At 43.8% G+C, this 72089-nt stretch overlaps 1 protein-coding gene across 1 annotated transcript; it reads left to right on the forward strand.

Annotated features, from left to right (window-relative positions):
• Positions 1-28910: 28910 nt before the first annotated feature.
• TECTB (tectorin beta) lies at positions 28911-46463 on the forward strand. Its single transcript, XM_058542703.1, has 10 exons — positions 28911-28986; positions 29695-29885; positions 31213-31355; positions 31461-31533; positions 37742-37845; positions 37978-38061; positions 42235-42397; positions 43911-43983; positions 45193-45225; positions 46397-46463. The coding sequence occupies exons 1-10, from the start codon at positions 28911-28913 to the stop codon at positions 46444-46446; spliced, it is 990 nt and encodes a 329-aa protein (XP_058398686.1). The 3' UTR covers positions 46447-46463.
• The last annotated feature ends 25626 nt before the right edge of the window (positions 46464-72089 follow it).

The raw sequence follows: 72089 nt of genomic DNA on the forward strand, positions 1-72089 counted from the left end.
GGCAATCCACATACAAAATAGAGGGAGATTGGCACAGATGTTAGTTCAGAGCTAATCTTCCTCAAGCAAAAAAAAAAAAAAAGTGAACTTATTAGGAAATAGGGTCATTGAAGATACACTTAAGACAAGGTCATGCTGGAGTAGGGTGGGCCACTAATCCAATATGGCTGGTGTCCTTATCAGAAGATGGCCATGTGAAGACAGAGACACACAGGGAGAATGCCATGTGATGACAAAGGCAGAGATCGGAGGGATGCAACTGAGAACCAAGGAAGGCCAAGGACCACAGACAAACCACTAGGAAGCTAGGAAGACGCAAAGTAGGATTCTCCTACAGGTTTCAGAGGGAGCACGGCCCTGCCGATGCCTTGATGGAACTTCTAGCCTCCAGAACTGTGAGATAATAAATTTATGTTGTTTCAAGCCAAAAAAAAAAAAGAAAGAAAGAGAAAACTCAACGAACATTAGTTATCATTAGCATCGTTCTATAGGTGAAGGCAAAGCAGCATCATTCAGGCCTAAGTGAATTGTCTAATACTCATCCTTTAGGAACAGGGCCGTCTCCTGGGCTAGACCTTTTACATATTTGAAATGCATGTTCTAACAATAAAACTCAATTCAAAATTTTAAACATTTAATTCCTTCCCTTGGGTAGCAAAACCCAATGGTAGGCAATTATTGCATTATTCCAAGTTAAGAGCATGCCATTTGCACTTATAAATGTTCCATTCTTGCCAACACACCTTTTAAATCATCTCTTCCAAGTAATTTCTTTGCAATTACCAGGCTTACTAAATTATCATTCTTAAACTTGTCACCTGGAGCATTTAAAACCTTTTGGCCAGGGAGAAGCAGGCCCTTGAGAGGGATTTTCCAGGAGTGCATGGAACAGAGGTTGTGGGACGATTTGGCCTAAAGGTGACACACAAGCGCCTGACGTTTGGGAAGCATTGCTGCCCATCATTCAGATCATAGATTTCCTGACAGCAACCAGCGTGCCTTTTAGGATCTAAAGTTGACCACTGCTCGGTGTTTGACCTACAGTGGGATCTCACTCAGAAGAGTTGAGGAGTCTTTTTGGAGATAGGAACCATGCAGATATCCTGACTGGTTATCAGCCAGGGCCCTTCCCGCCATGTTGGCAAGACCCTGCCGAGGTCACTCAAGCCTGAGGATGTGGGTGTGTGAATTGGAAGTAAGAACTCACAGTATGATTCAGACAGACCTAAACTTGGTTTAACCACTCACCAGCTGTCTCACTTCTCATAGCTTCAGTTTCCTCATCTATAAAAAGAGGGAGAATCAGAGATCCTACCTCACAGAATTGCCATAAGGAGAAATAGAGATAATGTGCAGAAGTGTTAACACAGCATAGGGCACATTATAAACATTTTTAAAGGTTTATATTCCCCTCTTTTCCTATATTATTATTGCAATTATTATTAATATTACTGTTGAAACCTCAGGTTACCTTTGACTTCAGTTCCCAAATCCAATCATTGTCCAGGTGCTGCTGATACCATCTCTGCAGAGTCTCCACCATCCCCTCCTTTCTGCCCCACCCTCTTCATTACCTTTTACCTGAACAAGATCTGGCTTCATCATTTCTCATGTGGTCCATCTCAGCCCCTTGATGAATCTAATGCATCTTAAACCAGTGGTTCTCTAACTTGGCTGGACATTAGAATCGCCTAGGGAGCTTTTAGAATTTCTTTTTTTCCCCATGCTCAGGTGTGCCCCAGACAAATTACATCAGAATAGGTGGCATGGGACCCAGGCATGGTATGATCCAAGTGATTCCAATGAGCCTCCAAAGCTGAGAAGCACTGCTCAGTCCACGGCCCCACACTACCCTCAGAATGGCTTTCCCAGAAGACAGCTCCCCCCCATGCCTCTCCTCTTCTGAAAAAACAGGTCTCCCCATTCCTCCTCAATTCAATAAGAATCTTAGTGCTGGGAAGATCCATCCACCCAAGTGGTTCCAAACTCAATTTTAAAGATAAATTCACTGACTCCCCACGTGTGAGTAGTTTTCTATTTGCAGAGTTTGTGGACTGACAAATAGCTACTATGAATTCAGCAACACTTCCAAATGAATGGCAAATCTTATTAGTCGCTACAGCATCTCCATGTGCTTGACTAATAGCACGTATTGAGAGCTGCCATGTGATTTGCTACTCATCGGTTCATTGACTTGCAAGAACCTCACAGGCTCCAGGGCCCCTAGCCCACAGAAACTGCTGATTAAGGTCCAGATGAAAACTTTATTGAGCAACAAATTGAAGCCAAAGAAACATTAGATGAATTTTCCAAGGCCACACAACGAGAGGTGCGACAGAGATTTGAAGCCCTGTCTTCTGATGCTCGGTTTAGCAGTATTTTCACTGCAGAAAATACTCAAGAATCTCCTCTTCAGAGTTATGTGGCACCACCTCCCAACAAGCACCAATAAAACTAATAAAATAGATGACTCACACCACAACCCCTCGTGGTAGAGAGAATTAAGGCCTCCAAAGATGTCCATGTCTTAATCTCCGGAACACGTGAATATATTACTTGATATGGCGGAAGACACTTTGCAGAAATAATTAAGTTAAGGGTATTAAGATAGGAAGGCAGGTTAGCCTGAATTATCCAGGTAGGTCCAATGTAATCATAAAGGTCCTTATAAGAGGGAGACAGGAGAGTCAGAGGAGATGTGACAATGGACCAGAGGCCAGAGTGAAATAGGGCGATGAGCCAGGGAATGCAGGCAAGGAGTGTGGAAAAGGCAAGGAAAGAGGCAAGAGCCTCCAGAAAGAATGCCCTGCCGACGCCTTAATTTCAGCCCACTGAGACTGATTTTGGATTTCTGACCTCCAGAACTGTAAGATGATAAATTTGTGTTGTTTTAGACCACAAAATGGGTGGTAATTTGTTACAACAATAGCCGGAAACTAACATGCCCTTCACATGCGTGATAGTTTGATCCAAATTTTATACTGTGTATGTGTACATTTATAGGGGAAGGAAGAAGAAAATACACTAAAATATTAATAGTTGTGATCTCTGGGTGTGGGATTATTGGTTATATTCGTATCTTTCTGTATTTTACAACATTTTTATAATGAACATATATTGTTTTTATTATTAGAACAATAAAAAGACTTCAGAAGTTTTGTCCATTCTTGAAAACCCATCTCAAACACCAAATCAGCAAAGGCTTTCGCTTGTCTTGACCCAGAACAAGAGTGATTCCCCCAGTGATCCATTCGTCTCTCTGGTGCTTATCTCACACTGCCTTGGGTTATTTCCGTACTTTTCTTCTCGCTTCGTCTTCATGGTGAAGGCTTCAGAGTTCTGCTGTATCTACTTTGAATGTAGAAAGAACACATCCTATATTTGTTAAACAAAATTGCATTGGATGATATGTTGTGCTGTCACCTTCAAAGTACGCCCAGTAACAGACCACCTCTCCCACCTCAGCCGCTATTGCTCTGGTCCCATCCTAATTCCCTGCAACTCTCCAGCCCCTGGCACCACATGTCCTACACAACTTCTCCTTAACTCACTGGTCCAGCCACACTGGCCTCCTTGCTACTTTTCCACCTCCCCAGGCAGGCTTCTGTCTCTAGAACTTTGTGCTCCTTGTTCCCTCTGCCTGAAACTATTCCTCTCTGTCATTGGTGTGGCTCGCCCTCTAACCTCCTATAAGTCTTTGCTCAAATGCCCCCTACTCTGAACCCCACTCCCTATCCCTGGAACTTTCTGTCACCTTCTCCTGCTCTGTTTTTCTCAATAGTCCTTTTCCCCACTATATATTTTACTTATTTATGTCCATCTCCCTCCATTAGGAAGGTCCACAGCAGAGCTTAGCAAAAATAGGACTAGGCACTCGATAAAGATGGACTCAATGAATAGTTGGTATGTCTCACCCCACAGCAGATTGTAGCTACACTGCACTTTACTCCTCTGACCTGACTATGAGGACATAGCTCCAGTTCCAAGGTTAACTTGGGCTCTGAGACTGGGCAGCATCTTTCAAAACTAATAACGTTCAAGCAGCCAAGTTTAGTTGCAGCAAGGCATTCTTTGCTCATGTGAACACCAAGTTTCCCAAGGCCTACCTAGGACATAACAGCAATTCATCAAGTGTTAATGGCAATCATTACAGCAACGCTGAACCGTCTAATACAGTTTCAGTGATCCCTGAGCTTCTCACTTGAGCGATGCACTCAAAATGGATTTTCTTCTTCAGATTTCCTTTCCCTAGTCAGACACACAGGCACACAGAGAAGTATGGAATAATGGGCAAGGGAGCAAGGCTGGACTGGGGGCTCAGAGAGCTAAGTTCTAGTCTAGCCCCCTCCACTTCATAGCCATGAGTTTGTGTGAGTCCCCCACTTTCTCTGAACCTCAGTTTCCAAAAGGGAGTATAATGTAGATCATCTCCATATGCTCCTTTCTAGCTCCTTTCTAAATGCCAAGTCTCTGCAAAGAGGATGCCAATGTGATCCAGGATTGCATTTCCTCCCTGCTTCACTTGATCTCTCTTCGTTCTCCGTTTTGTCCCCCTGTACAAACTACCTTCTGTCACACTCATGGGCGATCCTACTTACGAGGCTCTTGAGAGGGTCTCCTGAGCTTTAGTTTGATCATCTCTGAAATGGGATAAGCATGCAGACCTCTTGGGGCTGTGTGCGAATGACATGAGTTCATATATACAAAGCTCTGCCTCACTCAGTGCCTGGCATAGAGCAGGCTCGTGGCAAACATTCTCTTCCTCCCTTTCCTGTCCCCTTTAGGGTTCTGTTGTGATGAGCTCACCACGGAAGAGAGAATACATGAAACCATTAGCCCCAGCCTCCGTCTGATCTCCTTTGCCCTCTCCATCCCCAGGCCACGTTGCCTTGGTGCATACACTTTCCCCTGGGCTCGGTGAGATCATCATGATGTCAACAAGCATTTTGTGGATCATTCACAATGGCTTTATCTTTTGCAACATGTGTTCTCTCACTTAATCTTCACAACACCCCTGTGAGATAGATGTTATATCCCCATTTTACAGATGAGGAAACTGAGGAACAGGTGTTAAGTAGCTACTCACAAGCTGGTGAGTGAAGGGAATGGAACCGAACTTCCGATTTTCTGATGCACTGCTCTTTCCCCTGTCCCAAAGTTGTCTGGTGAAATGAGTTTGAAGAAATGAGTCACTGCCTGGAAACGCTGGGCAGACTTGGGCCAAGTTGGAGGAGCTAACACTGCCCTGGCCTCTGACTTATTAAAGGGTAAAAACTAACAAACCTTAACCTGTTAAGCACCCACATGTACACTGTATTACATCTTATTTCTGATTTTTCCAACAGCCCTATGAGGAAAGTGGGGCTCAGAGAAATTAAGGAACTGGCCTCAGGACACTCAGCCAGTGACTGGTGGAGCCAGGGTTCCCCTCAGGTTGCTCAGCAACACAGTCCCCTCATCCCTACTCTGCAATTATTTCCAGTGATATTGGATGTTGGGCCATAAGGTAAGATTTAACAGCCGGTATTATCTGAGTACCGACCCTGCACAGAATCCTGCTCTGAGTCTCTGTCACGGGAACCAACAGCAGGAATTTAACCTCAGCTTCCCCTCCTTTCATCTGAGCACCACCTGAGCCCACGAGGTGCCTTCCCTACTCCAAACACCCGTGATCCTCCTCAGCTGTTCCACTCACCAGACCTGGAAATTGCTATATTTTGGTATCACTGTCCATACTTCCTAGAGGACAAAGGACATCTCAAGGGCAGAGCCTGTGTTGGGTACATCTTTGTGTCCCCCAAAGCACCTGGCATAAAGTCTTCCTCATAGAAGCTTGAGGATAAATGAATTTCCTCTCAATGCCATGGGAATTGTAACGAGAAGCACATTTTACTTCATTACCAGAACACGCTTGTCAATCCTTAAATGAAATGGGCTGTGAAATTCAAGGTTAAGCAGTAAGTAACTAGGTTATGAGTGACTTGAGGATAGCAACTGATTCAAGATTGAACTCTTAGATCAAAGGCCCTTCACCTGGGGTCCATGACCTCAATGGACAGACTTCAGCAGGTCCAATAACCCCCTGAAAACACATGTAAATACTTTTGAGGATGTTCATTTGTCTGCCGCAAGGACCCATAGCTTTCATCTGATTCCCAAAGTGGTTTAAGACCCACTCCCCAAGTGAAGAGTAGATGCCCACTCATACATATATCAAGTGTTGAATGAGCACTCCCTCAATAACCATTTGCTATATGGACTAATGAACTAAGGAAAAGAAGTATGCAAGGTGCAGACTTTCAAACTTGGTGGGTCTGTTTATTTCACTGGTCTCAGTTAAAGCTTTTGGGGTTCTCATAGGTGGTCAAATCTTCTCAGGGTATCACTTAAGTCAACACTCACGGGTCAAATGTTAAAAGTGGCAATGTTACACAAGCTTTGGACTGGAAACTGGGAGACCTGAATTCTGATTCAAGTTGTTACTAATTAGTCAGAGTGGCCTGGAGCAAGTCCCTGAAAGCAAGGTGGTTTGTGGCAGTTCTTAACCTGTACTCTGCTCCAACCAAATGACAAATGACTTTCCCATAGGAAAACAGGGTGTTTTTGAATGTATGGGAAAGTAAAATATGACAATAATTCATAAACACTATGCATATATTAACATCATGTTCCAGAACATTCTTTATTACACCACACACCCCCGCCCCTCCATGCTTCTGCACGCCTCACCCTCTTTTGCCCCCGCTTTCATTTCCACCCTAGAAAGTGTATGAGCAGATGAGCAACAGCAAGTCCTCCTAATTTAACTTAAAAGTTAATTATTTCCAGACATAAACACTTGGATGAACATTTGGTACAAATCCTATAACATACCTCCAGGCAGATCGTGAGCATATTGAGCTCAAGAATCACAATGTGGGTGGAAAGATCCCTGACTTGACAATCAGGCCAACTGGAGAGCAAATCTCAGCTCTGCTTGTGAGGCTGAGTGACTTTGGGAAGTTAAATGACTTCTCTGAGCTTCCATTTCTTCACCTGAAAAATGCAGATGATACCCCTTATTCACAGGGTTGTGAGGATTAACAAGACATAGGGTGGAAAGGGCTACAGAGCACTCTGCTCAGCCCCTGGTAACTAATTTCAGTGCCCGTCTCCTCCTAATTCTTCTCTCTGGACCTCAAGTTCATAGTTGTCAGGATGAAAATGTCAGATTAGATCCATGTTGGCAGGACCTGTGTTGGCCTCCCTCACCTCCTGCCTCCAGCACGGCTCCCAGCCACCTTGAGAGGGAGTCTGTAGTAAGACGGAGAAAAGAGACAGAAACTCTGTGGGCAAATAATATATCAAATTGGAATAAATTTGATATATTATTCATATTATTATCAAGAGAAACTTCTTTGCAGATGCTTCTCTCTGAAGGACAGGAAAGGTCTGCCTTCACCCTCTAGCAACCACAAAGGGAAAACTGAAGGGAGTGGCCTGGCCTGGCCTTCCACACCCTACAGATGAGGTTAGGTGGTTACAAACCGTTGCTTCTCAAATGGAGGGATGGTGTTCTTGCAGGAACGCAGCAGGAGCCAGGGACATCCTAAGGTACAGGCTGAGCCAGCTCATCTTCCCGAGACACCAGTTTTATTCCAATTTTTTTAATTTAATTTTTATTTTTCAAAGTAAGTTTTTCAAATGTCAGTAAAAACCCTCATTTTTGCTTTTATCAAAACAAACACAGAAATAGTACGGTTTCACAAAGTTTTCATGGATTTCTAAGATGAGGAGAGGGAGTTTAACCCATTCACTTACTTTAACATGAGGGAGAAAAGTCTGAGATGTGGGTGTGCATCTTGTCAGCTCCAGGCCTGCATCTCCAAACAAGACTGTCAGAGCTTACCAAAAACAAATAAATTAATTAAAATATGAAGCTGGGGGAGAAAATTTGAGTTCACTTTGAAAAGAATTAAGTCCAAAAGCAAGCAAGCCATCTCTGGTGCCCATCTGCAGGGCTGCATGATCCTGGAGGAACGTTTCCATTTGTGTCCAGGATGAAAAGCTTTCATGGATGTTGCAAGGGCTGAGGCAGCTGCCCTTATGATATTGATGGCAGACAGGGAACAGGCCGGCCATTCTTATGGTGTGTGAAAGGAAACTCAGAAGCTATAAGTGCTGCCATGAAAAGAAAGCTCACAAATCAACTAAGCATCAAAGATGACAAAATTCTTATCATTTCTGGGCTCTGCTTACATTTTGAAAGCAATTCATCTTATTGTGTAAAATTGAGGAAGCGCAGGAAAGCATAAACCAGAAGTAAAAATCACCCATAATCCGCCTTAGTCAGTGCGGGCTGCTATAACAGAATGCAAAAGACTGGTGGGTTATAAACAACAGAAATTTATTTCTAAGAGTTCTTGAGGCTGGGAAGGTGGTGCCCTCCCCAGGATGGTAAATTCTGGGCATTTCAAAACATCCAAGGAGAGTCGTTTTCTTTCCCTTACTAGTTAGAAATAAAACTATTTCTAACAATCACATCCTCCCCTCAAGACCAGGTACGGACAGGAGTGAGTTCTCTGCCTTCCAAGAGCCCAGGCTAGACCTAAATCACGATCCACAGGGTGACCTGGCCCCTCCAGCCGAGATCCAGGGAGAAGTCCTTGCAGAGGGTCCCAGAGGGGCCAGGAGTCCCAGGCCAGGGGTGTGAGGCTAGGGGCAAGCAAGCACCAATCACAATCTATGCCTTCTCAAAGGTCACCAGAAATATCCAGCCATAGTCTGCTTTCAGAAAAAAGACATTTGATTTTATCTCTAACTAGTAACAGAAAGAAAGAAACTCTCCTCTTGGATGTTTTCCAACTCCCAGAATTTACCATCCCAGGGAGGGCACCACCTTCCTCTACGTGGCCGGGAGTTTATTCAGATGGTCCCTCAGGAAGGTGTCGTCTATAAAAAATGGGAAGGCGTCACTCTCACCACCCAATGGAGATTTCCAGGAGGACAGCACACTTGTTGCTGAACCAACTCACCAACCCTCTGCCTCTTTCAATCACTCCAACCTACCTGAAAATGTGGAAGCAGCCAGTATATAGGAGGTTCCAAAACCAGCCAAGAGGAAATGCTCCCTCTGTTTCCATGTCTACACCACCCCCACCCTCTACTGCTCTCACACATCTGATAAAAATCCCATTTTTCTTCCTTCCAGTTTCTCGTGTTTTCCTCTAACACAGGAGGCTATTTCAGAGTTGGAAAATGGCCACCTTCACCCTGGACCTCCCCTGCCCTCCCGCTCAACCCTGAAAAGAGCTTTTCTGTGTGAAGCCACTGCAGACCTTTCTCTGTTTTGGCCTTGAGAAGGAAGGGGAGGGGTTGGCTGAAGTGAGACAAGGAAAGAAGCCAAATCCGTCCACGTCTCCCTCAGGACCCTCCTCTCTACCCCCACCTTTGGAGATTAAAAGGGGGCTTTTTGAAAGGCAGAAGAAAGCAACAAAAAGCCTCAGGGAACAATGCTGTAACTGTTACAAGATCCCTCTAATAATAATGGGACAGGAGCCAGATGATGCCAGAATGGAATGCTCCATATGTTCTTGCATATTTTTCCCCCAAAAGTGTATCCATTTGCAGGACAAAAAGAAAAACATCCAAGAGTATTATTGTTCACCATGCTTCCTGGTCCGCAGTCCCCCAAACCTGGGCAGATTAGACAGGCTTGCTGAGAACCTGACTGTTTCTCATGCAAAACACTACAGGTTTTTTAGTTTATGTTTATTAGAGCACAGACTCCTGGATAGAAAGACTTTTAAAAACAAACTGAAGCACCAGCTCTACTTATAAAGTAACAAAATGTCAATTCTATGAAGTGTCTTTAGAGAACCTTTATCCGCAAACTCCTTGTTTTGCAAATGAGACACTTGAGACTCAAAGGGACATGACTTGCTCAGGTCAGACATGGACTGGACGTGGTGACCAGGAAAGGGAGGTTAGCTCCTCATCAGTTGTTGAGGAGGCCAGGGCTGTGATAACGACCTCAGCAAAGCAAGCATCCCCCAACCTCACCCGACCAAACCCAAGAGAGAGTGAGAGTTTTTAAAGAATTTGTTATTTTATATTTCCAAAAGAGTGTTAAAAATTCAGAACTAGGGGCCGGCCCGGTGGCGCAAGCGGTTAAGTGCGCGCGTTCCGCTGCGGCGGCCCAGGGTTCGCTGGTTCGGATCCCGGGCGCGCACCGACGCACTGCTTGGTAAGCCATGCTGTGGCGGCGTCCCATATAAAGTGGAGGAAGATAGGCACCGATGTTAGCCCAGGGCCGTCTTCCTCAGCAAAAAAAAAAGGAGGAGGATTGGCGGATGTTAGCTCAGGGCTGATCTCCTCACAAAAAAAAAAAAAAAAATTCAGAACTAATTGAATTCTTGATGTCTATTTTGCAGTTTAGTATTTATATTTTGAATTACAAATAGGAGAAGGGGAGCTTTTGGGCCTTTAGGGCTTTTAGGGCTTAGGGCTCTGCGGTGCCTAATGCAGCCTTACTCTACACCACTTCCCCAGGTCCTCAACTCCTGTCTCAAACATCTGCCTCCTGCCCCCAAACACTCACATTCTCAGCCCACTTGGGCAGCATGTTGACTTTCTGTGATATTTTCCCCTTTCAAGAGGCTGCCCATGGTACTCCTGTTGACCTTTAGCAGTGGAAAGTACTAGAAGCTGAGGGGCATTGGGAGAAGAGAAGGGTACATAAGGACTTCCTGTGGTCACCCTGAGTGAGAAGGGTTTAAAATTAACTCTGCACAGAGTGAGAGGGAAGTGGGGTCTGGATGGAGTCCTGTTCTCCCACTGCACAGATGAGGGGAATGAAACCCAAGGGAAGGACTCCAGTAACCTGGGGGCAGAGCCAGGACTCAATCCAGGATGCTCCAGTCAAGGATCAGTGGTGTATCCACCTCAAATCCCAGGCATTTGAATAAACACCTGCTCCATGGGCCCTCATGTCTTTTAAAGAGTAAGCACTGGAGTTATTGCTAAGGAGTGGCTCTGGGGTAGAAATTTTAGACTCCAACAGAGAGAGAGAGAGAAATTAAGAGGGAAGGTGGCTAGTGGAGCCCTTCTAATCACTCCAGGCCTGTGTTGAGTAGAGGCCAGAGGGTGTCCACCAGAATAATCTAGGGGATCTTCCAAAGTAACCATGCTCTACCACACCCCCCACCCCATCTCCTCTGAACCTCCCTAGGTGGGGAGAAAAATTTCCCCCATATGGTTTCGATACATAAAGCCACTCCTCCAACAGTGCTGGTAAGATCAACAACAAGCCCTACCCCTTAGTGCCTTCCTCCTTCCCCTGCATGCCCCCTGATACTCTCTGAAGGTCTGTGGTGAACAAAACCACCAGCAAAGGTCCCCCGTAGACTGCCTGAAAAGATGTGTCCTGAGGCCCCTTGAAGGTTGTCACACCTATTAGCTGGTTACATTCTGTCAAGCCACAGCCTAATGTGCCTCCAGCCTGGGAATGAGGCCTGTCGTTCAGGCCCCTCACCAGAGCTGTCTCTGAGAGGTCAAGAACAAGAGCCTTTGAGTTTGAACGTTCATGAGGATGGAGTTAGCAGAAGAAGAAGAGGAAGACAAAGACGTGAGATCCCCAAAATGGGAACAAGCTCTTGGCTGACACTGGTTGGATAATGGGTATAAGAAGGAAATGATCTCCCTTAAATGAAAACCAGAAACATCCTGGCTTGAGCAAGAGTGAGGAAGGAGGGCCCCACCACACAAGCAATTTTGATCACAGCCCTGGGTTCCCATTCCTGTGTCAGCCCCACCCCCAGCTCTGGGATCAGCCTTCCCCTTTTAACACTCAGGCCCAGAGTGGTCAAAAAAGGGTTCCCTTTAGTTCCTTTCAGCGCAGCTAAAGGAACAGAAGCACAGGTGGCATTTTCCCTTAAAAATAAAACAAACAAAAGCCTATGGAATACTGAGGAAAAACAAAAAAGAAAGAATTACAGAAAATGCAGAGTAACTGTTATCATATTCTATAGTAAAATGTTATGGTCTTCATAGAAGTCATTAAATGCTTTGCTGATAACCAAATACACTCCCCCCAAGGATTCAAACGTGTGTCACGCATTTTGCTATTCCAAATTCAATGCTCATAGCAGACATCACTAATCAGTCATAGCATTTTGTCTAAATGCTGACCTCACTGATCTGAGAATCCTTCTCCACACAGCTTTCTAGATAGCCACCACCAATCAGTCCGAGTTGGCACTAGAGATGACGCCTATTTGCCATCTCTGCTCTTGCCAAGAGGGCTGGAAGAACAAGGGAACATCTTGCCCAGTTTCTTCTTTCCTAATTCCATTTGTCTTTTGACCAAGAGACCTCTAATTGTCATCTTGATTTCTTGTTCCCCGGGAAGTAGTATAACAGTCACTTGCAGCTAATTCCCAATGCTTCCTTCATTGAAGTACAGCCCTTTCCCATGTTACAACTGACCGTGGAACCTAGGACCCTCCATTAGTTCTCTTTTGAGGCTGGACAAATCTTGTTCACCCTGATTGGCTTAACTGTGGTGATGGTCCACTGAGTGAGCCCCCTCCCCACTCAGGCCAGCACCTTTGTCATCTTTATCGTTACATGAGTTTTCAGATGGACTCACACAAACATCTCCCTCCTCCTCCAATTTATCTCAGTGTCTGATTTCCATAGTTAGAAAGGCATTCTTTGTGTCCCAGGGACATGTGAGACATTAGAGGAAGCCCCATCACGCAGTGGTTGAGTCCAGTCTTGGGAGCCACTCAGGCTGATGCTTTAGCCATTTGATGTTGAGCAAAGTACTTCACCTCTCTTGAAGAGGTATGTTAAGTGGATGAGCTGGAAATATTCTGTTTGTCATCCCAAACTCATTTCCACCCTGTTCTCTGCCCTAGGTGTGTGACCTCTATAAACCACCTCAAACAGGCTCTTTTGTCCTCTGGCTTCCCGTTGGATTAGCCAATGGTAAAACAAGCATGAGATTGGAAGGAGGAGAAGAAGGTTGAGGTATTTAATCCTCCCTGCCGCCTGCCCCCTCCATCCCACCTTGGTGCAACTGTTGGCTGGGTGTGTCTCACCCCTGGCAGGTTAGCCTATCCTCACAACGCTCTTTGTCTCCAGGTTCACTTACATGCCCCTTCTCTCACCTCTTCAGTCCCCGCAGTTACTAATCTCAGGATCTTGCCCTATTCCCTGAGGTTATAAGGAATTATTTTCCCAGAAAATATTTATTAATTAATTAATCCCTCTCTACATTATTTTGAATGTGCCATCATATTCCTTCAGGGCTCCTGACTGACACCATTGGGTATAAAAGACTCAGGGCTAGGGTGGAGATTGAAACAGTATAACTAAACTCCAGATTTGCATAGCCTACTGCATGCTCAACATTTGCAACTGGATGTTGTACTAGTTTCCTAGGGCTGCTGTAACAAAGTTTCACAAACTGGGTGGTTTAAAACAACAAAAATTTATTTTCTCACAGTTCTGAAGTCTAGAAGTCCAAAATCAAGGAGTTGGCAAGGCCAGGCTCTCTCTGAAACCTGTAGGGAAGAATCCTTCCTTGCCTCTTTGAGCTTCTGGTGGTTGCTCGCAATCCTTAGGATTCCTTGTCTTTTAGATGCATCACTCTAGTCTCTGCCTCTATCATCACATGGCCATCTTCTCCCTGTGTATCTCTGTCTCTTCTTCTTATGAGGATCCCAGTCATACTGGTTTATGGGTCCACGCCACTCTGGTATGACCTTATCTTAACTAATTACATCTTCAAGGACCCTATTTTCAAATAAGGTCACGTTCTGAAGTACTAGGGGTTAGCATGTCAACATATCTTTGGGGGGACACAAATCAACTCATAAAAGATGTCTAATAGAGATACCAAATCTAACAGGCTCAAAACCAAGCTCTGGATTTTCCTCCCAGTCTATTTTTCTGGTAGTTTTCCCTATGTCAGTAAATGGCAACTCCCTTCTCCTAATTTCAGAATGAAAACCTGGCCACCATTCTTGAGTCCTCTCTGTCTTCCACACCCCCCATCTCATCCCTCACTGTCTGCCCATGTAAGTGCAGATGGGACCCAGCCAGGACAGGGAGCTTCAGGCTTTCAGCAGATCACAGCCCAGACATCCCTTCCCACTCCGCAATGTCGTGGTCTAGGCAGTACTTTAATTTGTTTTAACAGTGCTTTAGAAGACTTCCTATGTGTGTGTGTTAGTTATTTATTATTTTAAAATTATTATTGTTTTCTTTAAAGCAGGATTTGCAAACACAAATGCCTACAGAGTCCAGATGGGGAACATGAATGGGAGAAGCAGAAGTGGGTGGAAGCACACAAACAAACTCTCAGTGAGTGGTAGGGACTGTGACACCTGGAGAGTAGTCACCTCTCAACAGGGGCAGGAGTGACTCTTCAACCACAGCTGCCACCATGCAGAAATGTGGGCATGGAGTTGCCAGAGCCTATAGTTCTTCAGGTTACGTTAAAAGTTAAGGTGTTATGTGAAATCTCCCAGTTTTTAAATGTTGGCTCAAATTCCTAAAACTCTGTTGAGAGCCAAACAAGTCACATCGTCTGCTGGTTGAATCGGCCCATGGCATGCCAGTTCACAAGCTCTGAATTAAGGGAATGCTCTTCTGTAGATAGTTACAAATTAGATAAGTAGTGGGAAATGACCCTAAAAAGAAAGGAAGGAAGGAGGAGGGAGGCCATTACCAGCAGAGTAGAAACGCTTGAGCAAAAGTTGGGAGGTGCTAACCAATAGAACACACTGGAGAGACTGTGATTAACCTACCAAAACGGACGGAGAAGAAGAAAATAAAACTGGAAGCATATGTTAAGGGAGATCATTGAGGGACCCCAAATCAAATATTGATATCTGGGGATTTGATTTTATCCTGGAAATAATAAGGAGCCATTAAACATGTCTGAGCAAGAAAGTGACTGACACTTGGCTGCAGAAAGATTTTACAAAATCTGGCCATCCCTAGACTCTCTTTCTGAAATATGAAACTCTCTCCCTCTCTTTAATTAAACCAGGAGACTGCAATCAAAGGAAGAGAGTGGAGGGCTGCTGCCCTTTTTGTGGTACTGGGACAGCTGAAACTCGAGCCCAGATCAGCTTCATGGACTCGCTGACTTGACTTTGTTCTTTCTTCCTAAAGCCACTTTCTTGTCATTCTCTCACTTGCAACGTGTAAGCCGCCTCTAACGGGTCACCTTGAAGTTACTTAATATGGGTTCCGAAAGGCCTGGGACAATGAGGCCGACTCCACGGGGGATGACGCTATCAACTCCCTTGAAATCACAAATGTAGAAAAATAGGGATTGCCCAGTAGGATAATGGTTTCAGTGTGTTCAGAAAAGGAGGCCCTAGCGTGAAGTCACGGGCTTGAGCTATGCGGAGGAGAGAATTCCGATTCCACTCAGGATAAGCTCAAGTACAGAGGGGAGAGGTCAACATTTGCATTTTTCCAGTGGCCATTTGATAGGGACTCTCCGCTGGGCCCAGATGAGAGATTCTGGTGGGCAGCTTACGGTCACTTTGCTGTTATCCCCACCTCAATCCCTTTCATCAGCTGGAAAATAAAGACTTTTGTGTGGGTCACCACTCCCTAGATCGCAATGAGGCTAAATGAGGTGATTCTCTGAGGCTCCAATTCTCCACACTCCACCTGGGGGGAGATCAAGGACAGATGAGAAACAGAATCCTGAACTGCCCCTCTTACTCAACAGTGTGGGGATCCGGACACCCTTGGGAGTCACAGTTGAATATTTGAGGTTTAGGCTATTCATAGGTGATCCTGAAAGTCCAAGACATGGAGTCTTTTGTTCTTTCTGGTCACGTGAATTTGAGTTTCAAGTAGTGCAGGACTGGGTTATGGGATCCAGTTCCGTAGTTAGTGATGGAGTCCAGTCAATAGGCCACAGTACAACGCAGTTATTATCACACATGTACTAGTTCATGGAAAGTGGTGGGGAGTGACCCTGAGCAGAGAGTCAGCTGCTGGTGAAATAGGGAGAGAAGTTTTATTGGGGAAATTATATTCTATATAAGTGTTAGCAAATATAGGGATTCAAGAAGGTTCTGAGATCCATCCCTAGAGATCAAGGTTCTACTGTGCTGCTATCAGCAATGAGGGTGGGAAGGATACCAAAAGTCCATGAACAGTAGGTTCTCAATGATGTTTTTAAAATGCATAGCTAAAAAACAGTAACAACAGCGACAAAAGAAAGGAAATAGGTCACGGTCTTAACAGGGGTTGCCTCAAGGGGATGGAATTAAGCAATTTTCTCTGTTTCTTTAATACTTATAAGCTTTCTAAATATTCTACAATACGAAAGTATTACTTTCACAGTAAAAACAAATAAAAACACAAAAAGGGGAGGGAGGATGAGGGCAAGAAACATGAAAGGAAGAGGTCAATAGATGATGGTAAAAGCCTAAGGAAATGTCAACTATGCAAGCCACAGCTCAGAGCCACCACTCAAGGCTCATCTCCACTTGCACATCCAGTAAATTGTAGTTGGCACAACAGTCTAACCAGCAGCCTTTCCTCAAGATAAAAACACCACCAGCCACAAAGCCAGCTTCACAAAGCCAGAAATGGTGATCTCCAATAGTGCCTTGCATGCGTGTGTGACCTTACAGTTTTGAAAATGCTTTCACAACCTCCACCTGTCTGTCTCTCTACTTAGTAACAAGAGACGTCATAAAAAGATTAAACAGATAGATAGGTAGATAGATAGATAGCTAGATAGATAGAAAGATAGATAGATAGATAGATAGACAGATGATAGATAGATAATAGATTGATGGATTGATTTTGCCTAATTCCTTTTATGTAATTATATACTTCGATATAATACTTCTAATTTTTCAAAGCATTTTTGAGTGCCTCTCCTCTGACTGTCATCACAACCTTATAAAGAGCTTAGTGGAAATGGATGGCCAGAGAAGGGAGCCATTTGCCCAAGATCGCACAGTGGGTTAAGGGCAGAACCACAACTGGGGGTAGGTGGGGGAGAATCTAAGTGCTTCCCAAGCCCAAGCCCCCTGTTTGTTGTGTTGTGCTGTGGTTATCTTGGAGTGTGCACAGAGCCATAAATGGGTTTCCTATCGATTTTAACCATCTTTTAAGTCCACTGGGAAGGATCGATTTCCACAGCTTTTTAATCCAACTGTAAGAGAACAGAGTTGGTTTCAAACCAGAAACTAAAGCAATGTAGATGGTCTAAGGTAACTAGTAAAGGTCATAGGACACAAAAGTCACGGCACGAAATCACAGAACTGTCCAGCCTTTGCAATACTTGGAAGAAATTACAGGCCTGACCACGCAGCTGTCCAAGTTGCTCAAATTCAACTTAACTGGGCTATTCTGTTTTTTGATTTCAAAAGAAAAATAAATCATTGCATTATATTCTCCCTTCAAGGATCTCACAGCTGTGCGTACATGAGCACAATTCTGGATGGTCCCAGAACATCAGTATCATTATTTGGACCAACCCATTGGCTCACTAGGTCACTGCCAGATAAAGCCCTTCGATTGTGAATTGTTAATGAGCTGGGGAACTATTCAGTGACCACAAAATCACTTAATCAATTGACTCTGGAAAGACAACCAGTGAAGATAAAAACAAACGAGAAGGAGACCAGAAAATCACCTCCCCTGTGGCCCAGTCCTGCAGGTGAGAGGTATAGGGGGTTGACCTAAATTTCTCCTGTGAGCCGTGATCTTGCATGTTCTTACTTTGCCCAGATGTCCCAACACATGAGCAGACACAGCTTAGGGTCAGAGTCAGGCATCTACTTATTAGCTGTGTGAAGTAAGCAAGATTCTTTACCTCTTTGTGTCTCAATATTCTCATTTGTACATTGGAGATAACCATACATACCCACCTCAAAGGGCTGTCACAAAGAATAAATTGGTCAACACATGAAAAGTGTTTAGTGCCAACATAGTAAATGTTGCATAACTATCAGCTAGAGTTGCAATATTATCAAATAGCTTACTATCATTGTCATTCAACTTCAAAAAATCCCTTTCAACAACATGTTTACTTTGCAGATGAGGAAACAAGTCATTAAAGGGCCTGATTGAAAGTCCTAGATATAACACTCTGAAGGCCTCCCACTTATGACCCCCCTCTGAAGGAAACGGAAGCGAAAATTCTTATACTTGATCACTGTACTTGAACCAACTTGAACTTGACTCTCTAATCTCAGCTGATTGGACCAGGGATTGGTCCCTCTATAGGCTGGTCAGCAAGCATTGAGATAGCTGGCCTGGCAAAAGAGCTCGGCCAATAAGGTACTAGCTGACCAACCAGATCCTCTCTTGGGATTGATCGGTGATCTACAGAGGGACTCGGCATGCAGAAGATTGTCCGTCCTGGGCCTGAGTAGAGGATGCAGCAACATTGTGCCAAGATTTACTTTTCTGACCAGATAATCACCAAAATCCCTGCCAGCTCTGATAGCTACTGACGTATCCAGCCCAGGACCCCAAGTTCTTCTGTCTCCTCTACCCCCGCCAAGGCTAGAGCCTACCATCCTGCGCTCTGAGGGCTGAGGCTTGCCTTCCTTGGATCAAAACGCCTGGCCACTCTGAAATGTGTAAAGTCTTTACACTGAACCCTGTTCCCATTATCTCTCCAGGGCCTAATCTTTAGATGTCAGCAGTGGAGGACAGTAAAGGGAGAATGAGCCCCTTTCTGTTTGTTTATTTGATGTTTTTTCCCACACAGATGGCCGCCATCAAAGAGACCATCACACTGTCTGCAGTTCTTCTGCGGGGCCAGGGCCCAGGAGGTGGCGGCTGGTGGGCACTTCTAATGCAGCTGAGATTGACAGGCACAACCTGGCGATGTTGCCAAAGGAAGCAGAGAAGGGAGTACTAGGTGATGAAGAAGGGGCAGAGAAGTTCAGCAGTGCGGAAAGGATTTCTGGGACGGTAGTGCAAAAAAGTAGAGACTGTTGGGGACCTCGGTTTATCTACAATCCGCATCAACCATTTTGATCTTCAGTATGAACCACTGAGATTTTTTGATCTTATGTAACTTACCCTTAATCACTGAAACATCCCATTTTTCAACTCAAGTGCTATCTTATATCCCTTCCTTATAGAAAATCTGCTGCCACCATTGTGCATGAACTAGTTCTTCTGGATAAATCACTGGATTAATTAAACAGAGCCCCCACACAGGCTCGGGAACCTTCTGTGACCCTTTCCCTGCCAACAACTGGCGTAGAGGTTGGTGTTCACTGAGCATGTGGGAGAGGAGTGGATTCAAGAGCTGTGTGTCATGTCCAAAGACAGTTTCTTTCTCTCTGCCAAAGACAGAGGCCTGTGTGGCTAAACCTAAAGATTGTCAGGGAGTAAGATACGTATCCCTTCCTAGAATGAAATCAGGAAAGAAGTCATTCTTTGACAACCCAGAATCAATGCTTCTGAGCACAGCCTTCTCTAAGGCTGACCCATAGAATGTTAGGACATTCTGGGACCCAGTGTATACTCTCAGATTGTTTCCAGATAATTCTCTAATCTAGGGCCTTGAATTCAGGCCAAGGCCTTTGCTTTTTATTCATTAGGGAGTCAGTTAACAAATATTTACTGAGCATTTATTCAAGATTTTCAGGCTGTGAATTGATAACGTTGGAGCTGTCTTTTAAGAAGCTTCATCTGTCAATAATTTGCCTCATTGACTGATATCAAGGAACACAGCTTGAAGCTATTATAACAGTTAAGTTAGGATATTGTGAGGCCTGAATAAGAATGGTGACAAGGGAAATAGAACACAATGGAATAGTGTAAGAAACCAGGTTAATAAACAAATATAGTGTGGTGGCTTTAGAACCAGACAACCATGGGTCCAATTCAAGCACCAGCACTTACCCCAGCAAGTGACTTAATCTTCCCAAGTTTCAGTTTTCTTATCTGTAAAATGAGAATGATAAAATCCACTCTCTGACAGATGATAGATAGATAGATATAGATAGATAGATAGATAGATAGATAGATAGATAGACAGATAGATAAATAGACAGACAGGTACACATACACAATCTTTCAAAAGGTAGCTATATATATTTCATTGCTATCTGTTCACCAAAACCCATTTTCTCTACTCCCTGGGCAGATAGCTGAAGTTAAATATTACCACACAGCTGAGTTGTAGCCAATGAAGTGTGAGTAGAAATAATGTGTGCCACTTCCAGGACTGACCTTTTCAGATTCCTCATTGGAGAGCCTCCATCCTCTTTCTCCATCTGCTGGCTCAATACACAGATCTCTGAGGACTCAGAGGAGAATGGAGCCATGAGATGCAGGAAGCTCACTTCCTTGGATAACCATGGGAAGACCACCTGTCAACTGGGAATACCTGTTTGAAAGTTCACATGAGTGAGAAATAAATTTCTCAATATTAGGCCACTGAGATTTGGGGATTTATGTCTATCTTTCTAGTCTTTCACAGAGCCTGACATCATAATCCCTCAATAAACAATCATTACAACAGTTTTTGGTGTTATGGGAAATGCAAAGACCTGCAAGTTCTCAGTTTAAGAAGACAAGACATACACATAGCAGCGCATACTAGATGCCATATACATGATGCAGACAACAGAAGTTAAAGTTTAAAGTCCTCAGACGTAGGAGGATCTTAGGCAGCTTCACATAGCAGGTAGCTTTGAGCCTGTCTTGAAGAATGGGTATGAATTATCTGGATAATGGAGACTCCATTCACCTACCAACATTTAAAAACAAGAAATCCCCCATAATCCAGTATTCACCCCTGTGGTCTGTAGAACACTTCAGCTCTTACCCAATATTTCCCCATTGCTCATGTCTTCTGCCAATGGTGTCCAATGTCGTCTGGCCCTGATTTCCGTGCAATGGCCTTCAGCCGTCTGCAACCTTCTGAAATCTCCTAACATCTACTTTCTATCCCCAGTAGTCTTGGCTCAAGAAAGGAAGGACCTGGGGCCGGCCCTGTGGCACAAGTGGTTAAGTGCGCGTGCTCTGCTGCGGCGGCCCAGGGTTCACGGGTTCAGATCCTAGGTGTGTACCAATGCACCGATGCACCGCTTGTTAAGCCATGCTGTGGCGGCGTCCCATATAAAGTAGAGGAAGATGGGCACGGATGTTAGCCCAGGGCCAGTCTTCCTCAGCAAATAGAGGAAGATTGGCATCGGATGTTAGCTCAGGGCTGGTCTTCCTCACACACACAAAAAAAGGAAGGACCTCTAGCTTCAGAATTTTTGATACCCTTCCCCTTGGGTCTATCACAGTCCTGGGTTTGTAGCTTTAAGAAAATGGCTGGAAATGGGACTATAATTATGCATGTATATTGCTCTCACATTTTTCCTTGCTCCTTGCAGCTATTGATCAATTAATCCATTTTAATTACCATTTCCCTCTGGCTATACTTGCAAAGACCTTCATTTCAGAAATCAAAAGACTGATCAATCCAACAAGTGTTTTGAATTTTAATCGTTACCATGTAAAGAAAGTTTGCAACATGAACTTATTGCTCTAATTTCCCTCTACCAAATAATGAATTATAGATGATATGATGGAAATTCTACCATGATTTATAACTTGCTTTAATTAAAACTATTGCCCTTTAGTCTTTAAAAACTGTTGGGGTTCCTATTTTATAGGAGAAACTACCTTTGTAACTTCTCAAGTTTTCAACTTTCTCAAAATATTTAATGCAGGCATTGTAATTCTCTAGGTTCAGGAATGCATAATGTAATCATTGACGTAGGAAGTAGACTTAAAAGTGTCAAAGTCATTCTGCCGGTTTATTAAACAAATGAGATGCACATATGCAGGGTCAGAGAAAGCAGAAAAGTGGGACTACTCGGAGTTTGGTACATGAGATCATTTAAAACTCATTTAACCACAACGTCAAGCATGCATTTTCTAGGAAGAGCACTAATAGAGCTGCGGGATTTTGAAAACACTCCCTCCTCCCACCCCAGGATGCAATTTGGTTCTTAGAGCAAAGGGAAAACATTGACAGGTACATACACTCTAGTTATACAGAAACCCCTTTGATGGAATATGGAAATGGCCTTCCCTTCAGAAATGCTTAAACAATGGTGCCCACAAGAGCCACAGTAATCAGAACTAGTATCGAGCACTGGTACTGACTGCAAAGAGCTGGCTGAAGGAAAATCAGAGAAGCATATTTTCAGGGCTTCAGAATGAGTCTGACCAGGTATCGTTATGCTAACTAGCCAAAATCTAACTGACTTCAAGTAGAAATACTACAGAATAGTACCCTTGAGCAAAGGAGACTGTTTGAGGCCGGTTGTGTTGCAGTTTGAAAAGTTCTTTGGCTTCTTCCAAAGAACAACTTTGTGTCATTCATTCTTTCAGAAAATATTTTCTAAATCAACCATGTGCTAAGTACTGTGCTGGAAGTTAGGGGTTTAATGCTAAGCAAATACCCAGATAGGTAATCCTTGCCTTGATGGAGTTTTCAGTCTAGTAAAGGAGGCTTCATGCAAAAGAGTGAAGTCACACTATGATAAATGCTATGTAGGAGAAGTGCATCATGCTAAGGGCATAATTCTGCCCTAGAAGTGGTACATTTGCTTACATCATGGATAACAAATAGATTTCAACTCATATGCTAATTCCAATCTATTAATAATGCCTGTTTGAGGTACAGTGTTGATAACACTTACGAGATCTTGTTTGAGGTCAAAGGGGAAAAGCCTCTTGATTGGTGATGTCTGGCATGGATGCAGAAGGGGGAAGTGGTACTATGTGTGCCATGTATCTGATGTGCCTGGTACCCGTCTAGAGCATGTAGGCATTTGAAAACCAAGTGAACTGTGACTACAATTACCCAGTCATCTAGTAGCAGTGCACAAGATAATTATATAAGTTCTTTTCTTCTGCTGCTCCTTCCTTCTACCTTTCTCTGGCTATCTGAGAACTGGACTGGCCAGTCTCTCTATAATAAACTGTCATAGACATGAAAGAAAATGAAACTCACTCCAACTCTGGCATAATTACAAAGGTATCAGGCTTGGTTAGACTTTGGCTGGGAATGAGGAAGAAGCCGTGAGTGGCTCCCCATGAAGTTCCTGGAAAGAAAAATCAGTCAACCAAAATGGTCATGGGTCGTAGAGGGTAAGTTTGTGCATTAGTTTTAGTTTCCATAGCTCCATGGGACAATTACTCTAATCTTAATTACAAACCTAAAAACAAAGTGACACTAATTTGCCAAACAGAGAAAGAAAACACAGAATGGCATTATCCACCAAGGATGGAAATTCTCATGGTATGGAAGGCCCAGCAAGGGGAAATGCACTTCAAGTCAAACAGGAAAACTTGCTTGGATGTCTGGGAAAAGAACTTACAAAAAAAAAAATACTTGAGGGTTGGTGACTGTATCATCTCCATCCTACGTCAGAGCCTCCTTAAGTGCCATACTGCCTGCCTAGAATATTCTGCCCCTACACACACACTCACATATGTGTGTGCATACAGACATGCACACATCCCATCGGCACCTCCCTCAACTCCTTCTCATCCTTCGGGTCCATCTTAAGTCTTTTCATCAAATACCATATGATCTCACTCATAAGTAGAAGATAAAAACAATAACAAACAATCACATAGAGACAGAGATTGGTTTGGTGGGTACCAGAGGGGAAGGGGGCAAGGAGGAGAGATGATTAGGCACATGTGTGTGGTGATGGATTGTAATTAGTCTTTGGGTGGTGAACATAATGTAATCTATACAGAAATCAAATTATAAAAAAAAATAAATAAAAATAAAAAGTCTCTTGAAAGAGATTTCCTTGACCAGGATGTCTAAATTAGATGCCTCTTCTCTGTCCCAATATTCTTTATCTTTAGAGCCTACTTGTGTCCTTCCTCAATATCCTTAGATTCATCCCAAGTAGAAGATATATATATATTCATATACATGTATTTGACTACTGCCTGGGACATAACAGACACTCATTACATATTTGGTGAATGAATGAATGAATGAGTAAATGAATGAAAGAATAAATGGATGACACTCAGGGAAGTTTCAAGAACAGAAAAAATTATTCACCTTGAATGTTTTAGACCAGCAGTGAGATCCCTAATCACGATCTGAGGAGGAGCTATTTTTTATTCTCCAGTCTTATGAATGGAGGTGGGGAGGTTGGTGGGGAGACAGGCAAGTGAGGGGTTGACGGGTCCTACTCTTCTGAGAAAGAGGGCAAGGCTTTATTCCCCGCTTAGAGATTAGCCAGATAAGACTCCAGGATCTCCTGGAGGGGCCAGTTTATCTGCCTGGGGCGATCTGGTTCTCTGAAACTGGTAGCTGCAGGGTCTGGAGAGAGTAGGGGGAAGCCGAGCTTCTTGCTCTGAATTTCTGAGGCACTATCAGGGTCTTTTTTCACTTCTCAGTTCTCCTTTATGAAGTGTATTTTCTATGAGGGGAACACCACTTTCTCTGGAGAACTGTTAATTCCCTGGGAGTGAGCCATTGAAGCCTGCATGGGAACACCCACTCATTTGCAAATTGGCAAACAGTCTCCCACAAAGTAGAAGAAGGATTGATTCAGGACCTGAAGGAAACAATGGAGTCCATTTAACAAAGCCAACATTTAATGAACTCAAAATAGTACTCTATAAAAAGTAAGTTAATAAAGCAACCATTTGAACTTTTTTTTTTCTTTCGTGAGGACGATCAGCCCTGGGCTAACATCCGTGCCCATCTTCCTCTACTTTATATGGGATGCCACCACAGCATGGCTTGACAAGCAGTGCGTCAGTGCGCGCCCGGGATCCGAACCTGTGAACCCCGGGCAGCCAAAGCGGAGCGCACGCTCTTAACAGCTGCGCCACCGGGCCAGCCCCCATTTAAACTTTAATGCGTGTTTACTAGCTTTATTTTTAAAGTACCATCTGTTACCTCAGTAAGAGTTTAGTGGTATTGTTTATCATCATGATTCATCACCTATATGATCTCTGAGCTATGAATGAAAATATGGATTGACATTTTGCAAATGACAACCCTTCATTTCTGGGCCACCTTTCACAAATAATGCAGGGCCTTCAAACAAAACAGGTAACTTCTATTGCCTAGCAATTCGCAAAAGAAAGATACAGGAGAGACAAGCTCACCTTTCAGATGAGTCTGCCATAAAACCCTCTTTATTGGGCTCTTTCAAGATCCTGGGATTGTTAAAATAATCCCTTCAGTTTTACTTGTGTGTTTTATGGAGAAATAGCAAGGGGTCTCAGGGAGAGACATTGCTTTTGGATTTTTGTGCCCCAGTGGCACCCCCCCCCATCTTCATCCCATGAAGGCAGAGGAGTGTTGGAAAGCAGAGAGGAGATGGGGTGGGGCAGTGGAATGGTGGGTAATTACCAGGAAAAAATAGGAGCCTCCTACCTTTTATCAGAGCAAGTATCAAATACTATTTGGCCCAAGTACATTTTGTCCCCTTGTGTTTCTTATGCAAATTCAACATCTAGAGACCAGCCTTCTACAAAAGTTGACTCTGCTTCCCTGACTTCATTCAACTTGCCCTTGAAACGAGTATCAGGTACCTGATTGTTAGCTGGGTTCCCCCTCAGAGAAATTGTAGGCGAGATCTTATCATCATCAGGCTTCTCCAGAAATCAAAAACACCTGCTCTTTGTTAAGGTGGGCTTCTAAAGAGAGAAATATTCCCATTAGAAAATACCCAGAGTTCATACAGGAACACTATTGACATGACCTCCCAGCCTGAAGATATCAACCTCAGAGAAAGAAACTTTATGGCAGCAAACCTTTATTGGGCACTTACTGTGTGCCAGGCACTACACTGCTCCAAGCAACTTACATGGATCGTTTCGTTAGGTCCTTGCAACAGCCGTAGGAGGTACGAAGCCTGATTTTACAGATTTGGAAATGGAAGGCTTAGAAAGTTCAAGTTACTTGCCCAAGATCAATCAACTGGAAATGTGATGGAACCATGACCTCTAATTCCAGAACCTGTGCTCTCAGTTACAAGCGACGTAATTCAGCATTGATGACAATAATGTACACCATCCAGCAGTGACTCACTCCTAAGAGGCTCCTCTCTTGGGATTTCCCAAGCAAAACTAAGCATAAAACGAAAGTCTTCCCTGATGCCCTGCCCCTATAGAGAAAAATAAGCCACGTCCACGCAAACAGATTTGTATCTCATTTAATACTCTGAGTAATACTGTGTCATAGATATTATCATATCCTTTCAGGAGAGGAGGAAATTAAGGCTCACAGAAGCTGAATAACTTGCCCAAGAACGCACAGCTAGTAAGTGTTAGAGGTGGGCTTTTGATCTCAGCCTTACCCTAGGCTGCCTCACGGCATCTTGCAGGCGTCCATCAGACGTTTCCCATGGGAGACAAGAAATTCTTTATTTCCATTGCATCTCTTCCCGTGAGTGAACTCTGCCCTTCTAGGTCAGAGAAAAGATGATCCTCTTGACCTGCCTTGGCTGAAAAGAAGGACATGTTTGAAGATGCGTGAAAAGAATCTTCTTGAAATAGAAACAAGTATCCAACATACACAGAAGAGCAAAACTGAATTGTCAGTGAGGAAGGATCATTTATGTCGAATCAGAGGGGCTGTTCCTTATGCAGCTAGGCTGTTTTGGGCCTCTATGACTTGGCTTACTTGTTGCTTCCTCTGTCAAGCATTTTGATTCTCTTTTTTCCCTCCTCTCCATCCCACACTCCCAGTACAGACTTCCATCACTCCATGCATACTCCCACTCACCCACCGGGTTCCTAGTTCCACTGACTTCTCTGTGTCTTTCCCAGGGCCTAGTCCAGTGCCTGGTATACTGTAGGGGCCCAATAAATGTTTAAGAAAAAGAAGGAAGGAAGAAGCACAGAGTTAGTGCTAAGCCCTAGGAAAGAGAAACTCAGAGAATTCACACATACTTGTGAGATTCAAGTGCCTTTTTCTGCTCAGGAAGTAATGCCTGTAGTGAATCATGGAGATCAGTATAAACGTGCTCATGTTTCTAGGCCATAACAAACTCGATCCAAGTGCATATAAAAATAAATTAGTATGTTCCCTCCTCCTCCCCTCTTCAGCCCATTTGGTCTTTATCCATAAAATATGTTGCCTGTGTGTTATACAACATAGGTATGTCTCCTGTTACGTGAATCTACGATGCAACATTTTGTGGTACTTTGTGGAAAAGAAAAACAACTCAGGGACACATACATTTGCCAGAAAATGTTAGTTGTCTTTTCATGTAATCTATTTATCTAGTACTTTACAGTTTACTAGAGCCTTCACGTTGTTGTTCTCCCATCCTGTGAGGTGAGCCGAAGACTATGGCTTCCATTTACAGAGAAGGAAAGTGAATCACAGAAATTTTTAATGGCTTGCCATATGGCTAGTTTCTCAATTTTTAGACACCGTTGTAAGACATACCATCAATTTAACAATAGGTTTTAAGGAAGTAAGGAAACTACCATATCATGTATGCATATTGCTTATAAAACATCTCTCGACGTCTGAAATATTAAATCACATGCGTTTGGAGGAAGGAATGCGTATCTTAAAACTAAGGAAATATGGTAAGTAACAGAACAATGACTTAACCCGGTATCCTAACTCTGAGTCGTTGTGGACAGATCGTTTACCTTCTCAGCTACATTATAGACTCCTGCAAGGCAGGGCATTTGTCTATACTTTTTATATCCATCTCTCGAAAAGCTTGATGCAGTGGCTTCTGTACAATATGCTCTCAGCTGATTGCTAAAAGAGTCTGTTTCCTCTAAAAACAAAAATTAAAGGAAACCCTGACTTTTCATTCTTAAATTTCTGGGTGCTAAAGATTTCCAGGTAATAATTTGGAACCTTCCCAAGAGCAGCATTTTATCTGTTGTTTTCGGTGGGATCTCGTTTGGTGACTAAGGATTGAATCATAAGATTGCCTTTCTAAGTTCCTTCTTCCAATATTATTGCTGTGAAAGACTAACAAAACTTTAGAAGCCTCGAGGGTCTACAGTCTAAAGTTATATTTCAGCATGAAGCTCTAGATGAAATTCAAGATGAAAGTCTAGAGTTTCAGAGTTTGTAATAAAATATTAGAGGAAAAAAATCTCTAACATGTTTGCATTAATACAAATGGCCTATTTTTGTTTGCGTGTCGGGTATAATACTGCTGGGCCTGGGTCCTCTTAAGTTCAAAGTTTAGATACCCTATTTATGAAAGTAAGAAAGCAAGAAAGAAAGCAGAGTGTCAAGAAAGAAACTGTCACCTGGAACTGTTCAGAAATTAGTTTGCTTCCAATCAGAGTTGTTTCTTTGTACGAGGGGGAAAAGAATTCAACTTTTTATTCCAATCCTGGTTGAAGTGGTTAAAAAAAAAGTCTTTCCAATTCTGTGAAGTAAAAGAAATTAGACTCAAGTGGCCGTAACTGAGCTTCCCATCGGGTTATTGTGTACAGTCCCCTTTTATTCTCCCCACGGTGGATAATGCGTGTTCATTGTGATTTATCTGGAGCCGGTTTCTTTTACACTCTTGGCCTATATAAAGTTGAGCAAGGACTGGGGCGGGAGATTTAGGGAGCTTCTGGGAGGCAGCATCCACAGTCCGGAGAGAATGAAACAGTCGGGAACATGAGCAACTGCACGTGTCATTGACGCTTCCAGTGGTACGAGCCCCACTTTCTGCCTCTCAGCGCAGACAAGGAACCGTTAGGAACGGGGGCAGGCATTATCAATCTCCCTTGGAAATTGCCCCCAAGACTGTGTATGCTGCTTTGTTCTCACCTTTGATTTTAATTTCTCACTCGTCTTTCTGACCTAGAATGATCAAGGCCCGTGCCCTGGCAGGACTGGGAACATTTGGCCAGCTAGGTTTGGCCACCTGGCAAAGACCAGGTTCTGAGAAGCAATGGTGATGAGGGCTTTTGTCCTGTTGGCCGTCTTTGTGGAAGCCTCTGCAAGATCATGCACTCCAAATAAAGCAGGTATGCCCTGATGCTAGTCCGTTTTCCTGGAAAGGAAAGTTTCCTGAAGCTTCTCCTTTGCAAAGCTCAGAGCTCTGTGCTTGTATTGTTATGAAAATGCAATAATGTAGCCAAGTAGAAGCCCTTAAGCTCCCCGATGTCAATGGGACTTTTCCCACAGAAGGCAAAAATGTATTGGATAAACTTAGACTTTTTAAAATTAGAGAACGCTAAATAGATGATAGATAGATAAATAGATAGATAGAGATACATAGAGATAAAATTTCCACATTTTTTCTATTTTCTGTTTGACTATTGAATTTCTGTCCTGTACCATAAATTACTGTTTCACAGTGCTGTGCATGAAATGGGCATTTTTTAAATTTTAAGTTATGTTCCCATTTTCATAGGATTAAAAAATATATATATATGATATCTCCAATATATCCAATCTGGTTTCACAGATATTTCCTAAAATATGTTACAGTTTAAAAGTGGACCGATTTTTTGAATACATATGAAGTATAGTGCAGATATTACACAGATGTAGCAAAAACTGTAAAAGTGGAACTTCAATGACTGAGGTTTGGGGAAAACTTTCATCATAGCTCAGGAAGAATAGCAGGGAAAGAATTTTTAACCAACTGCTTTGCATCTTCAGGTATGGCTGGAACCCACAATACGTAGATTACCATATCTGATTTCAAACCATGTGTATCCTCTTTCCAGATGTCATTCTTGTGTTTTGTTATCCCAAAACCATCATCACCAAAATCCCCGAGTGTCCCTATGGATGGGAAGTGCATCAGCTGGCACTCGGTGGGCTGTGTTACAATGGAGTCCATGAAGGAGGTTACTACCAATTTGTAATCCCAGATTTGTCACCTAAAAACAAGTCCTATTGTGGAACCCAGTCTGAGGTAAGTCCAGGCCACACACTGAGGAGTTGCTAAGATGAGACAACTCCTCAGAATGAGAAGTCTGCTGTCCACCCTCAAAAGGATTTGGAATTCACCAATTTCTTTTTAAGAGTCAATCACGAGTCCCAAATTTCCAAGGATGTTAGTGTTACCTAAATTCTTCTCTTCTGCCTGGTTTAAGTGACTCTTTGGGTTTGAATGTTATTCTCCTAATTTGCTGCCAGAGCCAGCTAGGCGACCTTCTGTGAGTAGAATGAAGTACATTTCCCACCTCCACCTCACTTTGAGGCAGCTCACAAGATGCAGTCCTTCCTGGGTTGGATGGGAAAGCCATCCTCTGCCCGAGACTTGGAAGTGGTGATGAAGTGCATTTGAAGGGCATTTTAAAGGAGTGACCAAAACATAACACAATTTATAATTGGGTCATGTGAAGTGCTCAAGACAGCTAATGAGAATGAAAAGGAACCACAGACATCCTCTTGCCAAGTATCCTTTTATGACACAGGAGAAATCTGAGACCTCCCAATAAAGTAACTAGTTTGAGGCCACAGAACCAGTAGCAATGCAGTCATGAAGGGAGGTTCAATCTTCTGACCCTCCAGCTGATGTCTAGCATTCATTCTGCCTTGACTACAGAAGATTGTTTGTATATCTATTGGGTCTCAGAAGATAAGAGTAAAATCTCCCAGGGCTACCTCCTCCTCCTAAAGGCCCCACAAGGATTCAGTGATTTAGTGGAAAGAGTCATGGGCATGATTAACAAAAACATCATGTCTTCAACTAGCCCGGTAAAGTGATCTAGAAATCATCTGTGTGCTTTTAGACAGATTACTTCCCAAGTGAATATTTAAGATCTCTTTTGACTCTAATATTCTGTGATTTTAGAGCCCAACAAGTCAGAGGAAAGGCTCCCAGAAATAATGCTCATGACTGGAAGAAGGAAAGAGCAAAGAACTAGTCCATAATGTTCTAGAAATGGAAGATGGGTGAAAGTATTCACGTAAGATTACTTGGATGGAAGAAATGGATAAAAAGTTGATGTTGGGAAATAGAGATTTCTGAACCAGTTTATTTTGGTCAGAAGCCCAATGGGTGTATGGATTTCTTTTTAAGCATACATTTAACCTAGATTATCTTAAGCAATTGTACTTGAACAGACTCAAGAACTCTTTACAAAAACTATCAGCCCACCCACAGACAAAAAGAGTGGGTCCTACTGTCAATGGCAGGCATTCAAGTCTCCCCATTGGGCTTTTTTCTGAGCCATCTTCAACCACTTTTCCCAGAACCCTCAGGGCCACCCTAATTGCCTTCTTTCTTTCTCCAGTATAAGCCCCCCATCTACCACTTCTACAGCCACATTGTTTCTAATGACACCACAGTGATCATAAAGAATCAGCCTGTGAACTACTCCTTCTCCTGCACCTATCACTCCACCTACTTGGTGAACCAGGCTGCCTTTGATCAGAGGTAAGTTGTCCTGAGAGTGGAGGGCTGACAGCCTTGTTCGTGTTCTGCAGTCCCTGTCAATCAGGCATGTTTCAGTCCTTATGCAAAATTCTCTCCCCTTTTCAGAGTGGCCACTGTTCACGTGAAGAACGGGAGCATGGGCACATTTGAAAGCCAATTGTCTCTCAACTTCTACACTGTAAGTGGTCTCCAGGTCCTCATTACTGCCCTGTGGGCTTTCCAGGAGATGATGGGATGCTTCCTCAGGATATGCTCTTCCCTAAGCTCTATGAAGACCCCTATTCTTGTATCCAAGTTAAAATGTAAGCTTTGGTCTAGCTTTAAAGCTCTTTAAAGATTAGATGCATCAGAAAGTCAGGTTCCTAGACTGGAGGGAAGAGCTAAAAGATGCCACAGAGAAAAAAAGGTCAACCTTCCCATTTTACAGATGAGAAAATTGAGGCAAAAGAAATCCTGTGAGTTGCCAAAGGTCAATAGACGGCAAGATAGCCAATGTCTAACTCTTAATCGAGATTAGTTTCCACTACAACCCACTCTAGAGATTTATATTTAGGATCTAGCTCTTGTTAAAACATCTAGCACAGAGTAGTGAGCTTCCTGCCTGGGACAGGGCTAAGCAAAGAGGTTGGGGTTGGCCGCTGCTGTCTAGTTTTTTGGTCTCCAAAGCCCTTCAGTCAGTGGGCTTCCTCGTTGTCTAATCTGGGCATGTTACCTTTGTTGACATAGAAGTTAAAGGCACACATTGGTCTCTCTCAAAATAAAGTGCTCCAGAAAAACTAAATATGCAATGACCATTAGCCTGGCTGCCCTCCTGTTTGGAAGGGATGCTTTGTTTTTTAAACCTGCAGCTTCCAGTGAGGAAGCATACACACAGTGACACTAGCCTAGCTGGCTAGAGGAAGATGCAGGCAGAAACAGAAACCTTTACATGGAACGGTGGAACTGGAAGATATCCTTACAGGCCATTATGTCCAACCCATTCATTTCACAAGGGAAACAACTGTGTTACTTGGAACTGCACTGATCTTGAAGTCTTTGAACTTGCTTTACGGGCTCCCTGGAAGCTATTAACCCTGCTGAACTCAGGTGAGAGCTGGAAGGGATCCTAGAATAACCTAGTCTATTTTACATGTGAGGATCTGAAGCCCAATGAAGAAATGATCTCCCCAAGACCCCACAGGTAGTTTGGAGCAGTACCTGGTCTGGAAGACAGGTGTCCTGACCTTGATCTCTTAAGCTTACTCACCGTGAGGGAAATGAAGCTGATGTTTCACGAGGCTTTGCTTGCACAGGCCCTTTGCAAGGCCCTGTGTCTAATTTTATATTCAAAATTTTGATTCTTTTAATTTCAAGGGCTCTCTAAATTATATAAGCTTCAAGATCCCACAAAACCTAGATCCTCCCCTGGCCACACAGCACTAGTGGTTAAGTCCTGAGAAAAGGAATACCGTGCAGCCTCTTGACCTATAATCAGGGGAGTTCATACCGTATGGATCGCCAGGGTGATGAAAGGATGGCCAAACCACTGTAACTGATGAAGGTTGTCCAGAAAGGAAAGTGGCCTTCATGCATTGACAACAGTCTCAGGGGACGTCCCGATGCCAGGCTGTCTTTACTGCTGAGTCCCTGTATGAAAGAGCATGATTATTGTTTTAACCAGATAAAATTATAGATAAGATGCTATGAAGATTTTATAACAGCTGGAAATGGAGAGGCACCAGGATTGTCAAAAATCACCACCCATCATCAGTCATGTCGGGCTAAGTTTCAGACATAATTGTCAAATCTTAGAACTTTCTTAAGAAAAAACAAAACAAAAGTTAAGAGGCGTGTTCTCAACATCACCCAGGCCATCCTCTGTGCTAGATAGACAGACTTCATAGGATGCTTTCTTGAACTGTTCTAGAAATAAAGCCAAAGTCTCCCCTGGAGCCCACCAAGACCCTTACAGACAAACAGACCTCAGCACAGAAGGGGCTCTGATGTTACAACAGAGACTTTATACTGATTAACATTCCCGCCATGGCTCGGTTTCCTATGTCTGACCCATGCGTTTGGTATTTTTCTTCTCCTCCCTTCTTCCGCTTTGAGAGCATTCTTGTGTCTTTCTGAAGCAACAGCTGCGCCCTGCATACATTTCCATCAAATTACCAGAGACAGAGCTGTGCCCTAGATTGCACAATGGAATCAACGCACTGCAATTACTTAGGATTCTGAGAGCTCCAAATGCTAGGCTCCAAAACCACCAGTTCTACTCAGCATGCTTCCTCTCTTCTCTCTCTACCCCCTCCCACTCACTTCTGCATATGGCTGGCATTCTTGGCGAAAAGTTATTTTGACTCCCCAACCAACATAAAGGAAGGTGGTCAGCTTGCAGAAGTAGCCTGGTGTTGTGGTTAAGAGAATAGTCCTTGACATCAGACCATTGGTTTGAATCTGGTTCCACCACTTACTAGTTGTGTGACCTTGGGCAAGTTAGTTAACCTCTCTGGGCCTCCACCTGTGCATTTGTTAAATAAGAATAATAATAGCACGTACCTGATAGGGTTGTTATGAGGATTAGATGAAATAATCCTCATGATGCACTTTACACAATGCCTGACGTAAGGTAAGTGCCTGAAAAAGTAGTCATTCTCGTGGTTGTGGCCTTTGACCCCATTTAAAGTGGAAACTCTGAGCGCTCCTAGCACCAGCATTGTTAACTTTATAGGGTTGAACATCAGTGTCAGTGTGGGATTAGGTTGACTTTTATTCAATCAAAATGGTACTGACCATTCCTCTTAGTTAGACAGAGAAAAATGAAAAAGCCTGGAATAGAACAAATGCAAGCAATAGAGTCCAAAACCATGGACTTTCAGAGTCAGAGCAAACCTCAGAGGTGATTAACCTTGACCTTCCACCCAAAGCCCAAAACCCTTCTGCAAGACTGCTCAGTGGTGGGCTCCCCAATTCTTCGAAGGACAATAGCAATTTAAGCCTTCCCATGTTAGATCAGCGTATGAAATCTGACAATCTGAACTCTGGCGCATCAGTCCTGGTTCTTTCTTCTGAGATAATACCATGTGATGATGTTGCTGACAGTCCTTCAACTATCTCAAGCTTGTCCTTCCCAAGCTAAATATCTTCCCACTGTTGGCGGTCCACTCATCATCCTAGCCACTCTCCTCTGAGTGTGGTCCACTTAGTCAGTGCCCCTAGTAACAAGTGGAGCCTAGAAGTGAAATGTTATATTCTAGACCTTGTCAGACCAATGAAGTTCAGAGGTGACCTTCTAGGTTCTGGAAGACTATAAGAACATGTTCTAGCATAATATTAGATTGGGATAGTTTTCTTCCACCGTTATCTCACATTGAGCTTGTGAGCAAAAGCCACTCCCAGATCCTTCCCACATGAACTGCTGTTAAACTACCAATACCCATCCTAACTTGTGTCACTAGCTAGTTGTGACTCAACCTTTTGGTCAGATGAAGGAACTAGACAGCATTATTTTTCAAGGGGCTCTTCCATCCTGTTTGATGAATGAGTAGTGTATGTGGTGTTTCCAGGTTTCCAGGGATGCCAAAACAAACTGTCCAGGTATTATAGGGTGAAGCTATCTGGAAATAGGTTCCTAATTTTCATGTTAAAAAGAAATTAAGGGAAAATCGTGTTGAGTATTGCCTTAGCTGTTGAGTGAAAAGTGGAGAAACTGACCATTAAAAGTGTTTTGTTTTAGAAATTGAATTAGTGGTGCAGATTCTATTCTCAACTTTGTAACATAATCTGGCAGGTTCCTGTGCAAGTAGAGGCGTTATTCCACTATTCCAATATTCTACTGGCTGGTCCCCGGGAGATAGAGTTGGGAGAAGCAACTTTGGCCAGGTTGGGGACAGCATTGTGGTACCTAGGTTAGGTCCCACATTTGGAAACAGTCTCTTGAAATATGATAAATCTCTGAAAACAACAAGGAACCTTAAAAACTACTGTAAATCTGCCACTTCAATTTGCATATTAAGCTAGTAAATCACTTATGATTAAGAACACTATTGTTGGGGCCAGCCCAGAGGTGTAACAGTTAAGTTCACGCACTCCACTTCAGCGGCCTGTGGTTTGCAGGTTCAGATCCCAGGTACGAACCTATGCAACACTTGTCAAGCCATGCTGTGGCAGCGTCCCATATAAAGTAGAGGAAGATGGGCACAGATGTTAGCCCAGGGCCTATCTTCCTGAGCAAAGAGAGGAAGATTGGTATTGGATGTTAGCTCAGGGTTAATCTTCCTCACAAAAAAAAAAGAAAAAAAACCATTATTGTTTAGGGGCCGGCCCCATGGCATAGTGGTTAAGTTCGGCATGCTCCACTTCCGTGGCCCAGGTTCGTGGGTTCAGATCACGGACATGCACCTACACCACTCATCAGCCATGCTGTGGCAGCAACCCACATACAAAATATAGGAGGACTGGAACAGGTGTTAGCTCAGGGCTAATATTCCTCAAGCAAAAAAAAAAAAGGAAGATTGGCAACAGATGTCAGCTCAGGATGAAATCTTCCTCATCAAAAAAAAAAAAAAGAACATTATTGTTTAATTAATGCAACCATTTAAATGGTGCAGCGGGCTGACAGATGAGAAGAAAACAACTGATTTCAGGGTGACTGAGTCAGAGAAGCCTGGCTGGACCTGCAATCAGTAAAATAATGTAAGAGGCACTAGATGATTGCGAATCCTCTCAGCCAATTCCCTGAATTTGACCCTTAGGGGGTTAAAGTCCATTTTAACTAGATATTCTTGTTGCCACTGTTTACCTATTGCAGTTCTGTAAATCTCCAAGTCCATGAAACTCAATCTTTTAACTAGTATCTGGTCTAAGCTTTATGCTTCTGTTACATAAAAATCACCATCATAAAAACACTTCTGCAAGGCAGATGAAGGCAAAGGTTATTCCCATTTTGCAGATGGGGAAACTGAGGCCCAGAAGGCTGACTTGCCTGTAGTGTGTCCTGTGTTAGTGATGGGAGCTAGGATTAGCCCAGGATCCTTATCCTTCCATCATGGTGCTTTTGTCTCTGGAGGCTAACCTTGGAGAGTAGTGATGGGAGCTAGGATTAGCCCAGGATCCTTATCCTTCCATCATGGTGCTTTTGTCTCTGGAGGCTAACCTTGGAGAGTAGTTAAAGATCGTTACTAGAGTTGAATGAACCCAAGACTCAAAGAATGGAGAGATCAGCCTCCTTTGGGTAAGTCAACTGGAAACTCTGCAATTATTCCTAATAATTCACCCAAACTGCCGGGTGAAGAGGGCAGGTGAAGACCACACACGCCAGGCCAGTGACCAAAGGCTGCCTCTCCTGGGCTCAAATCGTGGTGATGACTACCTTTTGTACTTAGAGCTGAAGCCACAGTCTTCTGGATCCACCCCCATAGCCCCTCTAACTTCATCTCCTGCCTCCCTCACTCCCCATCTCCCCCATCTCGCGCTTTGCTCTCTCATGCTCCAGCACCCTGGCCTCCTTGCTGTCCTGCCAGCCACACTCTCACCCCAGGGCTTTTGTCTTGGCTGAAACACTCTTCACTGGATGTCTGCATGGCTCCCTTCCTCTCCTCTCTCAAGGCTTGGCTCAAATGTCACATCCTTAGTGATGCCTCCCCAACCATTGTATTTAAAATTGAACTTGCCCCTCCTGGGACTCCCAGTCCACTTTATCCTGTCTATATTTTTTATAGTTTTCTGATGTAACGTACTATATTCTATCCTAACCATATAATTTACTTACCTGTTGTCTATTGTCTGTCTCTCCTGCTAGAATGTCAGGTGGTTGGAGACAGAGATCTTTGCTTTGTTCACCGATATATCTCAAGAGACAGAACGTCCTGACATAGAGACTAACCCAACAGAGAAAGCGGGGTCTGACACATAGTAGAGGATCAATAAGTTGTTGTTATTGTCATTGTTGTTAACTGTACTGGGACATCAGATCATAAACTTTCCAACCAATGTGGGAATCTGCTCAGGCAAATAGTAGCAAGCGCAAAGCAGGGTTTCACGTGTTGGGTCCTGGTGCCCTTGGGTGATTCAGTAAAGCATAGAAAGCATAGTGCTTCAGAATTCCTGCATTCCACTATTTTTTCTATCAATCAAATCTTATTCCTCATTGGCATAGATGAGACATACAGTATGTGTCTCACTCTGACCAGCAAATCCAGACATGTGTTGCCCTCATCGCTTCTAAGATGGCACCAGCATCCTAGGAGGTACAGTTTCTCTGGTCCTGGAGAGTCTCACTGTAGTCTTATGTGCCTGTGCCTTTGAATTGATTCCCACCTCCATCCCATCCCAACTTATTTGCTCCTGTTGGACCCAGCTGCTCAGTCTGAGAGGTCATAATGCCCAGTGTCCATTTCCTTCCAAAGAATGCCAAGTTCTCCATTAAGAAAGAAGCCCCTTTTGTCCTGGAGACATCCGAAATCGGTTCAGATCTGTTTGCAGGAGTAGAAGCCAAGGGGTTAAGCATTAGGTAAGTACATTTCCTTCATGTTATATTTTTAAATACAAAGAAAAGAAAAAATACCAGTAGAGAGACTTTTTAATTACCAGATGTTTCCCATGACCTTCTGGCTCAAAGTGATGTGTTTTGTTTCATTTTCAGGTTTAAAGTGGTTTTGAACAGCTGTTGGGCCACACCCTCGGCTGATTTCATGTATCCCTTGCAGTGGCAGCTGATCAACAAAGGGTAGGTACCGCTCTCTGGAGCAAAGGGCTGAGAGGGGGCACCAGGTAGATCCAGGGCTACTCTGTCTTGGGATAGCTTGGGAGTAAGAGGCGGAACCTCTTGGAGATCAATGACATCTTCCATGCTTCCAGGCTGAGTACTGATGCTAGGAAACATTTACTTAGTACTTTCTAGGTACCAGGTACTGTTCTGAGAGCTTTGTCGTATATTAACTCATTTGCCTTACAAGCAGATATTATTATGTCATATCCATTTTCCAGATGAGGAAACTGAGGCACGGGATGGGATTAAGTAATGTCACATAGTGTGTGTGTGTCTGTGTGTGTGTTTTGGGGGAAGTGGGTTTCTATCAGTCTGACACCAGAACCCTGGTGAGGACTAAATTAGATAATCCATGTAAAAAGCTTAGCACATAGTACCTACTCAGTATCCAATTGATTAAAATAATATCATTGTTTTTGGGGGGGTTTTTTGGGGTTTTTTTTGCTGAGGAAGATTTGCCCTGAGCTAACATCCATTGCCAGTCCTCCTCTTTTTGTGTGTAAGGAAAATTAGCTCTGAGCTAACATCTGTGCCAATCCTCCTCCATTTTTTTTGTATGTGGGACACTGCCACAGCATGGCTGGTGAGTGGAGCAGGTCCGCACCTGGGATCCAAACCCACGGACCCAGGCCACCAAAGTGGAGCACGCAGAATTTCAACCACTCAGCCATAGTGCTGGGCTCCATTTTTATTATTAATTCAGTAGATACTGGGGAGGTTTTAAAATTTTTGAGAAGAGGACTCAAGTATTGGAATTGCACAATAGAATGGCTATTCTGAAAGTCATACATAGGATGGTTTAGAAACAGACCATGGGAGGTGGGAAGATCAGATTAGAGGCTGCGGCAGCTAACCAGCCAAAGGTGATAAGACCTGAACTGAGGGCAAGCCAAGGGAGTGGAAAGGTCAGCCAAGGGAGGGAGAAGTGATAAGAATTTAGCAACCCATTGAATACACAGTGGAGGGAAGGACAGGAGAAGGGATCTGAGGAATATGTGAAAAAGATGGCTTTGTATTGTTGAACCTGTGGATTCTGAAGGTGAGGAATTGTTTGTCGTGGGCTGCTGGGGAAGGGGCTTTCTGGATAAGGTAGTTTGGAGTCTCCTTGAGTTCAGGGATGACATGTTGAGATTGAGATAACACTTGTCCAGAAGCGCTTAGAATTAGAGCTTTGCAAAACAGAGGAGAAATGGAGCTACACTAGAGATGCAGACATTGTCCACACAATGAACAGTAAACACAGAAGAGGCCATTCACCAAACCAAAGCAGACCAGTGTGCCCGTGTTATCGCCAGAACCCATCAGGGCTGAGTCAACACTGGGGCCACGGACAAAGACGGTTAGATAACAAAGGTGAAGCCACTTTGGACCTTTAACTACTTATTTTTATTTAACAAACACTTAAACAGCACTTACAACATACCACACATTGCTCTAGATAGGTGCTTTACAAATATTAATTTATTTAAATTTCATTAAACCCCCTATAAAGTGGGCAGTATAATAATCACTATTTTATAGATGGGAAAACCGAGGCACAGACAGGTTCAGAAACTTGCTCAAAGTCTAGAGCTAGTAAGCGGACGGACCATCTGGGGTTCAAACTCAGCAGCGTTACTTCCCGGGTGGTGTGGGTAGGACAAGCCGGCAGAGCAGCATCTAGACAACCCAGGAAACCTCCCCACAGGGATGAGAGCTGAGTTTGGGTGCTTAAGTCACATCTGTCATTGAATGATTCATTTAGGTTCTGTTGACGATGGTACAATCAAATGACCTCAGGGAGATTCTGAAATAAATTTTTGACCTACAGAGCCCTGAAACTACCATCATGCATTGGGAACCTCTCTCAAATAACGGCCACACAGGGGCAAGGTCTTCAGCGACACGGTGGAATCATCTCCCTGCGGATAGTTCTGGTGCTGTTGCTCACCTGACAGATGGGCAATATGGCAGAAAAAGAAAGGCTTGGGGCTTTCTGGTAGTCTCTAAGAGCGGTCCTCAAACTCTCGTGTGCACAGGAATGACCTGGGGTGCCTGTTACACATACAAGTACCCTGTAAACCTACCACATCAGAAGGCCCCTGGGCGAACCCTGGGAATCTGCACTGAAGCACAGCCAGTTAAAGGAAGCCTGACCTATTTCCACATTCTGCCTAGTTGAAATGGCCCCGGAGGTTGGAGATACCTGCGCAAAGACCAGTGTTAAAGGGGAGAATTAAAAAGTCCTCTCCCACAATCTCCCAGACGCTTTTGGTTCACACTGGGCCCTTTTGGAAGAAAACCTAGTTTTCAAGAGTGCCTGGAGAGATTAGAATAGATATATTATTAGGAATTTTGGTCGTATGAGGGGAAGGAGACTCCTGTGGTGATGGTGTGAAAGTCACCCTGTAGGCATTCCACCGTCCAGAGACGTCTGTCACAAAGGGGCAGGTGCCACAGCCGGCGCCAAGAGGCAGCAGTGCCAAGACATCTAGGCCTGCCTCCTCCCAACCCCCGACAAAGCTCTGCTTACATTGTTTTCCATTGGCTGACACCAGGCCTTGGGCACTCCAGCTGCAAGGAGCTAATTTAAGGACTTGCTTCTTCAGTTCATACAAGGATCTCGGGTTGATTGACCAACTGATCCTCTAAGAGTTTTCTTTCACAGCTGGGAAAAGGCCCTCAGCTCTGTCCCTGCTCAGAGGCCGTCACAAACAGAGCCCAGCTTTTCAACCTTGGTTCAGATGTGAAGCACAGCGTTCTCTCCTTGTTTCACTCACTAACTCTCAGAGATGACGTTTTTCAGTCCTGCCTCTCATTTGGCCCCAATGTCTGGTTCTGATGGAAAGGAGTGGGAGAAGGTGCATCTCGAAAGCTCTCTGGGGTAGCTGGACCGCTCTCTGGTGTGTGTTGAATTGGATTGACAACAGAGTCAGAGAGACGTTCCAGGAGGGGCATTAACTTTGAGGTCCACTGTGCTGCTGCCCACTGGTTTTAAGCTTTTGGACCCATAGACCGTATGCCACAGAGGACAGACTCTGGTGCTCCTCATCATCTGCAGACAACAAGCCCCCACACTCCTGTGGGCCTCGCTGTACATTCCCAAGAACAATTGTGTCCATTCCCAACACCTGGTTGAATGTTTGGCATTTTAATAGGGAATTAGTATGTGTTTGGTAAATGAAAAAGTATTTTGCTTAAACCAGGATTTTTCAATCTCAACACCATTGACATTTTGGGCTAGATCATTCTTTGTTGTGGGAGCTGTCCTGTGCATTGTACAAAGTTGTGCAGCATCCTTGGCCTCTACTCACTAGATGTCAGTAGCACATTCCCCCAGTTATGACAACCACAATGCCAAATGTCCCCTGGGGTGCAAAATGCCCCCAGGTGAGAACCACTGTGTTTGACAAATGCCCATCTGAGTCATTATTTTTTCTTTTATTGCAATTATTACCTTTGGGACTTTGGAACTTCCCAAATATTACGTTCTCATTATAGAGAATTTGAGAAACACATAAAGATTCAAAGAAGAAAACAAAAACTGTCCATAATTCCACCACTCCGTAATAAGCCAGTGTTAACATTTGGATGGTATCCTTCCAGTCATTTTTCCTAGGCTTATATTTTTACAAAAGTAATTATATTAAATAATACATATAGAATTTAAATAATATAATGTAAATTCAAATTCCCAGTGGCAAAACCTCACAATACACACAGAGAAATGTGTTGGGTGTGACTTGGACTTGCTGTGGCAGCACTTTGAGAAAGGATGTCTTTATCTCTTACTTAAACTGGGAGTCTGTACATGTCCCAGTCCTTCAGAGGGCTTTATCTCGGGGATTTCACTTCTTTGGGACAGATGCATGATGACTTACCAGGTGTGTGGTTTCTCATAAGTCACTCCCCTGCTGCTGTACCCTGTCTGTAGAAAGGGGACGATCACACCCATCTCAGCTCCTCAGCTTGACCTCATAGTCCTGAGGATAACTGAGATGCTGCCAGTCAAAGAGCTTTGGAAAGATAATGCGCTGTATGAAAGCTCAGGGGAGCGTTGTTGTCTATGAATTGGACTCAGAAGCCCTTGCTGGAGTTCATGAGGTGATGTTTTCTCTCCCCTACCCCTCCCTTCACCCCCATGTGCCTCAGCTGCCCCACGGATGAAACAGTCCTCGTGTATGAGAACGGGAAAGATCACAGAGCAACCTTCCAGTTCAATGCCTTCCGATTCCAGAACATCCCCAAACTCTCCAAGGTTTGGTTACACTGTGAGACGTTCATCTGTGACAGTGAGAAGCTCTCCTGCCCAGTGGTGAGCCACCTCTCTCAGGAATGGCCAGTATTTGAGAAGCTGTATTTTTAGTTGGGAAATTGTAACCAGACCAGTGTAGGTGTGTGCTGAGGGCATTCTGGAGGAAAGGGCACTGAGTGTGGGGACAGACGTTCTGGGCTCTGTCTGCCACCAGCAAGCTGCACAGTCTGGCGCGTGTTGCTTAACCTCTGCAGCCTGGTTTTCTCATCTTTAAAGATAGAGTGGTGATAAGTAATGGCGGCCCTTCTCTCTTCAGAGAGCAATGTTAAGTAAAATGAAAGCGATAAGAGACGGAAAGAGCTTTGAAAAGCACAAGGAAAATTCAAAATCTAGGTGGCAGCAAAAGGTGGGTATTTTTAGCTCCTGACTGGCCAGCCTGAGGGTCCATCTCTGGGACTTGAGATGGACCAGAGACAAGCTACAGAAATTCCTGACACCGGGTCACAGCTGATCTGACCATGTGAGAGGAAGGACCTGGCAGCGGGGCTCCAGGTTCACAGACCTGTTTAGTGCAGCTCACGCTGGGGGAGGGGGAGAGTCAGTTTCCCCTCCACATCCCCCACCAAGAAGTTGCTGCAGAATCAATCAACATGAATAGCAAATTCAGGTGGATGACTGTTTTCCATTGGGACCTGCTGTCAACCTGGTCCTTAGAGCAGTGGTTCCAAAGTGTGGTCCACAGCAGCTCAAGCATCACCCGAGAACTTGTTAGGGAAGCAGATTATCAGGCCTCCCCTAAACCACCTGAGTCAGAAACTCTGGGGTGGGCCCAGCAATCTGGGCTTTAACAAGCCCTTTGGGTGATTCTGAGGCATGCTCAAGTTTGAGAACCACCGCCTTGGAGATCTAAAAGTGTTAAATCCTAAACTATCACCTCCTTCAGTCTATTTGGACCAGAGACCTTGTTGAAGAAGGACATAGTATTTCTAAAGAGCATACCTGCTCACCTTACCTGTAGTAGCCAACAGAAATAAGCTCATAATCTCTATTTCTATTGATTCATTTGGCCAGAAAATGGTCATTTATGAGTGCAAATAGAGAAAGGGAAGGGAACAGAGAGACATTTAACAGTTGATGAAAGGATAATTGTTAACACTACACTGAGAAAACAAAAGAAGGGAATGAACTAGAACACATTTTGCAAGTGTCCACTTTTCAAATCACTGCCATGAGAGTAACTGTAGGTAAAAGGCTTACTTCTAATCAAAAGAAGTTGTGCCAATCCCTCCCACACCCAATGACCTCTTCCAGCAGGACATCTGTCAGCCTGAAGAGTTGATAAAGTAAATCTTTCTTCCTTTTCTCAAGTTAGTGGAGGGATGAGAGTTGTCTGTCCGGGTTACAAAAAAAAAATAAGGTAACTAATATCTGTTGACTGGGGAATTTTGACTCCATCTAGTTTGTGACACGTTTTGTTTTTTAAAATCTCTTGTCTTACTCTCTTTCCTCCCCTATGTTCATTTCTCATCCCACCTTCCTCCCTCCTCTCCCCTCTGCTTCTCCTGGCCTCTAGACTTGCGACAAACGGAAGCGCCTCCTCCGAGACCAGACAGGGGGTGTCCTGATCGTGGAGCTCTCCCTCCGTAGTAAGCTTCTCTGTTTTTCAAGTGGTTGAGTTCTCTCTGGGCTGTGTCCACAGGCACAGCTGGTTTGAGCATTTTAACTGAATTGCCAAACCAGTTGTGCCTGTAAACACAACCTTTACCCACAACTCAAGTCTTCCCAACCCGAGGGGTGGGGGGTTAGGGGGGTGCGAGGAGGTGCGGGGGGTGGGTAGCTCATGCCAAACCAAAGAGTTGACGTTTGTTAACTACCCTGAAACGCTCTATCTACGGCCTAAATTCCAATGCCCCCAAGGAATCAGGAGGTGCTGAGCTTCCAGACAGAGCATGCAGTCAACAATAATAGTACAAAATGAAACGTACTGCGAATATCCAGTGCAAGTCCACCAAACTTTGCTGACAGCCAGCGCTGGACTGGGCCTGGGCTGGGCACTGGAGTTTCAGAAATAAAGGAGACCCACGTGGGTCCTGTCCTCAAGAACTTATCCTCTAGCAAGGAGATGTTAAATGCTAAGGGAAAGGGAGATTACTGTTGATGGGGTAGGGGGAGTTAGGGTGCTATGGAGTATATGGCAAGGGGATTCAAGTCCCCTTCAAGTCCAGGGCTTAGGGAAGACCTCTCCGTAATCTTTAAGTACGACCTGAAGTATGGTGTGACACAAAAGGTAAGCAAGGCCTGTGGGAAGGCTGAGGCCTACAACTTAGAGGACAGTTAACAAACTAGAGCCAGGGGCCAAACCCAGCTGCCTCCTGATTTTGTCTGGCCTGTAATCTAAGAACTGTTTTTACCCTTTTATGTGGTTGAAAAAAAAATCAAAAGAACAATATTTCACAACACATAAAAATTATATGAAATTCGAATTTCAGTGTCTAAAAATTTTATTGGAATGCAGCCATACTTGTTCATCTAGGTGTTGTCTCCAGCTGCTTTCATGCTGCAATGGCAGTGTCAAGTAGTTGTGATAGAGACCATATGGCCCGTAGCTGAAAATATTTACTATCTGGCCCTTTCCAGAAAGTTTACCAACTCCTGCCTTAAAGAGCCAAGGAGAAAATGGTGTGAGATGAAGGCTTGGTAAACCCTGCTATAAACTTTGTCCTAAAGGCAGTGGGGAATCTGTTGGTTTAATCAGGGGAAGATACGGTCGGTTTGTGTTTTAGAAACAGCTCGAAGACATCTCCTTCCATGATCTTTTCTTAAACCTTTGGCCTCTCTCTCTTTACTCACTACAGGCAGGGGATTCTCGAGTCTCTATAGCTTCTCAGGTAAGACGAGACAATTCTGGGAAATGCCATGGGGAACGCCTTTAAAGGGAAGATGTGTGTTTTAAAAGAAGTTTACCGTTGGCCCCAGCGAAGCCTTTAGGAATTGAAAGTTACTCTTTAAAGCACACTTGAGGGGGGAGGAGGGGCATGGAGGTAGAGAGGTATCTTTCCAGCCAACGCCTGAGCTCTGAAGGGAGGGAGGGGCTGGGGATAAATTGGATGAAGCAGAACTGGATCCCACTTCTCAGCCAAGACATCACCAGGTGGCTTCCCTTGGGTTCCTGCATTTAGAGAACGTGATTTTCAATGATCTATTCATTCAATAAATATTTCTGTGTCCCTGCTATGACTGTGCCCCTCATTAACTGAATGAACTTGGGCAATGACCTCATCCTTCCATTCCCCAGTTTCCTCTATGAAATTGGGCTAATAATTGTTCCTTTTCTACATGGCTGTTGTATGGATTAAATATTACAGCTGAGGGCACCAAACAATGCCCAGTACACAGCAAACATCCAGTACAAATCAGCCATAATCACTATGACTCTGTACCAGGTGCCATTCTAGGCAGTGTAGCTACTGCAGTGAGAGACAGGCAAGGCCCCTGCCCTTGCAATACATGTGAGGTGTTGGAGTTTGGGAGTGGGGGAGAAAATGATTTAGATGGCAGCTAGGGAAGCCTCTCAGAGGAAGAAACATTTCGGCTAAGACCCAAGAGCTCACCTAAATGATGAGAAAGAGGCAAATATGTGAGGAGATGAGGTAAGACAGTTCTCTTTATTAATCGACTCACAGCTGCAGACTTTGCTCTCACAATTACAGCAAATCATGTAAACCAACTTTTTCAGACTCCAATCCCAGGTTCTCATTTCTAAAGGACGTTCTACAGTGAAAGCCCCACAGTGAAATGTGCCATCACTGTGTTATCGAAGTTCAGATTCCTGTCAGTCAGAGGTCCATAACCTAGGTTTATCTGTTGGGTTCTTTGTACCGATGAAAGTGAGCTACAGAAACCCCAAAGGACGAACAAAATTGACTTTGCATAAAATGTGCAGTTTTATGAAAACCTACGTATCGCCCCTAGTTGACTCTTATGTTGAGTTAACTCTTTGTGGAGTTGTCCTTGCTCCTTGTAGAACTGTTCCTGTCTCCTTCCCTGTCTGGTTCACAGATGTTCTCTATCACCTCCTCGTGATGCTGGGGATTTGTGCCGTGTTATAGAAGATAGCCAGGTAGGCAGCTCCTCCGCCCAAGATCATCTCCTCTGTCAGTGACAAACTCACATTTACTGTGCTGCCAAAAAGAACAAACAGAAGACCATATTGTTGGGAAGCAGAGAATAGCGCTTTGCCAAATATGTGTTCCAATGATTTTTGTGAATTTCAGTGATTGTTTTTCTTTGGTGCCCCACTTCCTCTTGTGACTTCCTGTGGCTCTCAGATCCCGCAGTCCCACTCCTGCACCTGGTGGAGGAGCCTCCTTTCCCCAGACTCAAGTCAGGGCTGCTGTGGACTCCTTTGAAAGCTATTCTAATTTTAAAAGATTAGCACAGTCAACCAAGTGCAGCTGAGCATTTTGAGGAGCATGTTGGGCATAACGACCAAGTCAGTGCTAAGTACAGAATGCATAGGAATAACCAAGTTTGCTGAAAGGGCCTTTGTCATTGATGCTGTGGCAATTCATATCTAAGGACCAGGGCTGAGCCACCAGGCAGGGGGTTCCAATCTTTCAAATGATGGTATGGGAATCAGAGTAGAATACAATAGTTTTGTTCAAACCTGAGTGATATAAAGGAAAACAATTATTGAGAACCCCCAGTGCTAACCTAATGTGTTTTTATTATAGGGTTTCTTAAATATGTATAAACATCATATAGGTATAAATTCATTTTTATAACTGATATGTATTTCTAAAATCAAAAGAAAATTACAAATTAAATAGGAATAAAGCAACAAAAAGAATAAAACTCACATTGTCATGAATTTAACATCATTAACGCGGTGTTCCCTAAATGAAACTGCTGCTTGCAGCATGACCAGGGAGCGAGTACCACAACAGGGTCTCTGAAGCTTGTCAACCCAATCCTACCACATGCTTTGTGATGCTCAATGCTCTCACTATTTTTTTCTACTTGATCTACTAAGAAATCTTCGTTTGTACAGAATGGTCTGACTTCATTTAGCCTTTACTTCAAAATTCAGGCCCATAACTGTTTTTGTCCCATTAAATTATGATCGCTACACTGGAACCAACAAAAAAATCAGAAACACAACTGCAAATATGACCAATGGAATGACGTGGTGCCACACCCTGATACCACGGTCACCCCAGCGATACAGAATATGTCGATGTTAATGATTTACATTGTCAGCAAGTAAAAATGGAATGAACCAATCCTGGTAGAGAATTGGCAGATCCTAAGAATGTAATGTGGACCCCAGTTTGAGGCTAGAAGCTGGAATGTAATAGGAAAAGCCAGAGCTCTAAGTTCTTTTCTTAGTCTTGTACAGACTTAATTAGTGGGCTTATAATTTGAAAACATGTCAGTTTATATCTCTGTATTTAATGTATTTGAGAAGTTTTGAGATCTGTAGTTTGATGGTTCTTTTACAATTGTGTTAAACAACTCAGAAATTAAGCTGGTTCTCAAATCTCTGGAGACATGGAGTACACGCCTGTTTAGCAATAGGCTAGATTAAAATGACTTAATATCGTCTAAACTGGTCTCAAAGCTGGTGCTCCAACCAGTTTGAGATCTCTTCTTCCTGTAAATTCAGAATTTTTGTAATGAGAAAGGTCAGAAGACATATTTTATTGGTTCTAGTCAAAAACTCTTAAATAGCATACTCATAGCCATAATCACAAATCCTTGGCTGTCAGAGTAAAACAATGTTGTATTAATTTTGCTTTATTTTATCATAATGTTTAATGATCTTGTATCTCTACCTGGTGCTATGGAATAAATAAAATGCCTTCAAATAAATAACCTGTGACTACAGTTTACAGTGGTAATATATCATGTTGATAGCCAATTCCTCAACACCCCCAGGGCTTGATACAACTAGAGCTTCGTAGACTCACATATATACCAGACTTTCCATCATTCTATCCTACATTTCCATTTCCAAAATTCCAGTATTGGGTCTCTGATGCAAGGAGGCAAAGCCATTTTGTATGATTAACATTTAGGGGAAAAAGTCTTTTTGGTCATCCCTATCTCTAAAGCCCTAACTTCTATCACCAGCAACTGGGTGTGTTTCGACTTAGTTAACTAACAGCCCGTGATGTCTGATTGCCCTTCGTGTCTCATAACTTCTCCATTAAAGAATTAAGAGGAAGCACTCTCAAAACAAACCATCTTGTAAATTCCCATTAGTGCTAAACATAAAACAGACATTTAGAGAATGTGGAAAGGGTATATTCTACCTTAGGTATTATTGGTTGACATAGAAAAAACACGGGAGATAGATATATATATATGGTAAGGAAGATCAGCCCTGAGCTAACATCCATGCCAATCCTCCTCTTCTTGCTGAGGAAGACTGGCCCTGAGCTGACATCTATTGTCAAACCTCCTCCTTTTTTTTTTCCCCTTTTTCTCCCCAAAGCCCCAGGAGATAGTTGTATGTCATAGTTGCACATCCTTCTAGTTGCTGTATGTGGGATACCGCCTCAGCATGGCCAGACAAGTAGCACGTCGGTGCGCGCCCAGATCCAAACCCAGGCTGCCAGCAGCGGAGCACGCGCACCTAACCACTAAACCACGGGGCCAGCCCCATGGGATATATATTTTAGGACATTGCTCTTATCAAAATTCCTGCTTATGATCCCTAAAGACTCTCTCTCTCTCTCAAAACTTGAGTGATATAAAGGAAATATATATTTATTTATTTATTTATATAGAGAGAGACATGCATATATATACACACACACACAAATCTTTACTGATCTATCAATTGATAGAGAGATGGATTTATATATATGTTGCATATATGCATATATATGTATATATGTGTGCATGTGTATGCATATACGTGCATGTGTGTGAATATCTGTATATGTGTATGCACATGTGTGTATATAAGTTTTATGTGTTTGTGTGTGTGCGGATGCCAAATGTTTATGTTACAATATTCAATGAAAAAGGTAGAGGTAACAAAGTCTTCATTGTATGAATGTAACTTATGTAAGCATGTGGGCTAGGGCTGGAAGGAAACAAACACACACACACTCCATACAAATACAAAGATGGGTTAATAATAGATGATCGCTGTATCCCACTTCATCCCTACATCTGTGTATCATTTTCTAATGCTCTTTTAATGTCACAATATTGGATTGCTTAGTTTTGTCTACACTTTTGTACATATCTCTCTTGGTCCTTAATATATTGCATTATTACTATTTATGCCACCTCTCTCCAACTAATTAAGAGCTAAAGATCAAGGAAAGTTTCATGTTTTCTTTTGTCCCCCATGTGGTACTTGGCACAAAGTGCTTAATAAATGTTCCTTGTTCATGTTCATCTGGATGAAGGATGAATGGATGGATGGATGGATGGATGGATGGATGGATGGATGGACGGATGGGGACTGGCCCATCTCTCTACGACACCTCGTAGCAGAGGTCACCGTGTTCCCTTTCATGGTGGAACAAAGTGTTTTGGATCCAGAAACCCTGATCCTAGACTAGGGAAGAAGTTATGAGGCATGAGAAGATAAATTTTGGCCCATTGTCTCCATGCTGGGGTAGCAGAGGTTACTCCTCTGTCCCCTTCATGTAAATACCTCTGCCTTCCCTCTTTCTCAACATCAGTCAAAAACTTCCTATCTTTGATGCTAAAGGCCTGTGGGGAGGAGCAGAGCCTACCACAATGAAAATGGAGTCATGTTTTAGAAAATGGAGTTAGTGAGAATCCTCGAGTTCAGTCGCCAACATCTTTCTTCATCCCTTGCAATGAAGAAAAGTCCTGCTGATGGAAGTGCTTAGGAGCTCTCAGTGGAGATGGGACTGTTTGTAAAGCACTTCCCTTGGCTGGTATTTAGTGTCCCTCCTCCTGAAGAAAGGCAAGAACTCCACCAATCGTTCTGTAAAATCTGGTATTAAAGGCTCTCAACCCACCAAAAGGTGATTTATTTTACTATACAGAGCTCAAAAATATCTCCATAAAGGCAGCTCAGAGGTTAGGCAAAAAAGAAAACATCCTCACTGGTTTCCACTTCTTCAGTCATGGGAAATTCAACAGGAAAACATCTCAGACATGATATACCATTCAAATCTCTCTGCCATATTCAGGAGCAACCACACGGAAGATAATCTGGATGTGAGGAATTGCAAGGGATGAAAAAAGAAGTACTGTAAATGTATTAGTGCTTCAGTAAATCTGTTACAGGAACCGCTGAATAAAACAACATGGAATCCTATTTGTGTAAAGGGGGAAATACTCATAGCAGAATGGATAGGTTCATCTTTGTCTGCTAGAGATTTAAAAAAAAATAATAAGTACTTCATAAATGAATGAAAACTTCCATTTAAAATTCAAGCCTTGATTGCATCCATTGCTCAGTGGATAGGAACAAAATTACGCAATAAATTGAGAACAGGACATTATCCATTTGGAAGCTGCAGTGCTCAGAGGAAATTAGAGCCTGGGACCAGGCCTTCTGGTGATTGACTGCAGGGTCCTGTCTGCTTGGAATGGCCTGCGTCCTGTTGGATTTCAGTGCTTGCTCACACATTAGATAAAGCTTCATCCCCTGAACACATTCTGGAGATGCCTTCTGATATGGGCTCCTGTCTCCTTGCAGGCTGATTAGCTGATAAAGAAAATAAGCACTAAAGGTGAGGGAGCAGCCACCTTGCCAAGGAAGGTGGGGTGGGTGGGGCCTGCGGCCCCAGGCTTTGTTCTCCTGTTTTCCCCTCCTCCAGAATGAAATTGGTTTCGGTGCAAATCGCAAGCTAATGGGCCGGAAATATCTGGCAGTCAGGGCAGGCTCACTGGCAGGTCTGGGAGCAACAGCCCAGCCCTGGCCCCCCAGGGAATGAGTTCGCCACATCCAGCCCTTCCAGCTCCACATTTGCTCCGGGCCGCAGAGCACGCGGTGGGAAGAGGAGGCCAGCTAGAAGGCTCCCCCTACTGGGAGACTGACTCAACACCCTGGAAGTACAGCCCCTAAATTGTATGTTTAATGCACCCCACAGACTTTCGTGAGATCCTACAAACATCTTTAAGGAAAATACTCACCTCAGAAGATCTCTGGGACTTGAGCTTCCTCCTCAGTAAATTCAGGGAGTGGAATAGTGAAGCCTTCTTTGCCTTTCAGCCAGAAAGTTGTTTGTTCTCCTTTGCCCTGTGGGAGGCAAAGGAAAGCGCTGGTGACTCACAGGGGAAGAGAGGCTGCCTGTGAGATGTGGCCTCCGTGCAGACAGCTCTGGCCTCCCTTGCTGGCTTACTGAAAATGTTGTTTGTAGCCAGAACCGCAACTAGGCAGGAGCTGCCTCAGTGAGGAAAAGGCCTCATTATAGATGAAATCTTCATGATTTCCTTGGGCTTTGCTGATTAGCCTAGAAGGACAGTCGGCAATGGCCTAGGGGTGAGGGCCAGTGGAGCTAAAGTTTGTTGCAAAGAAAGTCTTTAAAAATAATAATCAAGGGCCGGCCCTGTGGGATAGCGGTTAAGTTCCCGGGCTCCGCTTTGGCGCCCCGGGGTTCGCAGTTTCAGATCCTTGGCAGGCACCGACGCACGGCTTGTCAAGCCATGCTGTGGTGGAGTCCAATATAAAGTAGAGGAAGATGGGCACAGATGTTAGCCCAGGTCCCATCTTCCTCAACAAAAAGAGGAGGATTGGCAACGGATATTAGCTCAGGGCTGATCTTCCTCACACACACACAAAAATAATAATAATCAAGTCTATTGGGCTCTTACTACGAGTAGGGCACCAGATGAAACACCTCACACACGTGTTCACATTTAATTCTCACATCCACACTTTGAGGGCAATACTATCACCATTCCCATTTTACAGATGATAAAACCAAGCCCTCTAATCAGACAGCTAGTAAGTAATGAGACAGGATTCAAAGCTAGGGCTATATGCTGCCTTCTAGAAAATTCTCTTCTTACCTGAAGTCAATTGATCAAATACAGCAAGCCAGGGCCAGGCTCAGCAAACTGGGAGTTGATGCCACCTCTTTCCCTTTGGCTTCTTTCTTTGGACCCCACACCCACCCGAACACCCAATATCGTAGTAACCACCCACCACTTCTGCTGTGAACATCTCCAAGATATTCTTGAGAAGATCTCAAGAGGAGCATCTCCCCACCCCCGAAAGGGCAGTGTTTATTGGAAAGATGAAGATATGAGATCATGGTAAGTTTCGGTGACAGACTGAAGGCCAGGATGTAGGAAAAGGCAGAGGGCTTTGGAAGAGACATTTAAATGTATAGAGATGAGGTCCTAGCACCTCCAAACCAATGGGCTTCTGTCTCCTCTACCTGGGCACTTTAGACTAGGGAGAAGGAACATAGAGGAAATGTGGGCATTGTAATTCCTGGACTTGTATTAGCTGTTACTTTGTGGGGAAGACTAGACTAGGGTGTTCAGGTGGAGGCCAGGAGACCATTTGTGGCAAAGAGAAGGGAGACATCCCATAAGGGGTTGGTCTAGGTGGGAGCTAAGGTGTTTCCCGTCATAGGTTCCATGTTTGACCATTTGAGGGAACCATACAGCCCTGTCTGAAGGAAGACCTAGCAGCATGAGTACCTCCAGATGGACCTTAGAGGTCTCCACGCTCGACAGCGTAGACATTCGTTCATCCTGTGAAGTTCCTCAAAATCTCCATCAGAGACCCAAATGAGGCAGGTGGGGTATAGTTGGCCTGGTCTTACCTTGACTGGAATGGTGCCTCTCTTCTGCAAATCATACCCTCCCAATGCCAGCAAGGCACCTGCAGTGCTCTGAGAGACATGAATCCGGAGAGCTGCCATAAACAGTCATTGCCTAGTTATGGCCTTGGTTATGACTCTCATACAAGTGTCAGTGGCGCAAGGGTTGCTGTGGAGGGGAATGGTACACTGCTCAAAGTCTCTCATTAAGAAAATCACAGACAACCTCTCTGAAGTCTGGCACCCTCGGGCTGGGACCCCCAACCACCCAGGCATTGCTCAGACACTCTTGGGAGCTACTCAAGCTTTCATATGCTCAGTTTAGAACAAGAAGGCAGAACTGACTCCATATCTAAGTTGATACTCCTCATGGATGGAGGTCAGGTGGGCTCTTCAGGCCTCCTAGGATGACACCAGAGCTGAACATACCACTGAAAATGTTTGTAATCAGAACTGCAACTAGTCAGGTTTGGAGCCTACAGAGCAGTTCCACTTTCAAAATTTATCCTTAAAATCTCGACTTACAAGCTAAAAGAGAGGTTTAAATCTGTTTGAGATGTGGTGTATTAACTTCGACAATGAAGTAATCAGAGGGGAAAATTGTTTTGTGTGTTTTTATATATTGTGGTAAATTTACAAATTCAAAAGAACGTTAACCTAAACTCTTCGAAATTTAAATCACTAATTATTTTTTTCCAGCTGATAAATGTCTCAGCTGATAAATGGCATATATGTGTCTTGCAATAGTCAATGCAATAAAAATTACTGTAAAGCAATATAATATGACGTTCCCTGGAGTTCCTGGCCATCAATTTCTTCTGCATCACCAAAACAATACTCTATATCAGGGATGGGCAAATTACCACCCACGGGCCAAATCCAGCCCACCACCTGTGTTTGCAAATAAAGTTTTATTGGAACATGGCCACACACATTCATTTACATATTGTCTACAGCTGCTTTCACACTACAACGGCAGTTAAGCAGCCGCATAGAGACTGTGGCCTGCAAAGCCTAAAATATTTACTGTCTGGCCCTGGACAGAAAAAGTTTGCCAAGTCCTGCTCTTCATTTAAATGATCTTATTACGTGTGTGCCTTACTGTTTAGAATGGAAAGTCTTGGAAGGAGTAAGTCGGGTGTGTTTACACAGCTCCATAGAGAGAACAGTATAAAACCTTGTCTACAAAGCTTGTGATCAGTGTTATCTCAAGTGGATAATGATCTTATCCTCCAAATGGAAAATTGTAGAAAATGCAAATGAGTCTTCTAAAAATACTCTCTGGTTAAAGATCAGGGACTGAAGGGACAGCGATATTGTGTTTGCAAAGTGCTATAAATGATACCCACGCAAACTGCTGCTTTCCATTCTGGAGGCCATGTTCACAGCGTCTCCAAACAGACAGTACCTGGGCATGGTGATTCCCACCACACCAGCCACCACAGGACCTACAAAGGGAAGAACAGAAGGGCATAACCAGTCTGTATTTCCCAAGGACTAGACTCCATGATGCACAGCAGGTCAACAAATGCAATTCAACAAATATTTGTTAAGTGCCCTCTCGGGGCAAAGCTTGGCAATAGGTCTTAAGGTTTAACAAGGCAACCTGTAGACCCCACAGACTTCTGGTGAAAAGCAACATAATCAACTTCTATGGACTGAATGTTTTTGTGTCATCCCCCCCACACCCCCACCCCACCAAATTCATATGTTGAAGCCTAACCCTCAAATAATGGTATTAGGAGGAGGGGCCTTTGGGAGGTAATTAGGTTCAGATGAGGTCATGAGGATGGAGCCCCCTCCTCGAGCTGGGATTAGTGCCCTTATAAGAAGAGGAAAAGACACCAGGGCTCTCTCTCTTCCTCCACCATGTGAGGACACAACCAGAAGGCAGCCTTCTGCAATATAGGAAGAGGGCCCTCACCAGACCTGACTACGCTGGCATCCTGATCTTGGACTCTCAGCCTCCAGAAAATAAATGTCTGTTGTTTAAGCCACCCAGTCTATGGTATTTTGTTATTACAACCAAGCTAAGACGGAAATTAATAACAATGTTATTCATGTACTAGAGATATAAACAAAGCCCACAGCAGCACAAACATGGGAGTAATTGTCAGGTTTTATTTTAGTTAAGCCTTGGAGGATAGGCAGGAGCAGGACCAGCTACATAATTTGCTGGGCCCAGTGCAAAAGGAAAATAAGGGACCCCTCCTGATTCAAAAATTATTAAGAATTTCAAGACAGTGATAGAAGAGCATTAAAACAAGTGTGAGTCACTTCTGAACAGGTCACACGCCCATGAGTTTGACAGAAACAGAACAGATCAAAGGGCATTTGACTTAGAGGCATGGAGGAAAAGCAGCCCAATATAACTGCCCCGGCTTTTGGTCGCCTCCATATTTTTGGTTCAACACCTTGGAGTCTTTGTGTGTCTGTTACCAAGCAATTTGGCTAACTGGAAATACACATGCAAAGACAATTCAACCTTTTATTTCTCCTGAAGATGTTACCATCTATTTCAGGGTTTCTGAAAGCCCTCAGACCTAGAACTTGAGCCCAGAATTACCTGCTGCCATACCTGGATCACGAGGCCACCTGCCATCAGTGTTATCTACCTGTGTGGAGGCCAATTCGGATCTTGAGCTTCTCCTCAGGCATGTGCCCAATCTGGAAGTGAATGGTGGCACTGAGGAAGTGCAAGGACATTGTGGCAATCTCATCTACATGTTGGGTTCCATTGCGGATGGGAAGTCCACTAGCCACCATGTATGCATCTCCAATGGTTTCAACCTGAAAATAAAGCAACAAGGTGGCCTTGTGTTCTCCATGAGGGAGGCCAGGGCTGGGGGTGGGCTCAGAGACCAAGGCCTCTCATTACTGACCCCTGCTTTGAGGCTTCATACTTTGAAGAGTCACACTCCTCGACCTCTACTCCATCCAACTCCCGACATGTCCTCAAGTTCCTGCTCTTGTCCTGGCTCTTCCACACAGCCTTCCTTCCCTGAGCCCTCCTCCCCACAGTCACTGCTCCCTCCTCTGAAATCTGATAGTGTTGGTGACCATATTTGCCAACCCAAGTTCAAAACCAGTTAGACAGGCAGCAGTGTACTGATGGGGTAAATCATGAAGGATCACATGGATCCATCAAGTGGAACCCATATTACCCAACCTGAAATGTCTTCACCCCACACAAGGTCTCTTATATACATTTATGCATATGTATACAATATACAAAATACATACATAAATACATATGCATAAATGTATGTATCTGTGTGATCTGTCCTCTTCTCTCCCAGTCCTCCTAATAAAATCAGCTTTCAGATCCTTCATTCACAATGGAGAATAAATGGCAAGTGTAAACTTTCCAGATATATTTGCATGCTAGCAAAATCCAAAGATGATTGGTAGGGGTGGAATTTCAGGCCCTAGCCAGGCTGTAGGAACACCTCTGTCTCCTGGTGACCCTGAAATTACGCAGAATCAACTACTATACAAGTCTAACTGTTTCTGGGCTACCTCTCTCCACCATGAGCACATCCTTTAGAAATACAAACTGATTTTAGCATTTGCTCAAGCAAAACATGACTGAGAAGATAACACTAAGAGGAAATCCCAGAGGAGGCCCACCTAATCAGAGCAGGTCCTGTTTTTATTGGGTGTGTGTGATCTGCTCTTTGAAACGATCCATACCATCCTTTCTTTCACCCTCGAACAGACACAACATCTGTGAGGAAGATTGAGGGATAACTATGGAGGACCTGTCACCAAGAGTCATGACCACACTGTCTCCAGGGCCACAGGGAGATCCCTGCAATCACGGTCAGAGCTGCTGTACTTGAGGCTGCCCATCAGTCATGTGTGAACATGGGCACATGATATTGTCCCTGGAGTCACGATCTGGCCCATCTGAAAAGTCAGAAAACACCTAAAGCAGCCATCATCACCACCACTTGAATGAGGTCAAATTATTCGTTTTTGCTATTCTCCCTCCAAAATTGTTTTGTACTCTAGGCGAGCACATTCATACACCCCAGGGTAGCACCAGGCACGTAGTTGCTGTCTCACCTTTAGCCAGGGGTCCGACAGTCTAAACTCAGGAGTCTATCTTCACCTGAATTGCTAAGGATTGTGGTAACAGAAGTGGGCTTCACACAAGACCCAAAGACAGCCTTTAAAGAAGAGTAAATAGAAGCCTCTCTAAATCTGAAGGAAGTATATTCAGGAGGGAACTGGAGGAATTAGCCAGTAGAAGGTCAAGGCCTCTTTTAGAAATGTGTTTACCATGAGATACAATAACGGAAGGAAACAGAGGGAACAACTGATGGTTCTTGACAAGCACCTACCTCTTTGATTAATCAAGCCCTTTTCCAAGAAAACAGATAGGAATAAAATATTGAGTTTCTGTCATGAATTGAGATGGACCGCCAGCCTGAAATAGAGCCTTCCTCCTGGCTGACGTCCAGGGCTAGGTCCATCCTCACTCCGCCCCCAGAGACAGCTGACAAGGAGCTCGTGTTCCCTCACAACCCAGGAGCCAGGTGTCTCACCTTATACACATCATAAGTCTTAATGATGTGATCGAATAAACTGTCCAGGTCATTAAGGAGCTTTACAACTTGCAAGGGGGAGCTGAAAGAACACAGTTTTGTGAATCCAACAATGTCAGAGAAAAAGATTGTCACGGACTCAAAATATTCTGGTTCCACGGACCTTCCAGCTATGAGTTGTTCTCCAATGAAGCTGAAACCAGAGAATAGGATTGTTTTTGAACAGTATCTTACTCATCTTGTCTCCTACAGACCCCTACAAAGTCGTTCTGGTCAATGCTTTTGCTTCAATGGGTTGGGTTTTCAGCTAACAAAATCCACCGTCTAGAGGGATTCTTTTGACACCCATTTCTCCACTTGCATTTTCTCTAAAGAGATATTTTAATTGGTGGGTATGAATTGGGGGAGGCGAGAGGAGCAGGTCACGAAAACGCCTTTACAAAATGCATTTTCTCCCTAAGGGCATCTCATTTTCTCCTATTGGTTATAGAGCTTGATTGTAAAGGCTCGGTATGCAAATGTGGAAGCAAATGTAAGCATTCACTGATCCACAAATCAACATTTTTACTTCAATCAAACAATCTCACATTAACACATTCAAATCCCCAACCCAGGTTCTTTGTCAAGACACACAAGAAGGGTGCAGGAATTTTAAAAGCAGATGCTTCTGCCAAGTGTTTAGAGAGTACACAGGTGAAAATAGAGGCAAAAATGAAGCGTTTTGAATCTGAAGCCATGTACATATGGTATTGCGCAAAGGTTTTGGACATAGCCTGAAATACTGTGGGAAGTTGGCAATTCATTGGACGCATGAAACTAGAGCGCCATCTAGTGGTCTCCTGCTGCTGCATCCACCATCTTCCACGTGCAAGACTACATTCTCTATTCCTATGGATTCGGGGGCCTTTGCCTCTAACTCCCTTTACAGAGTGTACCAAATTACACGCAAAATACTTGACCCGTTTTAGAAGAACCTGATGGCCTCTTAGGAAAAGAACAAAGGAAATATTCTCTCCATGTGGGGCCTCCTTAGATAAAGATGCTGTTGCTTCCTGGAGCAACAAAGGAGCTGCACTCCTTTGTCAAGCCCCCAGTGCTTTGGAATACCTGGGCAGCATTGTGGACAGAAGCTTATCCACCTTCTTCTTCTCTGCCTTCAGCTGGTTGGTCCTCTCTTCCACCACCTCCTCCAGGTGATTGGCGTATACTTCCAGCCAGCTCATCATACTGTCTAGTACGCTCACGTGGCTTTAAAAGAACCCAGACATTAACATCTTTTCCAAGAACTTTAGGGCCACAGTGGAGTACAACTTTCAACTCTACATTCCAAGAAAACATGCCTCGCCCTTAAGGTTCCCTGCTTAAGAGTTGCCGATGGACAGCAGTGAAATGACAATGGCAATGAGGCCATGTGGCAGCACGGAGACTGCCCTTTGCCAGCTCTGGGATCTGGAGCTGCACTCTTCTTTCCTCTGAGCCTCAGTTTCTTCATCAGGAGAAAGAGGATAATAATACATACCTTACAGGGTTGCTCTGAGGATTCAGGGAGATGAATGGGTATAAGGTGCTTAGGGCCATATCTGGCAGCCAGCGGGCACTCAACAAATGGTGGCCTTCACTGGCCCTCCTTCATTCCCCAACAAGCTCCATACCATTGTCGTGGTCAACCAGAAGTGTAGATTTCAGGATGGGTCATTCCTTTCTTTTCAGATGATAACACCAGAAGGTTTCTTTTCAGATGACAGATGTAAGGGGTATGTCTCGATACTACAGGCTCTTGTTTTAGAAGGTTCTTCAGAAAAATCATTTAGATGCTTCATCTTTCAGATGAGGAGACTGAGGCTAACATAGGAAATAGACTTGCCTTCAACATAGGGGACCATATTTTCTAAGTAAAAAGTCATGACTGACCTGAGACATACCATTTAAAACTATTTTGATGTGAAAACGCAGAATACATTGATTAGTGATATCTGGAATGGACAAAAGAGGGCAATGGAAATACTGATGTCTGATCCATTTTTATATCACTTACAAAATAAAGGGAGAATTACCATTCTACTTCAACCAGCATGGAGCACAGTGCTTTGCAAATGGTAGGCACTGAGTGAGTATATGATGAGTGAAGGAAAGAAGGAAGGAATAAATGAATAAGAGGAGTGAATCACACAGAACCAATCACAGTCACGTAGTTTTAAACTGCTATTGGTTAAATGATCAGCAGAAAATGTCTGTTGCACATCTAACTCACCCTTTGGGACTGGCTTCACGTAAAATTGTCTTGATGGAAGAGAAAGTGGGCCTTTTCTCTTGGAGACTCATCCCAGCATGCCCTCACCATGACCACGATCTTTTCATTGCACTTCTCCTCTGACAGGGAAGGTCGAAGTGGAACTGGTGCCGTGGGCTCTTTGATTCGGCTGATGATTTCTGAAATTCATTTTGCATTTAGATAGCCAAATGATAGTCAAATGTCTGAACTTTGTGCCAGTTACTACACTTCACTTTAAACACATGTGCTCTTAAGTTTGTAAGTCGAGTTTTTAAGTAAATTGAACAGATCAGAATTTCAGAGAAATCTTAATATTTTAACAGAAATGTTCTGAATCCTCCTGGAAAATGAAGAACCCTAATGTAAAACATATATGCACTTCCTAATTAATCTGCTCTTAGATTAAGTTTTTTTCTATAGAACTTTTCTTCAAGTGAAATCATATATCTCTATACGATTTCAGGAGTGTATAGCATTTGGTGTTGGAAATCCCCAAAGTGTTGCTTTATGCAATTTTGCCGTCCATATAACATGTTACACAGGAGTTATTTTAGCAGATAATAAATGTTACCACCATGTTCTGCCTCTGCGTCCAACTTTGTAAACCTACTTTCTTTCACTCCCTCATTGGCTTCTATGACATTTATTAAACATTCTGCTTAACCAAGTTTTGTAAAGGAAATATTTTGAGAACAACGTATACATGTTTTGGTATAAGAATATTGTGGGTGAAACAACACAGATGAATTTTATTTTATTGCATTTATTTTTTTGTGTGTGTGAGGAAGATCAGCCCTGAGCTAACATCCGTGCTAATCCTCCTCTTGTTGCTGAGGAAGACCGGCTCTGAGCTAACATCTATTGCCAATCCTCCTCCTTTTTCTTTTTTTTCTCCCAAAGCCCCAGTAGATAATTGTGTGTCATAGTTGCACATCCTTCTAGTTGCTGTATGTGGGACACGGCCTCAGCATGGCCGGAGAAGCGGTACATCGGTGCGGGCCCAGGATCCAAACCCGGGCCGCCAGTAGCAGAGCGTGAGCACTTAACTGCTAAGCCACGGGGCTGGCCCCCATGGATGAATTTTAAATGCATATTACTATGTATAAGAAGCCAGTCTGGAGTGACAGCAGCATCATGGCAGAGTGAGTTGTTCCCTTTGTCTCTCTCCTTTAAGTTACAACCAGTTGGACATTCATTGACCCACAAAGGACTCCCTGCACAGCACACCAGAATGCCTGAGATATCCATACATCTATACATCTGAGGGTGGGTGGACTGGACCTCCAGGAGGCAGTAGAACTAAGGGAGCAAATCCCACCCCCCTCTGGTGGCAGCAATCCAAAACAGGGTGGGGATGTGTCTGGCATGTTGGAGGCACATAAAGGTGGCCAGTGTGATTGAAAGAAGCAAACCATGGGAGTTGGAATTAGGAAGATGTAGTGGGCTGAATGGTGGCCCCCAAAGAGATATGTCCATATTCTAATCCCCAGAACCCGTGAATGTGACCTTATTTGAAAAAAAGGATTTTTGCAGATATAATTAAGTGTCTTGGGATGAGGAGATCATGTTAGATTATCTGAGCGGCCCCTAATCCAATGACAAGTGTCCTTACAAGAGACGTACAGAAGAGATATACACAGAGGGGGAGGCAATGCAGAGATGGAGGCAGAGGTTGGAGCTATGTGGCCGCAAGCCCAGGAATGCCGGGGCGGCCACCAAAAGCCGGAAGAGGCAAAGAACGGATCTTCCCTAGAGCTCCTGGAGGCAGCTCGGCCCTGCCGAACCTTGATTTCAGACTCCCAACCTCTAGAACTGTCAAAGAATTAATTTCTATTCCTTTAAGCCAGCAGGTTTGTGGTAATTCGCTACGGCAGCCCTAGGACGCTAATATAAGTCACGGAGGCTAGAGTAGAGGCCCTCAGTGGTCCTGTAGGGCATCGTAAGGATTTAGTCTTCACTCCCCACACAGGAAGCCAGGGGAGGATTTTGAGTAGAGAAATGACATGATCTGACTCACTGTCTAACAGGAGCACTGTGGCTGCTGTCATAGAATAAATTATGTAATTCTGAGTTCCTTGACTATTTTTTATTTGTAACCAAACTGCAACTCTTTTCTAATTTTCAAAAGACTATGAATTTTAAAAAGAAAAATAAGAATGGAATAAATTGTAAATTGATAAACATTTAATAAAGCAATTAATAAAAATGAGCATTTAAAAGCAAGCCCAGATGACCAAAGCCTGCCAAGGAGGCTTCCCCAGCTTTACCATCTGCTGCCTCATCGAGGCCATCAAAAGGCCTGTGGTCCTCATGGTGGACCAGTGCCCTCATCATAATGGCAAAGCTGTAAATGTCGCCCTTTGGGGTGCCCAACCAGGGTGCCTCTGGGAGGTGCAGCAGCTCCGGGGCTGTGCAGTAGAGCTCTGCAAAGCGATGGATGTCGGCATGGAGTGAGAGAGCAGCCGGGCAGAACCAGAAAAGCCAGCCCTCCTTTCTCAGGGAAGCGCAGGAAATGAAAGCATCCAGCCCCTGAGCAGTCAGCCCTGATGGTGCCTGATTTATAGCGCAAATAAGGGTCCACATGTGTGAATGTAGGGAAAATAATCAGGATGGACATGCACTAACATGTTAACGGTGGTTAACTCACAACTGCGCAATTACAGGTGGTTTTCATTTTCCTTTTGCCTTTCTGTATTGTCTATATTTACAACATAATTTATTGACGTACGATTCATAGGACATTAAATGAACCATTGTAAAGCGAACGATTCAGTGGCATTTAATACATTTACAATGTTGTGCAACCACCACTTCTATCTAGTTCCAGAACATTTCCATCACCCCAGAGTAAACCCCGTACCCATTAAGCAGTTTCTCCCTGTTCCCCCCACCCACCCCAGCTCCCGGCAACCACCACTCTGCATTCTATCTCCATAGATTTATCTATTCGGGATATTTTATATACCTACAATTTTTGTAGTGAGGTTTATGGGTTTACATCATTATAGATTATAATCGTTAAAGGAAAATACATTGGGAGATGGGGAAGTAGAAGTAGCTACCAGCAGGTTTTCGACATTTCGTTCTTTGTCTTTTTCTGCAGGACACCATCCTACCCCACATTACAGAAACCTTTCCACAAGCACATAGCAAAGCTGCTGGCAACGTGCTGCTCCAGAAAGAGGTGATCAAGGCTAAGGGCACTGGGCTCAACAGGGCTCAGGATACATACAAGGTGCGAGTCAAGAGTGCTCAGTTAACTTCCTACTTGTCCTAAGGAGGAAGAGTCGCCCAGCCTCAATTTGCTCATACGTAAAGGAGGGTTGAACTCCAGGTGGTGGGTCTTGTCTTGAGATGTGCATCAGAATCACTTGGGAGCTTTTAAAAAACAATACAGAGGCCCATACCCCATTTTCAGATATTCTGATTCACTTGATGTGAGTTGGGACCCAGCCACCTACATATCTTTAAAAGTTTCTCAAGTGATACTGGAGTGCAGAGAGGACAGAGAATTACCGAGCTCTTTATCTTTCAAGTGCCTGGCAGATCTTACATCCTACGCAGAGAACATAGGACGAAGATGCGTGGGACACAGAGGACTACAGACAAGGGCAGTGACTTGCTTCGGGTCGCCCAGCCGAGCTGGAATGAGCAGCAGTTCTCCTAACTCAGATGTCACGCCATGGACTCAAGCCACTCATAGGGGCTACTTTTTTCTCGTGTCCTTGAGTGAACAGAACAGCCACACACCATCAGCTCCAGAGGAAGGCCCACCTGCTGGTACCTGTGCAAGTGAGCATCAGGAAGCAGAGATGGGGTCAGAAGCCCTTTATCACTCTGCCGATAGCTAGTGGGTGCAAGATTTCCAATGCTTACCCGAGTGGTCTGTTGTTTTCTCATTATATGCTCTGTATGTCTGGCCGTACTTGAGTTCCCACAGCCCAAAGCCCGACAGCTTCACGTGCATCCGACCGTCCACCAGGCAGTTGGAAGGCTTCAGGTTGCCGTGGGACCCCCCAGTGGGCTCCTGTGGAGGAACAGCATCCCTGGAAGAGTGAAGATGAGCAAATGAAGCAGAGCAGGTGCCAGTGGACACCACTGGAAGAACAGAGACAGATGGACAGATACACAGACACTCTCACGGCAGAGGGCATACCCATCTCTCTGTTCATTTGTTCAAGAGCCACTAACAGACCCCCTGGCCCATGGGGTCAACCTAAGCAAGGACTATTTCTGGCATCTCAGTGTGGAGCCACAAAGGCAAGGCCAGCTTAAAATAAACATAGCCTAGCAGTCAGACTCCTCAGTTCGAATCCCAGCTCTAACACCTAGTAGAGGGCAACTTGCTTTACCCCTGTAAGCCTCATTCTTCTCATCAAAATGGAAGTGATATTAATCCCTAGGGCAGCTGTAGAGATTAAATATAATGTATAATGCACATGAGACACCAGACACGGTGCATGATGCAAAGTAAATACTCACTAGAAATTATAATAAAAAATTTGTATAAATATGATAAAGAATATCAAAAATACAGAAAAATACTATATAATTAAGAATATTATTTTATTACCTACATATTATGAATTATATTCTATTACTACCTACATATAATGGTTCTATAATAACAGAATATTATATACTATCACATGCACTTAATGGTCCTGTTTGAACACCTTGCCAGGAAAGGCAATAAAATGAGGAACATTGAAAAATTCTCATGTCATCCACTGGTTCTTAAGGGGTTATATCTATTATGATTATGCAATAATAAAGCACCACTATTTATGAAGAGGGCAGAAAGAACACTAGAGTCAGAAGACATGTGTTCAAGTCTAGACTTGACCACCCAGTCTCTTCAAGTGAGACACTTTATCTCACTGGGCCTTAATTTTACCATCTGTGAGATGGAGCTGTCTAGACCTCTGCTACTTGAAAGACAGCCTAGGGACCTGCAGCATCAGCATCCCCTTGGAGCCTGGCAGAAATGCAGAACCTCAGGCCCTGCCCAGACCTACTGAATCAGACTGTGCATTTTAACCCGAGCCCCAGAAGATTCATGTGCATGTTGGTCTGAGAAGACCTGTGCTCATCAATTGTTCTCAACCTTGGCTGCACATTAAAATCACCTGGGGAACTTAAAAATAAAATACCAATGCTTGGGCCCAAACATAAGAACCTGTATTAGCTACAGATTACACAAGGTACAGGCCAAGCATGAGTGCTAAGGAACCCGAAGCAGGAGAGTGATGAGAATGGGAGAAAGAGTGCTTAATCTGAAAAGCTTGCTCAGGGAGGTGAGTCCTAAAGGTGATGATAATCTCATGTAGCAAGTTGCTGAGGGGAGAGGGGGCAGGTCTTTCCGTGGGCAGAGAGGGGCTTGAAGAAAGACCCAGAGTTGAGGAGGGAAACAATTATTTTGGGAGGACAGGTAGAAGAGGAGATCAGTTTGGAAAATGAGAAACGTGACTAGAGAGACAGATGTTTGTACATCTGAAATTTCCAAGGGGCAGACCTAGAAGCAGCGAAATGAATTTAGAGGAGAGAACCAACTGTATTTCAGAAGCAAACCTTAGTAGTTCAGGGAGATAGGGGCACCCATTGTTTGTCATTTTGGTTTTTTTTATTTTCTTACCCTCCTCGAGGGCTTCATGACAAAGCATTTAAATAGTATTTATTCAACATTTCCAGTTTCTTGAACTTAATATACCAACATAAAGGCTCTCTAAATCTTCAATCCAAGTCTCTGAATCATTCGTTTTCAGAACACTTTGTTTGGAAGCTGGTAAAAAAACAACAGCCTCAGTATGTCACAGGGACGGGGCTGCCACAGAGCCATTTTCCCTGCATCAGCCTGGGCACCTGGGCTTCGCACACCTGCCTCAGCAAAGAGGTTTCAGAGCAAGAGCGAAAATGACAATCCCTATCTCTCAAGGGTCTTACAGGATCTTTTTTTCTTTTTTAAGTATAGAGTACTAACCTTATGCCAGGTATTGTTCTAAGTCCCTTACTTAAACTAACTCATGTAATCCCCCTAATGATCCTATAGAGGTCAGTGGAATTATCATCAACCTCATTTTACAGATGAGAAAAGGGAGAAACAAAGAAATTAACCAGGCCCAGGTCACACAGCCAGCCAGAGGTGGAGTTGGACTGGGAATTCTGCAATCTGATTCCCAAGTCTATGCCCTTGACCAACTGCCTAACTGCCCCTTTGCTCATGAAAGAAGCCTATGAAGGGCAGAGAGTGAGAAATGATTGAGTATTTCATTTTAGCCACGAGCTTCCACAGAAATTCATACTGTAATATGGATTCGTGATGAACAAATAAATAATAATAAAACTTTTTCTGAGACTGACTTTGCACTCTGCACTAAAGTACTGGGAGCAGAGTACCTCGTAGATATGATCACATTTAGTCTTTCTTGAGATAGGTTAAAATTCTTGTTCTCTGAAACTCAGTGTTTTAAACTGCTCCCAAGGAGTGGGGGCAGAGCTGGGATATAAACCCAGGTTGGGTTGCCTTTGATGTCCTGCCACTTCTAAACCACTAGTTTTGACTGTTTCTGGCGCCCTAGGTGATTACAGAGGAGGAGGAGGAGGAGGAGGGTGGGTCCAAGTACACCTATTCTCCTAACCCCCTTATACAAGAACAGCCAGGTTCAGATGAATCTCAAGCCCAGCTGAGAAGGGGGTGAAGTCACCATGGGTGTGGCTATGAGGAAGCACTGGCCCTCAATGTTCCAGCAAAGAGGAATGTGAGGAGGGCTCCTGAACGGACTATTGCACCCAGGGACTGGGTCCTTGGGCCTCTTGGGGACCAGCTCAGAGACTCACCTCTTCCTCCAGCAGTGATAACAGGCTGACTCACCATTCCGCTCTAGCAAGAGCCTTGAGCCAATATTGCATTAGAAATACAGGCTAATCAGAAAGCAATAAGGAAACACACAGGAGAGTGGGTACACTCTTGCCCCTCACCCCCCGAAAAAATCAGGAGGCTGTGTTCCTTTATCAGTGTGACCTGTTTGCTTTTTGAGATGATAAAGTTGAATCATATTTTGGCAATGCAACTCACTCAACCAGACCTGGAGGGGTGCGGCTGGGGCTGCCTCTAGAATTTCTCCAGGGAGGCTCCAACAGGCCAGGCCTGGGCTTGAAATCTCGGGAGACCTGTGTCCAATCCAGCGTTCTCTCTGAACTCATGGGGACCATTCCATGTAGCAGGACTGTCCCTGACACACATGACTGTCCCTGCCCTTGCTAGTGCCAGACCCAGCCCAGGGATGAGACATTTTACATCTGGTCACCGCTTATCACCCCTGACATCTGCTGATCAGCCCTGACATGTTTAGGGACGCTTGGAATCCTAGGTATGTAGTCCTCTCCAGGAGACGGCATGCATCTCTTTATTGTTGTTGTTGTTGTTGGGATTTTCCTATCTTGATGGAAATGTATGATTTTATGTATGTTGTCACAGAATAAATAGAACTATGAGAGGTTTCATGATCTATATGCCAGATTTCATGCACTTTTGGCAGTTCTATTACCCTCCTGTCTACTAATTATGACTATTTCCCTACTGGGAAGTTGGGGCTAGCCCACAGGGCTCCTACCTCTGGATCCCACATTTGTGCTCTCTGGTACTTGGCAGGAGGAAGCATGGCATGGAAGAAAGAACTCAGCCTATGAAGACAGACTGGCTGCAAATCCCAATCTGCCTCTTACCAGTTGGGCTTGTTTCTTCATCTTGCTAAACCTCATTTTTTTCCCTCTTGAAAACGGAGTAAATGTTAATATTATGAATATTGGTGCTAAAGATGAATTAATAATGGAGTTAATTGCTAATTATTAAGAGCACTATCCCCTTGAATCATAATGGAAGCCATGATGTATAATTTTTAATTTTTTAGTTAAACATGTGAAATTAATTTTAATAATACATTGTATTTAAACATTGTATTGAACCCAATGTAATAAAAGTCTTATCATTTCAACAGGTAATCAATATAAACATATTATTGAGATATTTTACATTCCTTTTTTTTTAAACTGTCTTCAAAATCCAGCATGAATTTTACACTTGTAGCGCATCTCAATTTGGACCAGCCACATTGCCATTGTTCAATAGTCTACATGTGGCTGGTGGCTACCATATTTGGACAGTGCTGACTTATCCCATGGACTATTGGGGAAATTAAATAAGAAAATGTACATTTTTTTAGTCCTAGTAATGGAGTTCTCTGTGATAATAGATAGTAATACCACTGCAGCTACTGATACTATCAATCAACATTATTAGATACCTATTATGGGGTGGGCATGGTGCTAAGCATTTTACATACCTTAGTCCTCACAACAACCCAATGAGGGAGGTACTGCTGTTATCTTTACTGCATACACAGGGACACTGAGGCTCAGGGTAGTTAAGGTCACCTACCTCGCCAGTAAGTGTCAGAGCCAGTGTCTTTGGAACCCCAAAGACAACTTTTTTGCCAAACAATCCTTCATCCTCTTAATCCATCAAGACTTCTCTTACTTAAAAAATGAAGGCCCATCCCTAACTCAACAAGAGTATTATACTCTCCAAAGCTCCTTCCCAGACTGGCCCCACTTGGTTGAACTCCTTGGGGACAGCACAATGAGCCTTACTCCTCTGTGCCCTCTATGCCCAGAATCAGGTCTGACCCAAATTAGACACTCAATCGATATATGTTTATTGGCTTGAAAAGTCTGCAGCATCTCAGAATCTCTCTGGTATCTGGTACAGAGGAGATTCTGGTTAAATAGACTTCAGGAGAGGAATTGTTTTTATGATTGATATGTGATCAGAAGCAGAATCACACCCACAGAGCTTGGCCCAGTGCCTGGGTTCATGTCAAAGTCACCCATGGCAAAGCTCTAAGAGGTTGTAGTGAATTTTCTGTTACTCACAGTCCCCTTTCAAAGAATGCTGGCAGAGTAATTGGCCTTGAAGGGCCTAAATGTACCTTGACCTGGCTCACTGTGACTTCCTTACACGATCCCATAATGTGCACACTACATTTCAGGAGACAGTGATCCTTCCAAAGCAAGGCGTCAAGCTGTCCTCTATTCTTCTGACTTGGAATAGGGGATACACTCAGTGACCTAGAGTAGCTGATGGCCACCAGGGAGATTTTCCCCTTCAAAGTGCCATTCTCACCCACCCCAGCATTTCTCCAGAGAAACTCTTAGGATAATGTTTCTTGAAAGCCAAATGCCCACACTGAAAAGGCCAAATCTATTAGCCATTCATACCTTGGTGAGAACTTACTAGCTTTTTCCTCATGTCCAATATAAATGATGTCAGCTGTTTTGATTGAGGCAGGAGACAGATCATCTAGATATGTCTAGTACAGAGTCTTGAGTACTTCCCTGGGCTTGGCGGGAAGGGAAGGGAAAGTGGGTGAAGGGAAGGAGAGAGGAGCCCAGAGTAGGAGAGGATGCCACATCAGATCCCCCTATTTTATAACCGTCTCACTGCCACTTAAATAATTTTATACGTACATTTATATGTACATTTCCTGATTGTTTTTAAATTTTTTTCTCTCTAGCTAGATTTTAAGCCATTCAAAGCTGGAAACGCATCCTTATCTTCCCACAAAAGTGGTGGCCCAGGGTTGTCCACGGAGACCCCGTCTCAAGGAGGGTTCTGTTTGTCTACCTTGCTTGGTAATAGTATGCTGGCTTTGCACCAAGGCCTAGGAAATCAAAATCCCATAGGGCCATTAAGATTCAGCTCTTTAGAAACAAAGAGGAATCAAATCCTTGAGGAAGATAAGCCCTTCAATGTCGATCAGGCCAACCTCATCCATTAAACCTACATGGAGGCTGAGGTCCAGAGAGAGGAGGTAACTTGCCACAGTCACTCAATAAGCCAGTGGCCCTATACTCCAGGAGGGAAGAGCTTATGTTTCACCCTTGTATGCCTCACAACACCCAGGCTGGGTCTTGCCCACAGGAGTCTGTTGGTAGATGGATGGACTGTTGATTGACAGATGATGACTGGTCCTTGCCCTGCTGGCCATATGTCAGACTGAGGCGCTTCCTCACCAGGACCCACTCCCAGGTCATTGGCTTGGTCCCCTCTGATGGTAAAAGCAGATGAAGTGAGCTTAGAAAGAGCAGCTAGATTTTAGCCCAGAGTGAAGAGAGCAGCCTCAGGGTGCTGATCCATACTGACATGGCCCCCTGACTTATATCTCACCTGTGAAATGGGGATAATAATAGATCTGCTTTATATTGTGTTATGAGAATTAAATAAATTAATATATACAAAGTGCTAGAAAGTGTCTAGGCCAAAGTCAGGACTAAATATATTTTTGCTGCTTATTACTATTATTATTATTTTCATCTTTGCGGCCACCACAGCCCTCTTTGCCCAAAGTGCAGAGTCTGCATGCTTATATACCTTCTCAGATCTGCATCCCTAGTCCTCCTCTTAAGTCAACAGCTTTATGGTTATTGTCGCCTTGATCTCTATTTTCTGGGGAAAGGAACCAGGGACTAGGGAGAAGGGAGGAATTCTCCTCCCCAGCTCACTTTATGGTCTAATAATTAGACTTTCTTTGGGGTAAAAAGTTCTACCCTAAAATGTAAATACCCTGCTCTTTCCTGACTGGATAAACCTAGTATCCATTCCAACTTTAGTGTAAAATACTTCACTCTCTCAATATTTACTTGAGATCAGGGAGGGTAAATAGAATGGAAAATCTGGTTCAAGTGGTAGATTTTAGAAGTGGAATCACTTGTTTGAAGAGGAGATCTGAGAAGGACCAGAATTTTCAGGGAAGATTACAGTTCAATGTAATCTAAGACACAGAACAACTCAAAAACTCTGTGGTATTTGTTCTTTAAATATGTTTATGTTATACTCACATTGACTATGTCATATGCAAATGAGAGCTTGAATATCCAATCCATTTCATTATCTGAGTTTCTCAAAACATCCTGAAAAACAGTTAATCAAAATATCACCAGTGACTCAACCTAAGCCCAGTGAGCTTCATATGTTGAATGGATTTGATTCTAATCCATTGGATGATTTTGACCAGAACTAACACAACCTGAGACAGAGCACTCTAAACCTAGTAACCAGAAATGTTCCCAGGAGATACCATAATCTGACTCAATATTGAGAAAGTTACACGGTCCTGAGTTTTATAAACACTTCCTTGTTCTGACATAAAGCTGATGGTCACGTACCATGGGTAGGATGAGCACAGGAATGCAATTCAACAGTAGCTGTGGCATCTTAGGAGATGAAACCAAGCTCAGAGAGTTTCCACTCAGAACAAAGGAAACCAGATGCTTGACAACTCCACTGCTGATTTGATCCCCTGCAGGCGACCAACAAGATAATGCAGGTCTTGCAATTAGACCAGAGAGGAACTGTTCTTGGACGATGGGGCAAAAGCATTGACAAGGTTCTTTATTAGCTGCTGCCAATCAAACCTAAGGTAAGATTTACTACTTTGCTTGCCTTAAGACTTCCTTTTTTGCAATACTGGGTGACAATGCAGATATTCGATGGTTCTGTGCAAATACCAAAGAAGGGAACAATGTTTTCATGCCTTAATTCATATATCTGAAAATAATAATGGTAATAATAGCTTATGATTACAGTATATCTTCTGTGCTAGGGACTATGCTACATGCTTTACATACTTTCAGTTAATTCTCACCAAGACTCTGTGAGATAAGAATTCTGACTGCTCCCATTTTACAGATGAGGAAATTGATGCTCAAAAGGTAAAGTAACATGTCGAAGATCATACAGTTTATTAGTGGCAGAGCTGGGAGGTAAATCCAAGCCGTGTGCCTCCAGCCAATAAACCAGAGGAATGATCAAAGTCTAGCCTTAGCCATGGTGATTAATTAAAACCAGGTCACAGTAAGTAGACTCAGCCCTGTTTTCTGGTGTTTATGGCTGTTGATGTCAGGGTGTAGGCCAGGACAGATCATAGATTCAGAGCAAGAAGTCAGATCCCATGAACTTGACTCTCTCCAAGGACCAGGTTCAAGGGAGGTGAGCAGGCAGCACAGACACAAAGGATGAAGAGGCAGAATTAAGGCCAGGAAGAATTCAGGGAAAGAGCAAGGCTAGGAGAGATCCCAGGCTTCAGCTGCCTGAGTCAGGC

The sequence above is a fragment of the Diceros bicornis genome, chromosome 6, assembly GCF_020826845.1.
Source record: "Diceros bicornis minor isolate mBicDic1 chromosome 6, mDicBic1.mat.cur, whole genome shotgun sequence".
NCBI classification, from domain to species: domain Eukaryota; kingdom Metazoa; phylum Chordata; class Mammalia; order Perissodactyla; family Rhinocerotidae; genus Diceros; species Diceros bicornis.

What these genes read in the sequence shown, in the direction of transcription:
- TECTB (XM_058542703.1), top strand. Translation starts at nt 28,911, where the DNA reads ATGGTGATGAGGGCTTTTGTCCTGTTGGCCGTCTTTGTGGAAGCCTCT. An exon ending in ATTGTGGAACCCAGTCTGAG is followed by an intron (nt 29,886 to 31,212) that starts GTAAGTCCAGGC and finishes TTCTTTCTCCAG; the next exon opens with TATAAGCCCCCCATCTACCA. An exon ending in TGGCAGCTGATCAACAAAGG is followed by an intron (nt 38,062 to 42,234) that starts GTAGGTACCGCT and finishes CATGTGCCTCAG; the next exon opens with CTGCCCCACGGATGAAACAG.